Source organism: Telmatherina bonti, assembly GCF_933228915.1.
Source record: "Telmatherina bonti genome assembly, chromosome: 18".
Lineage (NCBI taxonomy): Eukaryota > Metazoa > Chordata > Actinopteri > Atheriniformes > Telmatherinidae > Telmatherina > Telmatherina bonti.
Window position 1 is genome coordinate 3003759 of NC_136616.1, and position 72089 is coordinate 3075847.

Consider the following 72089-nt stretch of genomic DNA (forward strand, 5'->3'; position numbering starts at 1 on the left):
ACACGCGTTTATGAGAACAACACGCGTATATGAGAACCGCACGAGTTGATAAGAACCGCACGCGTTTATAAGAACCGTACACGTTTATGAGAACCCCACGCTTTCATGAGAACCGCACGCATTTAGAATAACCGCACGTGTTTATAAGAACCGCACGCGTTCATGAGAACCGTACGCGTTTATAGGAACTGCATGCGTTTATGAGAACCGCACGCGTTTATAAGGACCGCACGCGGTTATGAGAACCGCACGCATTTATAAGAACCGCACACATTTATGAGAACTGAAAACGTTTGAGAACCACACGCGTTTATAAGAACCGCACGCGGTTATGTGGACCGCACGCGTTTATGAGAACCGCACGCATTTATAAGAACCACACGCGTTTATGAGAACCGCATGCGTTTATGAGAACCGCACGCATTTATAAGAACCACATGAGTTTCTAAGAACCACACGTGTTCATGAGAACCGCACACGTTTATAAGAACGGCAAACATTTATGAGAACCGCAAGCGTTTATGAGAACCGCACGTGCTTATAAGAAACGTACACGTTTATAAGAATGGCACACGTTTATGAGAACCGCACGCATTTATAAGAACCGCATGCGTTTATAGGAACCGCACGCTTTCACTAGAACCGTACGCGTTTATGAAAACCGCACGCATTTATAAGAACCGCACGAGTTTATAAGAACGGCACACGTTTATAAAAACCGCACGCGTTTAGAATAACCGCACGTGTTTATAAGAACCGCACGCGTTTATGAGAACTGCACGCATTTATAAGAACCACACGCGTTTATAAGAACCGCACGCGTTTATGAGGACCACACGCGTTTATGAGAACCGCACGCGTTTATGAGAACCGCACGCGTTTATAATAACCGCACGCGTTTATAAGAACCACGAGTTTCTAAGAACCACACGTCTTCATGAGAACTGCACACGTTTATAAGAACCGTACGCGTTTATGAGAACCACACGCGTGTATGAGAACCGCACGCATTTATAAGAACCGCACGCGTTTATAAGAACCGCACGCTTTCATGAGAACCGCACGCAATTATAAGAACCGCACGAGTTTATAAGAACGGCACACGTTTATGAAAACTGCACGCATTTATAAGAACCACACGCGTTTATGAGAACAACACGCGTTTATAAGAACCGCACGAGTTGATAAGAACCGCACGCGTTTATAAGAACCGCACGTTTATGAGAACCCCACGCTTTCATGAGAACCGCACACATTTATGAGAACTGAAAACGTTTATAAGAACCACGAGTTTCTAAGAACCACACGTCTTCATGAGAACTGCACACGTTTATAAGAACCGTACGCGTTTATGAGAACCGCACGCGTGTATGAGAACCGCACGCGTTTATAAGAACCACATGAGTTTCTAAGAACCACACGTGTTCATGAGAACCGCACGCGTTTATAAGAACGGCAAACATTTATGAGAACCGCAAGCGTTTATGAGAACCGCACGTGCTTATAAGAAACGTACACGTTTATAAGAATGGCACACGTTTATGAGAACCGCACGCATTTATAAGAACCGCATGAGTTTCTAACAACTGCATTTGTAAGAACCGCACGCGTTTATAAGAACCGCATGCGTTTATAAGAACCGGACGCTTTCACTAGAACCGTACGCATTTATGAGAACCGCACGCATTTATAAGAACCGCACGAGTTTATTAGAACGGCACACGTTCATGAGAACCGCACGCGTTTATGAGAACCACACGAGTTTAAGAGAACCGCACGAGTTTATAAGAACCACATGAGTTTCTAAGAACCACACGTGTTCATGAGAACCGCACGCGTTTATAAGAACGGCAAACATTTATGAGAACCGCAAGCGTTTATGAGAACCGCACGTGCTTATAAGAAACGTACACGTTTATAAGAATGGCACACGTTTATGAGAACCGCACGCATTTATAAGAACCGCATGAGTTTCTAACAACCGCATTTGTAAGAACCGCACGCGTTTATAAGAACCGCATGCGTTTATAAGAACCGGACGCTTTCACTAGAACCGTACGCATTTATGAGAACCGCACGCATTTATAAGAACCGCACGAGTTTATTAGAACGGCACACGTTCATGAGAACCGCACGCGTTTATGAGAACCACACGAGTTTAAGAGAACCGCACGCGTTTATAAGAATCGCACGCGTTCATGAGAACCGTACGCGTTTATAGGAACTGCATGCATTTATGAGAACCGCACACATTTATAGGAACCGCACGCGTTTTATGAGAACCGAAAACGTTTGAGAACCACACGCGTTCATAAGAACCGCACGTGTTTATGAGAAATGAAAACGTTTGAGAACAGCACAAGTTTAAGAACCGCATGCGTTTATGAGGTCCGCACTCGTTTATGAGAACCGCACGCATTTAGGAGAAGCGCACGTGTTTATGAGAACCACGAGTTTCTAAGAACCGCACGTTTTCATGAGAACCGCACGCGTTTATTAGAACCGTACGCGTTTATGAGAACCCCACGCTTTCATGAGAACCGCACGCATTTATAAGAACCGCACAAGTTTATAAGAACAGCACACGTTCATGAGATCCGCACGCGTTTAGAATAACCGCACGTGTTTATAAGAACCGCACGCGTTCATGAGAATCGCACGCGTTTATGAGGACCGCACGCGGTTATGAGAACCGCACGCATTTATAAGAACCGCACACATTTATGAGAACTGAAAACGTTTGAGAACCACACGCGTTTATAAGAACCGCACGCGTTTATGAGGACCGCACGCGTTTATGAGAACCGCACGCGTTTATAAGAACCGCACGCGTTTATGAGAACCGCATGCGTTTATGAGAACCGCACGCATTTATAAGAACCGCACGCATTTATAAGAACATAATGAGTTTCTAAAAACCGCATGTATAAGAACCGCACGCATTTATAAGAACCGCACGCGTTTATAAGAACCGCACGCTTTCATGAGAACCGCACGCATTTAGAATAACCGCACGTGTTTATAAGAACCGCACGCGTTCATGAGAACCGTACGCGTTTATAGGAACTGCATGCGTTTATGAGAACCGCACGCGTTTATGAGGACCGCACGCGGTTATGAGAACCGCACGCATTTATAAGAACCGCACACATTTATGAGAACTGAAAACGTTTGAGAACCACACGCGTTTATAAGAACCGCACGCGTTTATGAGGACCGCACGCGTTTATGAGAACCGCACGCGTTTATAAGAACCGCACGCGTTTATGAGAACCGCATGCGTTTATGAGAACCGCACGCATTTATAAGAACCGCACGCGTTTATAAGAACATAATGAGTTTCTAAAAACCGCATGTATAAGAACCGCACGCATTTATAAGAACCGCACGCGTTTATAAGAACCGCACGCTTTCATGAGAACCGCACGCAATTATAAGAACCGCACGAGTTTATAAGAACGGCACACGTTTATGAAAACTGCACGCATTTATAAGAACCACACGCGTTTATGAGAACAACACGCGTATATGAGAACCGCACGAGTTGATAAGAACCGCACGCGTTTATAAGAACCGTACACGTTTATGAGAACCCCACGCTTTCATGAGAACCGCACGCATTTAGAATAACCGCACATGTTTATAAGAACCGCACGCGTTCATGAGAACCGTACGCGTTTATAGGAACTGCATGCGTTTATGAGAACCGCACGCGTTTATGAGGACCGCACGCGGTTATGAGAACCGCACGCATTTATAAGAACCGCACACATTTATGAGAACTGAAAACGTTTGAGAACCACACGCGTTTATAAGAACCGCACGCGTTTATGAGGACCGCACGCGTTTATGAGAACCGCACGCGTTTATAAGAACCGCACGCGTTTATGAGAACCGCATGCGTTTATGAGAACCGCACGCATTTATAAGAACCGCACGCGTTTATAAGAACATAATGAGTTTCTAAAAACCGCATGTATAAGAACCGCACGCATTTATAAGAACCGCACGCGTTTATAAGAACCGCACGCTTTCATGAGAACCGCACGCAATTATAAGAACCGCACGAGTTTATAAGAACGGCACACGTTTATGAAAACTGCACGCATTTATAAGAACCACACGCGTTTATGAGAACAACACGCGTATATGAGAACCGCACGAGTTGATAAGAACCGCACGCGTTTATAAGAACCGTACACGTTTATGAGAACCCCACGCTTTCATGAGAACCGCACGCATTTAGAATAACCGCACATGTTTATAAGAACCGCACGCGTTCATGAGAACCGTACGCGTTTATAGGAACTGCATGCGTTTATGAGAACCGCACGCGTTTATAAGGACCGCACGCGGTTATGAGAACCGCACGCATTTATAAGAACCGCACACATTTATGAGAACTGAAAACGTTTGAGAACCACACGCGTTTATAAGAACCGCACGCGGTTATGAGGACCGCACGCGTTTATGAGAACCGCACGCATTTATAAGAACCACACGCGTTTATGAGAACCGCATGCGTTTATGAGAACCACATGAGTTTCTAAGAACCACACGTGTTCATGAGAACCGCACACGTTTATAAGAACGGCAAACATTTATGAGAACCGCAAGCGTTTATGAGAACCGCACGTGCTTATAAGAAACGTACACGTTTATAAGAATGGCACACGTTTATGAGAACCGCACGCATTTATAAGAACCGCATGCGTTTATAGGAACCGCACGCTTTCACTAGAACCGTACGCGTTTATGAAAACCGCACGCATTTATAAGAACCGCACGAGTTTATAAGAACGGCACACGTTTATAAAAACCGCACGCGTTTATGAGGACCGCACGCGTTTAGAATAACCGCACGTGTTTATAAGAACCGCACGCGTTTATGAGAACTGCACGCATTTATAAGAACCGCACGCGTTTATGAGAACGGAAAACGTTTCAGAACCACACGCGTTTATAAGAACCGCACGCGTTTATGAGGACCACACGCGTTTATGAGAACCGCACGCGTTTATGAGAACCGCACGCGTTTATAATAACCGCACGCGTTTATAAGAACCACGAGTTTATAAGAACCACACGTCTTCATGAGAACTGCACACGTTTATAAGAACCGTACGCGTTTATGAGAACCGCACGCGTGTATGAGAACCGCACGCATTTATAAGAACCGCACGCGTTTATAAGAACCGCACGCTTTCATGAGAACCGCACGCAATTATAAGAACCGCACGAGTTTATAAGAACGGCACACGTTTATGAAAACTGCACGCATTTATAAGAACCACACGCGTTTATGAGAACAACACGCGTATATGAGAACCGCACGAGTTGATAAGAACCGCACGCGTTTATAAGAACCGCACGTTTATGAGAACCCCACGCTTTCATGAGAACCGCACGCATTTAGAATAACCGCACGTGTTTATAAGAACCGCACGCGTTCATGAGAACCGTACGCGTTTATAGGAACTGCATGCGTTTATGAGAACCGCACGCGTTTATGAGGACCGCACGCGGTTATGAGAACCGCACGCATTTATAAGAACCGCACACATTTATGAGAACTGAAAACGTTTATAAGAACCACGAGTTTCTAAGAACCACACGTCTTCATGAGAACTGCACACGTTTATAAGAACCGTACGCGTTTATGAGAACCGCACGCGTGTATGAGAACCGCACGCGTTTATAAGAACCACATGAGTTTCTAAGAACCACACGTGTTCATGAGAACCGCACGCGTTTATAAGAACGGCAAACATTTATGAGAACCGCAAGCGTTTATGAGAACCGCACGTGCTTATAAGAAACGTACACGTTTATAAGAATGGCACACGTTTATGAGAACCGCACGCATTTATAAGAACCGCATGCGTTTATAAGAACCGGACGCTTTCACTAGAACCGTACGCATTTATGAGAACCGCACGCATTTATAAGAACCGCACGAGTTTATTAGAACGGCACACGTTCATGAGAACCGCACGCGTTTATGAGAACCACACGAGTTTAAGAGAACCGCACGAGTTTATAAGAATCGCACGCGTTCATGAGAACCGTACGCGTTTATAGGAACTGCATGCATTTATGAGAACCGCACACATTTATAGGAACCGCACGCGTTTTATGAGAACCGAAAACGTTTGAGAACCACACGCGTTCATAAGAACCGCACGTGTTTATGAGAAATGAAAACGTTTGAGAACAGCACAAGTTTAAGAACCGCATGCGTTTATGAGGTCCGCACTCGTTTATGAGAACCGCACGCATTTAGGAGAAGCGCACGTGTTTATGAGAACCACGAGTTTCTAAGAACCGCACGTTTTCATGAGAACCGCACGCGTTTATAAGAACCGTACGCGTTTATGAGAACCCCACGCTTTCATGAGAACCGCACGCATTTATAAGAACCGCACAAGTTTATAAGAACAGCACACGTTCATGAGATCCGCACGCGTTTAGAATAACCGCACGTGTTTATAAGAACCGCACGCGTTCATGAGAATCGCACGCGTTTATGAGGACCGCACGCGGTTATGAGAACCGCACGCATTTATAAGAACCGCACACATTTATGAGAACTGAAAACGTTTGAGAACCACACGCGTTTATAAGAACCGCACGCGTTTATGAGGACCGCACGCGTTTATGAGAACCGCACGCGTTTATAAGAACCGCACGCGTTTATGAGAACCGCACGCGTTTATGAGAACCGCACGCATTTATAAGAACCGCACGCGTTTATAAGAACATAATGAGTTTCTAAAAACCGCATGTATAAGAACCGCACGCATTTATAAGAACCGCACGCGTTTATAAGAACCGCACGCTTTCATGAGAACCGCACGCATTTAGAATAACCGCACGTGTTTATAAGAACCACACGTGTTCATGAGAACCGCACGCGTTTATAAGAACGGCAAACATTTATGAGAACCGCAAGCGTTTATGAGAACCGCACGTGCTTATAAGAAACGTACACGTTTATAAGAATGGCACACGTTTATGAGAACCGCACGCATTTATAAGAACCGCATGCGTTTATAAGAACCGGACGCTTTCACTAGAACCGTACGCATTTATGAGAACCGCACGCATTTATGAGAACCGCACGAGTTTATTAGAACGGCACACGTTCATGAGAACCGCACGCGTTTATGAGAACCACACGAGTTTAAGAGAACCGCACGAGTTTATAAGAATCGCACGCGTTCATGAGAACCGTACGCGTTTATAGGAACTGCATGCATTTATGAGAACCGCACACATTTATAGGAACCGCACGCGTTTTATGAGAACCGAAAACGTTTGAGAACCACACGCGTTCATAAGAACCGCACGTGTTTATGAGAAATGAAAACGTTTGAGAACAGCACAAGTTTAAGAACCGCATGCGTTTATGAGGTCCGCACTCGTTTATGAGAACCGCACGCATTTAGGAGAAGCGCACGTGTTTATGAGAACCACGAGTTTCTAAGAACCGCACGTTTTCATGAGAACCGCACGCGTTTATAAGAACCGTACGCGTTTATGAGAACCCCACGCTTTCATGAGAACCGCACGCATTTATAAGAACCGCACAAGTTTATAAGAACAGCACACGTTCATGAGATCCGCACGCGTTTAGAATAACCGCACGTGTTTATAAGAACCGCACGCGTTCATGAGAATCGCACGCGTTTATGAGGACCGCACGCGGTTATGAGAACCGCACGCATTTATAAGAACCGCACACATTTATGAGAACTGAAAACGTTTGAGAACCACACGCGTTTATAAGAACCGCACGCGTTTATGAGGACCGCACGCGTTTATGAGAACCGCACGCGTTTATAAGAACCGCACGCGTTTATGAGAACCGCATGCGTTTATGAGAACCGCACGCATTTATAAGAACCGCACGCGTTTATAAGAACATAATGAGTTTCTAAAAACCGCATGTATAAGAACCGCACGCATTTATAAGAACCGCACGCGTTTATAAGAACCGCACGCTTTCATGAGAACCGCACGCATTTAGAATAACCGCACGTGTTTATAAGAACCGCACGCGTTCATGAGAACCGTACGCGTTTATAGGAACTGCATGCGTTTATGAGAACCGCACGCGTTTATGAGGACCGCACGCGGTTATGAGAACCGCACGCATTTATAAGAACCGCACACATTTATGAGAACTGAAAACGTTTGAGAACCACACGCGTTTATAAGAACCGCACGCGTTTATGAGGACCGCACGCGTTTATGAGAACCGCACGCGTTTATAAGAACCGCACGCGTTTATGAGAACCGCATGCGTTTATGAGAACCGCACGCATTTATAAGAACCGCACGCGTTTATAAGAACATAATGAGTTTCTAAAAACCGCATGTATAAGAACCGCACGCATTTATAAGAACCGCACGCGTTTATAAGAACCGCACGCTTTCATGAGAACCGCACGCAATTATAAGAACCGCACGAGTTTATAAGAACGGCACACGTTTATGAAAACTGCACGCATTTATAAGAACCACACGCGTTTATGAGAACAACACGCGTATATGAGAACCGCACGAGTTGATAAGAACCGCACGCGTTTATAAGAACCGTACACGTTTATGAGAACCCCACGCTTTCATGAGAACCGCACGCATTTAGAATAACCGCACGTGTTTATAAGAACCGCACGCGTTCATGAGAACCGTACGCGTTTATAGGAACTGCATGCGTTTATGAGAACCGCACGCGTTTATGAGGACCGCATGCGGTTATGAGAACCGCACGCATTTATAAGAACCGCACACATTTATGAGAACTGAAAACGTTTATAAGAACCACGAGTTTCTAAGAACCACACGTCTTCATGAGAACTGCACACGTTTATAAGAACCGTACGCGTTTATGAGAACCGCACGCGTGTATGAGAACCGCACGCGTTTATAAGAACCACATGAGTTTCTAAGAACCACACGTGTTCATGAGAACCGCACGCGTTTATAAGAACGGCAAACATTTATGAGAACCGCAAGCGTTTATGAGAACCGCACGTGCTTATAAGAAACGTACACGTTTATAAGAATGGCACACGTTTATGAGAACCGCACGCATTTATAAGAACCGCATGAGTTTCTAACAACCGCATTTGTAAGAACCGCACGCGTTTATAAGAACCGCATGCGTTTATAAGAACCGGACGCTTTCACTAGAACCGTACGCATTTATGAGAACCGCACGCATTTATAAGAACCGCACGAGTTTATTAGAACGGCACACGTTCATGAGAACCGCACGCGTTTATAAGAATCGCACGCGTTCATGAGAACCGTACGCGTTTATAGGAACTGCATGCATTTATGAGAACCGCACACATTTATAGGAACCGCACGCGTTTTATGAGAACCGAAAACGTTTGAGAACCACACGCGTTCATAAGAACCGCACGTGTTTATGAGAAATGAAAACGTTTGAGAACAGCACAAGTTTAAGAACCGCATGCGTTTATGAGGTCCGCACTCGTTTATGAGAACCGCACGCATTTAGGAGAAGCGCACGTGTTTATGAGAACCACGAGTTTCTAAGAACCGCACGTTTTCATGAGAACCGCACGCGTTTATAAGAACCGTACGCGTTTATGAGAACCCCACGCTTTCATGAGAACCGCACGCATTTATAAGAACCGCACAAGTTTATAAGAACAGCACACGTTCATGAGATCCGCACGCGTTTAGAATAACCGCACGTGTTTATGAGAACCGCACGCGTTCATGAGAACCGCACGCGTTTATGAGGACCGCACGCGGTTATGAGAACCGCACGCATTTATAAGAACCGCACACATTTATGAGAACTGAAAACGTTTGAGAACCACACGCGTTTATAAGAACCGCACGCGTTTATGAGGACCGCACGCGTTTATGAGAACCGCACGCGTTTATAAGAACCGCACGCGTTTATGAGAACCGCATGCGTTTATGAGAACCGCACGCGGTTATGAGAACCGCACGCATTTATAAGAACCGCACACATTTATGAGAACTGAAAACGTTTGAGAACCACACGCGTTTATAAGAACCGCACACATTTATGAGAACTGAAAACGTTTGAGAACCACACGCGTTTTTGAGAACCGCACGCATTTATAAGAACCACACGCGTTTATGAGAACCGCATGCGTTTATGAGAACCGCACGCATTTATAAGAACCGCACGCGTTTATAAGAACATAATGAGTTTCTAAGAGCCGCATGTATAAGAACCGCACGCGTTTATAAGAACCGCACGCGTTTATGAGGACCGCACGCGTTTATGAGAACGGCACGGATTTATAAGAACCGCACGCGTTTATGAGAACCGCATGCGTTTATGAGAACCGCACGCATTCATAAGAACCGCACGCGTTTATAAGAACATAATGAGTTTCTAAGAACCGCATGTATAAGAACCGCACGCATTTATAAGAACCGCATGCGTTTATAAGAACCGCACGCTTTCATGAGAACCGCACGCAATTATAAGAACCGCACGAGTTTATAAGAACGGCACACGTTTATGAAAACTGCACGCATTTATAAGAACCACACGCGTTTATGAGAACAACACGCGTATATAAGAACCGCACGAGTTGATAAGAACCGCACGCGTTTATAAGAACCGTACGCGTTTATGAGAACCCCACGCTTTCATGAGAACCGCACGCATTTATAAGAACCGCACGAGTTTATAAGAACAGCACACGTTCATGAGAACCGCACGCGTTTATGAGAACCGCACGCATTTATAAGAACATAATGAGTTTCTAAGAACCGCATTTATAAGAACCGCATGCATTTATAAGAACTGCACGCGTTTATAAGAACCGCACGCTTTCATGAGAACCACACGCAATTATAAGAACCGCACGAGTTTATAAGAACGGCACACGTTTATGAAAACCGCACGCATTTATAAGAACCACACGCGTTTATGAGAACCCCATGCTTTGATGAGAACACACGCATTTATGAGAGACGAGTTTATAAGAACGGCACACGTTTATGAAAACTGCACGCATTTATAAGAGCCACACGCGTTTATGAGAACAACACGCGTATATAAGAACCGCACGAGTTGATAAGAACCGCACGCTTTTATAAGAACCGTACACGTTTATGAGAACCCCACGCTTTCATGAGAACCGCACGCATTTAGAATAACCGCACGTGTTTATAAGAACCGCACGCGTTCATGAGAACCATACGCGTTTATAGGAACTGCATGCGTTTATGAGAACCGCACGCGTTTATGAGGACCGCACGCGGTTATGAGAACCGCACGCATTTATAAGAACCGCACACATTTATGAGAACTGAAAACGTTTGAGAACCACACGCGTTTATAAGAACCGCACGCGTTTATGAGGACCGCACGCGTTTATGAGAACCGCACGCGTTTATAAGAACCGCACGCGTTTATGAGAACCGCAGGCGTTTATGAGAACCGCACGCATTTATAAGAACCGCACGCGTTTATAAGAACATAATGAGTTTCTAAAAACCGCATGTATAAGAACCGCACGCATTTATAAGAACCGCACGCGTTTATAAGAACCGCACGCTTTCATGAGAACCGCACGCAATTATAAGAACCGCACGAGTTTATAAGAACGGCACACGTTTATGAAAACTGCACGCATTTATAAGAACCACACGCGTTTATGAGAACAACACGCGTATATAAGAACCGCACGAGTTGATAAGAACCGCACGCGTTTATAAGAACCGTACGCGTTTATGAGAACCCCACGCTTTCATGAGAACCGCACGCATTTAGAATAACCGCACGAGTTTATAAGAACAGCACACGTTCATGAGAACCGCACGCGTTTATGAGAACCGCACGCATTTATAAGAACATAATGAGTTTCTAAGAACCGCATTTATAAGAACCGCATGCATTTATAAGAACTGCACGCGTTTATAAGAACCGCACGCTTTCATGAGAACCACACGCAATTATAAGAACCGCACGAGTTTATAAGAACGGCACACGTTTATGAAAACCGCACGCATTTATAAGAACCACACGCGTTTATGAGAACCCCATGCTTTGATGAGAACACACGCATTTATGAGAGACGAGTTTATAAGAATAGCACACGTTCATGAGAACCGCACGCGTTTAGAATAACCGCACGTGTTTATAAGAACCGCACGCGTTTATAAGAACATAATGAGTTTCTAAAAACCGCATGTATAAGAACCGCACGCATTTATAAGAACCGCACGCGTTTATAAGAACCGCACGCTTTCATGAGAACCGCACGCAATTATAAGAACCGCACGAGTTTATGAGGACCGCACGCGTTTATAAGAACCGCACGCGTTTATAAGAACCGCACGCGTTTATGAGAACCGCATGCGTTTATGAGAACCGCACGCATTTATAAGAACCGCACGCGTTTATAAGAACATAATGAGTTTCTAAAAACCGCATGTATAAGAACCGCACGCATTTATAAGAACCGCACGCGTTTATAAGAACCGCACGCTTTCATGAGAACCGCACGCAATTATAAGAACCGCACGAGTTTATAAGAACGGCACACGTTTATGAAAACTGCACGCATTTATAAGAGCCACACGCGTTTATGAGAACAACACGCGTATATAAGAACCGCACGAGTTGATAAGAACCGCACGCTTTTATAAGAACCGTACACGTTTATGAGAACCCCACGCTTTCATGAGAACCGCACGCATTTAGAATAACCGCACGTGTTTATAAGAACCGCACGCGTTCATGAGAACCATACGCGTTTATAGGAACTGCATGCGTTTATGAGAACCGCACGCGTTTATGAGGACCGCACGCGGTTATGAGAACCGCACGCATTTATAAGAACCGCACACATTTATGAGAACTGAAAACGTTTGAGAACCACACGCGTTTATAAGAACCGCACGCGTTTATGAGGACCGCACGCGTTTATGAGAACCGCACGCGTTTATAAGAACCGCACGCGTTTATGAGAACCGCATGCGTTTATGAGAACCGCACGCATTTATAAGAACCGCACGCGTTTATAAGAACATAATGAGTTTCTAAAAACCGCATGTATAAGAACCGCACGCATTTATAAGAACCGCACGCGTTTATAAGAACCGCACGCTTTCATGAGAACCGCACGCAATTATAAGAACCGCACGAGTTTATAAGAACGGCACACGTTTATGAAAACTGCACGCATTTATAAGAACCACACGCGTTTATGAGAACAACACGCGTATATGAGGACCGCACGAGTTGATAAGAACCGCACGCGTTTATAAGAACCGTACACGTTTATGAGAACCCCACGCTTTCATGAGAACCGCACGCATTTAGAATAACCGCACGTGTTTATAAGAACCGCACGCGTTCATGAGAACCGTACGCGTTTATAGGAACTGCATGCGTTTATGAGAACCGCACGCGTTTATAAGGACCGCACGCGGTTATGAGAACCGCACGCATTTATAAGAACCGCACACATTTATGAGAACTGAAAACGTTTGAGAACCACACGCGTTTATAAGAACCGCACACATTTATGAGAACTGAAAACGTTTGAGAACCACACGCGTTTATGAGAACCGCACGCATTTATAAGAACCACACGCGTTTATGAGAACCGCATGCGTTTATGAGAACCGCACGCATTTATAAGAACCGCACGCGTTTATAAGAACATAATGAGTTTCTAAGAGCCGCATGTATAAGAACCGCACGCGTTTATAAGAACCGCACGCGTTTATGAGGACCGCACGCGTTTATGAGAACCGCACGCATTTATAAGAACCGCACGCGTTTATGAGAACCGCATGCGTTTATGAGAACCGCACGCATTTATAAGAACCGCACGCGTTTATAAGAACATAATGAGTTTCTAAGAACCGCATGTATAAGAACCGCACGCATTTATAAGAACCGCATGCGTTTATAAGAACCGCACGCTTTCATGAGAACCGCACGCAATTATAAGAACCGCACGAGTTTATAAGAACGGCACACGTTTATGAAAACTGCACGCATTTATAAGAACCACACGCGTTTATGAGAACAACACGCGTATATAAGAACCGCACGAGTTGATAAGAACCGCACGCGTTTATAAGAACCGTACGCGTTTATGAGAACCCCACGCTTTCATGAGAACCGCACGCATTTATAAGAACCGCACGAGTTTATAAGAACAGCACACGTTCATGAGAACCGCACGCGTTTATGAGAACCGCACGCATTTATAAGAACATAATGAGTTTCTAAGAACCGCATTTATAAGAACCGCACGCTTTCATGAGAACCACACGCAATTATAAGAACCGCACGAGTTTATAAGAACGGCACACGTTTATGAAAACCGCACGCATTTATAAGAACCACACGCGTTTATGAGAACCCCATGCTTTGATGAGAACACACGCATTTATGAGAGACGAGTTTATAAGAATAGCACACGTTCATGAGAACCGCACGCGTTTAGAATAACCGCACGTGTTTATAAGAACCGCACGCGTTTATAAGAACATAATGAGTTTCTAAAAACCGCATGTATAAGAACCGCACGCATTTATAAGAACCGCACGCGTTTATAAGAACCGCACGCTTTCATGAGAACCGCACGCAATTATAAGAACCGCACGAGTTTATAAGAACGGCACACGTTTATGAAAACTGCACGCATTTATAAGAACCACACGCGTTTATGAGAACAACACGCGTATATAAGAACCGCACGAGTTGATAAGAACCGCACGCGTTTATAAGAAGCGTACACGTTTATGAGAACCCCACGCTTTCATGAGAACCGCACGCATTTAGAATAACCGCACGTGTTTAAAAGAACCGCACGCGTTCATGAGAACCGTACGCGTTTATAGGAACTGCATGCGTTTATGAGAACTGAAAACGTTTGAGAACCACACGCGTTTATAAGAACCGCACGCGTTTATGAGGACCGCACGCGTTTATGAGAACCGCACGCGTTTATAAGAACCGCACGCGTTTATGAGAACCGCATGCGTTTATGAGAACCGCACGCATTTATAAGAACCGCACGCATTTATAAGAACCGCACGCGTTTATAAGAACCGCACGCTTTCATGAGAACCGCACGCAATTATAAGAACCGCACGAGTTTATAAGAACGGCACACGTTTATGAAAACTGCACGCATTTATAAGAACCACACGCGTTTATGAGAACCGTACACGTTTATGAGAACCCCACGCTTTCATGAGAACCGCACGCATTTAGAATAACCGCACGTGTTTATAAGAACCGCACGCGTTCATGAGAACCGTACGCGTTTATAGGAACTGCATGCGTTTATGAGAACCGCACGCGTTTATAAGGACCGCACGCGGTTATGAGAACCGCACGCATTTATAAGAACCGCACACATTTATGAGAACTGAAAACGTTTGAGAACCACACGCGTTTATAAGAACCGCACACATTTATGAGAACTGAAAACGTTTGAGAACCACACGCGTTTATGAGAACCGCACGCATTTATAAGAACCACACGCGTTTATGAGAACCGCATGCGTTTATGAGAACCGCACGCATTTATAAGAACCGCACGCGTTTATAAGAACATAATGAGTTTCTAAGAGCCGCATGTATAAGAACCGCACGCGTTTATAAGAACCGCACGCGTTTATGAGGACCGCACGCGTTTATGAGAACCGCACGCATTTATAAGAACCGCACGCGTTTATGAGAACCGCATGCGTTTATGAGAACCGCACGCATTTATAAGAACCGCACGCGTTTATAAGAACATAATGAGTTTCTAAGAACCGCATGTATAAGAACCGCACGCATTTATAAGAACCGCATGCGTTTATAAGAACCGCACGCTTTCATGAGAACCGCACGCAATTATAAGAACCGCACGAGTTTATAAGAACGGCACACGTTTATGAAAACTGCACGCATTTATAAGAACCACACGCGTTTATGAGAACAACACGCGTATATAAGAACCGCACGAGTTGATAAGAACCGCACGCGTTTATAAGAACCGTACGCGTTTATGAGAACCCCACGCTTTCATGAGAACCGCACGCATTTATAAGAACCGCACGAGTTTATAAGAACAGCACACGTTCATGAGAACCGCACGCGTTTATGAGAACCGCACGCATTTATAAGAACATAATGAGTTTCTAAGAACCGCATTTATAAGAACCGCACGCTTTCATGAGAACCACACGCAATTATAAGAACCGCACGAGTTTATAAGAACGGCACACGTTTATGAAAACCGCACGCATTTATAAGAACCACACGCGTTTATGAGAACCCCATGCTTTGATGAGAACACACGCATTTATGAGAGACGAGTTTATAAGAATAGCACACGTTCATGAGAACCGCACGCGTTTAGAATAACCGCACGTGTTTATAAGAACCGCACGCGTTTATAAGAACATAATGAGTTTATAAAAACCGCATGTATAAGAACCGCACGCATTTATAAGAACCGCACGCGTTTATAAGAACCGCACGCTTTCATGAGAACCGCACGCAATTATAAGAACCGCACGAGTTTATAAGAACGGCACACGTTTATGAAAACTGCACGCATTTATAAGAACCACACGCGTTTATGAGAACAACACGCGTATATAAGAACCGCACGAGTTGATAAGAACCGCACGCGTTTATAAGAAGCGTACACGTTTATGAGAACCCCACGCTTTCATGAGAACCGCACGCATTTAGAATAACCGCACGTGTTTAAAAGAACCGCACGCGTTCATGAGAACCGTACGCGTTTATAGGAACTGCATGCGTTTATGAGAACTGAAAACGTTTGAGAACCACACGCGTTTATAAGAACCGCACGCGTTTATGAGGACCACACGCGTTTATGAGAACCGCACGCGTTTATAAGAACCGCACGCGTTTATGAGAACCGCATGCGTTTATGAGAACCGCACGCATTTATAAGAACCGCACGCATTTATAAGAACCGCACGCGTTTATAAGAACCGCACGCTTTCATGAGAACCGCACGCATTTATAAGAACCGCACGCGTTTATGAGAACCGCATGCGTTTATGAGAACCGCACGCATTTATAAGAACCGCACGCGTTTATAAGAACATAATGAGTTTCTAAGAACCGCATGTATAAGAACCGCACGCATTTATAAGAACCGCATGCGTTTATAAGAACCGCACGCTTTCATGAGAACCACACGCAATTATAAGAACCGCACGAGTTTATAAGAACGGCACACGTTTATGAAAACTGCACGCATTTATAAGAACCACACGCGTTTATGAGAACAACACGCGTATATAAGAACCGCACGAGTTGATAAGAACCGCACGCGTTTATAAGAACCGTACGCGTTTATGAGAACCCCACGCTTTCATGAGAACCGCACGCATTTATAAGAACCGCACGAGTTTATAAGAACAGCACACGTTCATGAGAACCGCACGCGTTTATGAGAACCGTACGCATTTATAAGAACATAATGAGTTTCTAAGAACCGCATTTATAAGAACCGCACGCTTTCATGAGAACCACACGCAATTATAAGAACCGCACGAGTTTATAAGAACGGCACACGTTTATGAAGACCGCACGCATTTATAAGAACCACACGCGTTTATGAGAACCCCATGCTTTGATGAGAACACACGCATTTATGAGAGACGAGTTTATAAGAATAGCACACGTTCATGAGAACCGCACGCGTTTAGAATAACCGCACGTGTTTATAAGAACCGCACGCGTTTATAAGAACATAATGAGTTTCTAAAAACCGCATGTATAAGAACCGCACGCATTTATAAGAACCGCACGCGTTTATAAGAACCGCACGCTTTCATGAGAACCGCACGCAATTATAAGAACCGCACGAGTTTATAAGAACGGCACACGTTTATGAAAACTGCACGCATTTATAAGAACCACATGCGTTTATGAGAACAACACGCGTATATGAGAACCGCACGAGTTGATAAGAACCGCATGCGTTTATAAGAACCGTACACGTTTATGAGAACCCCACGCTTTCATGAGAACCGCACGCATTTAAAATAACCGCACGTGTTTATAAGAACCGCACGCGTTCATGAGAACCGTACGCGTTTATAGGAACTGCATAGGTTTATGAGAACCGCACGCGTTTATAAGGACCGCACGCGGTTATGAGAACCGCACGCATTTATAAGAACCGCACACATTTATGAGAACTGAAAACGTTTGAGAACCACACGCGTTTATAAGAACCGCACGCGGTTATGAGGACTGCACGCATTTATAAGAACCGCACGCGTTTATAAGAACATAATGAGTTTCTAAGAGCCGCATGTATAAGAACCGCACGCGTTTATAAGAACCGCACGCGTTTATGAAGACCGCACCCGTTTATGAGAACCGCACGCATTTATAAGAACCGCACGCGTTTATGAGAACCGCATGCGTTTATGAGAACCGCACGCATTTATAAGAACCGCACGCGTTTATGAGAACATAATGAGTTTCTAAGAACCGCATGTATAAGAACCGCACGCATTTATAAGAACCGCACGCGTTTATAAGAACCGCACGCTTTCATGAGAACCGCACGCATTTTTAAGAACCGCACGAGTTTATAAGAACGGCACACGTTTATGAAAACTGCACGCATTTATAAGAACCACACGCGTTTATGAGAACAACACGCGTATATAAGAACCGCACGAGTTGATAAGAACCGCACGCGTTTATAAGAACCGTACGCGTTTATGAGAACCCCACGCTTTCATGAGAACCGCACGCATTTATAAGAACCGCACGAGTTTATAAGAACAGCACACGTTCATGAGAACCGCACGCGTTTATGAGAACCGCACGCATTTATAAGAACATAATGAGTTTCTAAGAACCGCATTTATAAGAACCGCATGCATTTATAAGAACTGCACGCGTTTATAAGAACCGCACGCTTTCATGAGAACCACACGCAATTATAAGAACCGCACGAGTTTATAAGAACGGCACACGTTTATGAAAACCGCACGCATTTATAAGAACCACACGCGTTTATGAGAACCCCATGCTTTGATGAGAACACACGCATTTATGAGAGACGAGTTCATAAGAATAGCACACGTTCATGAGAACCGCACGCGTTTAGAATAACCGCACGTGTTTATAAGAACCGCACGCGTTTATAAGAACATAATGAGTTTCTAAAAACCGCATGTATAAGAACCGCACGCATTTATAAGAACCGCACGCGTTTATAAGAACTGCACGCTTTCATGAGAACCGCACGCAATTATAAGAACCGCACGAGTTTATAAGAACGGCACACGTTTATGAAAACTGCACGCATTTATAAGAACCACACGCGTTTATGAGAACAACACGCGTATATAAGAACCGCACGAGTTGATAAGAACCGCACGCGTTTATAAGAACCGTACACGTTTATGAGAACCCCACGCTTTCATGAGAACCGCACGCATTTAGAATAACCGCACGTGTTTATAAGAACCGCACGCGTTCATGAGAACCGCACGCGTTTATAGGAACTGCATGCGTTTATGAGAACTGAAAACGTTTGAGAACCACACGCGTTTATAAGAACCGCACGCGTTTATGAGGACTGCACGCGTTTATGAGAACCGCACGCGTTTATGAGAACCGCACGCGTTTATGAGAACCGCATGCGTTTATGAGAACCGCACGCATTTATAAGAACCGCACGCGTTTATAAGAACATAATGAGTTTCTGAAAACCGCATATATAAGAACCGCACGCATTTATAAGAACCGCACGCGTTTATAAGAACCGCACGCGTTTATGAGGACCGCATGCGTTTATGAGAACCGCACGCGTTTATAAGAACCGCACGCGTTTATGAGAACCGCATGCGTTTATGAGAACCGCACGCATTTATAAGAACCGCACGCGTTTATAAGAACATAATGAGTTTCTAAGAACCGCATGTATAAGAACCGCACGCATTTATAAGAACCGCACGCGTTTATAAGAACCGCACGCTTTCATGAGAACCGCACGCAATTATAAGAACCGCACGAGTTTATAAGAACGGCACACGTTTATGAAAACTGCACGCATTTATAAGAACCACACGCGTTTATGAGAACAACACGCGTATATAAGAACCGCACGAGTTGATAAGAACCGCACGCGTTTATAAGAACCGTACGCGTTTATGAGAACCCCACGCTTTCATGAGAACCGCACGCATTTATAAGAACCGCACGAGTTTATAAGAACAGCACACGTTCATGAGAACCGCACGCGTTTATGAGAACCGCACGCATTTATAAGAACATAATGAGTTTCTAAGAACCGCATTTATAAGAACCGCATGCATTTATAAGAACTGCACGCGTTTATAAGAACCGCACGCTTTCATGAGAACCACACGCGTTTATGAGAACCGCACGCGTTTATAAGAACCGCACGCGTTTATGAGAACCGCATGCGTTTATGAGAACCGCACGCATTTATAAGAACCGCACGCGTTTATAAGAACATAATGAGTTTCTGAAAACCGCATATATAAGAACCGCACGCATTTATGAGAACTGAAAACGTTTGAGAACCACACGCGTTTATAAGAACCGCACGCGTTTATGAGGACCGCATGCGTTTATGAGAACCGCACGCGTTTATAAGAACCGCACGCGTTTATGAGAACCGCATGCGTTTATGAGAACCGCACGAATTTATAAGAACCGCACGCGTTTATAAGAACATAATGAGTTTCTGAAAACCGGATGTATAGGAACCGCACGCATTTATAAGAACCGCACGCGTTTATAAGAACCGCACGCTTTCATGAGAACCGCACGCTTTCATGAGAACCGCACGCAATTATAAGAACCGCACGAGTTTATAAGAACGGCACACGTTTATGAAAACTGCACGCATTTATAAGAACCACACGCGTTTATGAGAACAACACGCGTATATGAGAACCGCACGAGTTGATAAGAACCGCACGCGTTTATAAGAACCGTACACGTTTATGAGAACCCCACGCTTTCATGAGAACCGCACGCATTTAGAATAACCGCACATGTTTATAAGAACCGCACGCGTTCATGAGAACCGTACGCGTTTATAGGAACTGCATGCGTTTATGAGAACCGCACGCGTTTATGAGGACCGCACGCGGTTATGAGAACCGCACGCATTTATAAGAACCGCACACATTTATGAGAACTGAAAACGTTTGAGAACCACACGCGTTTATAAGAACCGCACGCGTTTATGAGGACCGCACGCGTTTATGAGAACCGCACGCATTTATAAGAACCACACGCGTTTATGAGAACCGCATGCGTTTATGAGAACCGCACGCATTTATAAGAACCGCACGCGTTTATAAGAACATAATGAGTTTCTAAGAACCGCATGTATAAGAACCGCACGCGTTTATGAGAACCGCACGCGTTTATGAGGACCGCACGCGTTTATGAGAACCGCACGCATTTATAAGAACCGCACGCGTTTATAAGAACATAATGAGTTTCTAAGAACCGCATGTATAAGAACCGCACGCATTTATAAGAACCGCACGCGTTTATAAGAACCGCACGCTTTCATGAGAACCGCACGCAATTATAAGAACCGCACGAGTTTATAAGAACGGCACACGTTTATGAAAACTGCACGCATTTATAAGAACCACACGCGTTTATGAGAACAACACGCGTATATAAGAACCGCACGAGTTGATAAGAACCGCACGCGTTTAAAAGAACCGTACGCGTTTATGAGAACCCCACGCTTTCATGAGAACCGCACGCATTTATAAGAACCGCACGAGTTTATAAGAACAGCACACGTTCATGAGAACCGCACGCGTTTATGAGAACCGCACGCATTTATAAGAACATAATGAGTTTCTAAAAACCGCATTTATAAGAACCGCATGCATTTATAAGAACCGCACGCGTTTATAAGAACCGCACGCTTTCATGAGAACCACACGCAATTATAAGAACCGCACGAGTTTATAAGAACGGCACACGTTTATGAAAACCGCACGCATTTATAAGAACCACACGCGTTTATGAGAACCCCATGCTTTGATGAGAACACACGCATTTATGAGAGACGAGTTTATAAGAACGGCACACGTTTATGAAAACCGCACGCGTTTATAAGAACCGCACGCGTTTATGAGGACCGCACGCGTTTATGAGAACCGCACGCGTTTATAAGAACCGCACGCGTTTATGAGAACCGCATGCGTTTATGAGAACCGCATGCATTTATAAGAACCGCACGCATTTATAAGAACCGCACGCGTTTATAAGAACCGCACGCTTTCATGAGAACCGCACGCATTTAGAATAACCGCACGTGTTTATAAGAACCGCACGCGTTCATGAGAACCGTACGCGTTTATAGGAACTGCATGCGTTTATGAGAACCGCACGCGTTTATGAGGACCGCACGCGGTTATGAGAACCGTACGCATTTATAAGAACCGCACACATTTATGAGAACTGAAAACGTTTGAGAACCACACGCGTTTATAAGAACCGCACGCGTTTATGAGGACCGCACGCGTTTATGAGAACCGCACGCATTTATAAGAACCACACGCGTTTATGAGAACCTAATGCGTTTATGAGAACCGCACGCATTTATAAGAACCGCACGCGTTTATAAGAACATAATGAGTTTCTGAAAACCGCATGTATAGGAACGGCACGCATTTATGAGAACCGCACGCGTTTATAAGAACTGCACGCTTTCATGAGAACTGCACGCAATTATAAGAACCGCACGCGTTTATGAGAACCGCATGCGTTTATGAGAACCGCACGCATTTATAAGAACCGCACGCATTTATAAGAACCGCACGCGTTTATAAGAACCGCACGCTTTCATGAGAACCGCACGCATTTAGAATAACCGCACGTGTTTATAAGAACCGCACGCGTTCATGAGAACCGTACGCGTTTATAGGAACTGCATGCGTTTATGAGAACCGCACGCGTTTATGAGGACCGCACGCGGTTATGAGAACCGTACGCATTTATAAGAACCGCACACATTTATGAGAACTGAAAACGTTTGAGAACCACACGCGTTTATAAGAACCGCACGCGTTTATGAGGACCGCACGCGTTTATGAGAACCGCACGCATTTATAAGAACCACACGCGTTTATGAGAACCTAATGCGTTTATGAGAACCGCACGCATTTATAAGAACCGCACGCGTTTATAAGAACATAATGAGTTTCTAAGAACCGCATGTATAAGAACCGCACGCGTTTATAAGAACCGCACGCGTTTATGAGGACCGCACGCGTTTATGAGAACCGCACGCATTTATAAGAACCGCACGCGTTTATGAGAACCGCATGCGTTTATGAGAACCGCACGCATTTATAAGAACATAATGAGTTTCTAAGAACCGCATTTATAAGAACCGCATGCATTTATAAGAACTGCACGCGTTTATAAGAACTGCACGCTTTCATAAGAACTGCACGCAATTATAAGAACCGCACGAGTTTATAAGAACGGCACACGTTTATGAAAACTGCACGCATTTATAAGAACCACACGCGTTTATGAGAACCCCATGCTTTGATGAGAACACACGCATTTATGAGAGACGAGTTTATAAGAACGGCACACGTTTATGAAAACCGCACGCGTTTATAAGAACCGCACGCGTTTATGAGGACCGCACGCGTTTATGAGAACCGCACGCGTTTATAAGAACCGCACGCGTTTATGAGAACCGCATGCGTTTATGAGAACCGCACGCATTTATAAGAACCGCACGCATTTATAAGAACCGCACGCGTTTATAAGAACATAATGAGTTTCTAAGAACCCCACGCTTTCATGAGAACCGCACGCATTTATAAGAACCGCACGAGTTTATAAGAACAGCACACGTTCATGAGAACCGCACGCGTTTATAAGAACATAATGAGTTTCTAAGAACCGCATTTATAAGAACCGCATGCATTTATAAGAACTGCACGCGTTTATAAGAACCGCACGCTTTCATGAGAACCACACGCGTTTATGAGAACCGCACGCGTTTATAAGAACCGCACGCGTTTATGAGAACCGCATGCGTTTATGAGAACCGCACGCATTTATAAGAACCGCACGCGTTTATAAGAACATAATGAGTTTCTGAAAACCGCATATATAAGAACAGCACGCATTTATGAGAACTGAAAACGTTTGAGAACGACACGCGTTTTTAAGAACCGCACGCGTTTATGAGGACCGCATGCGTTTATGAGAACCGCACGCGTTTATAAGAACCGCACGCGTTTATGAGAACCGCATGCGTTTATGAGAACCGCACGCATTTATAAGAACCGCACGCGTTTATAAGAACATAATGAGTTTCTGAAAACCGCATGTATAGGAACCGCACGCATTTATGAGAACCGCACGCGTTTATAAGAACTGCACGCTTTCATGAGAACTGCACGCAATTATAAGAACCGCACGAGTTTATAAGAACGGCACACGTTTATGAAAACTGCACGCATTTATAAGAACCACACGCGTTTATGAGAACCCCATGCTTTGATGAGAACACACGCATTTATGAGAGACGAGTTTATAAGAACGGCACACGTTTATGAAAACCGCACGCGTTTATAAGAACCGCACGCGTTTATGAGGACCGCACGCGTTTATGAGAACCGCACGCGTTTATAAGAACCGCACGCGTTTATGAGAACCGCATGCGTTTATGAGAACCGCACGCATTTATAAGAACCGCACGCATTTATAAGAACCGCACGCGTTTATAAGAACCGCACGCTTTCATGAGAACCGCACGCATTTAGAATAACCGCACGTGTTTATAAGAACCGCACGCGTTCATGAGAACCGTACGCGTTTATAGGAACTGCATGCGTTTATGAGAACCGCACGCGTTTAAAAGAACCGCACGCGTTTATGAGAACCGCACGCATTTATAAGAACCACACGCGTTTATGAGAACCTAATGCGTTTATGAGAACCGCACGCATTTATAAGAACCGCACGCGTTTATAAGAACATAATGAGTTTCTAAGAACCGCATGTATAAGAACCGCACGCGTTTATGAGAACCGCACGCGTTTATGAGGACCGCACGCGTTTATGAGAACCGCACGCATTTATAAGAACCGCACGCGTTTATGAGAACCGCACGCATTTATAAGAACATAATGAGTTTCTAAGAACCGCATTTATAAGAACCGCATGCATTTATAAGAACCGCACGCGTTTATAAGAACCGCACGCTTTCATGAGAACCACACGCAATTATAAGAACCGCACGAGTTTATAAGAACGGCACACGTTTATGAAAACCGCACGCATTTATAAGAACCACACGCGTTTATGAGAACCCCATGCTTTGATGAGAACACACGCATTTATGAGAGACGAGTTTATAAGAACGGCACACGTTTATGAAAACCGCACGCGTTTATAAGAACCGCACGCGTTTATGAGGACCGCACGCGTTTATGAGAACCGCACGCGTTTATAAGAACCGCACGCGTTTATGAGAACCGCATGCGTTTATGAGAACCGCACGCATTTATAAGAACCGCACGCATTTATAAGAACCGCACGCGTTTATAAGAACCGCACGCTTTCATGAGAACCGCACGCAATTATAAGAACCGCACGAGTTTATAAGAACGGCACACGTTTATGAAAACTGCACGCATTTATGAGAACCACACGCGTTTATGAGAACAACACGCGTATATGAGAACCGCACGAGTTGATAAGAACCGCACGCGTTCATAAGAACCGTACACGTTTATGAGAACCGCACGCGTTCATGAGAACCGTACGCGTTTATAGGAACTGCATGCGTTTATGAGAACCGCACGCGTTTATGAGGACCGCACGCGGTTATGAGAACCGTACGCATTTATAAGAACCGCACACATTTATGAGAACTGAAAACGTTTGAGAACCACACGCGTTTATAAGAACCACACGCGTTTATGAGAACCGCACGCATTTATAAGAACCGCACGCGTTTATGAGAACCGCATGCGTTTATGAGAACCGCACGCATTTATAAGAACATAATGAGTTTCTAAGAACCGCATTTATAAGAACCGCATGCATTTATAAGAACCGCACGCGTTTATAAGAACCGCACGCTTTCATGAGAACCACACGCAATTATAAGAACCGCACGAGTTTATAAGAACGGCACACGTTTATGAAAACCGCACGCATTTATAAGAACCACACGCGTTTATGAGAACCCCATGCTTTGATGAGAACACACGCATTTATGAGAGACGAGTTTATAAGAACGGCACACGTTTATGAAAACCGCACGCGTTTATAAGAACCGCACGCGTTTATGAGGACCGCACGCGTTTATGAGAACCGCACGCGTTTATAAGAACCGCACGCGTTTATGAGAACCGCATGCGTTTATGAGAACCGCACGCATTTATAAGAACCGCACGCATTTATAAGAACCGCACGCGTTTATAAGAACCGCACGCTTTCATGAGAACCGCACGCAATTATAAGAACCGCACGAGTTTATAAGAACGGCACACGTTTATGAAAACTGCACGCATTTATAAGAACCACACGCGTTTATGAGAACAACACGCGTATATGAGAACCGCACGAGTTGATAAGAACCGCACGCGTTCATAAGAACCGTACACGTTTATGAGAACCGCACGCGTTCATGAGAACCGTACGCGTTTATAGGAACTGCATGCGTTTATGAGAACCGCACGCGTTTATGAGGACCGCACGCGGTTATGAGAACGTACGCATTTATAAGAACCGCACACATTTATGAGAACTGAAAACGTTTGAGAACCACACGCGTTTATAAGAACCACACGCGTTTATGAGAACAACACGCGTATATAAGAACCGCACGAGTTGATAAGAACCGCACGCGTTTAAAAGAACCGTACGCGTTTATGAGAACCCCACGCTTTCATGAGAACCGCACGCATTTATAAGAACCGCACGAGTTTATAAGAACAGCACACGTTCATGAGAACCGCACACGTTTATGAGAACCGCACGCATTTATAAGAACATAATGAGTTTCTAAGAACCGCATTTCTAAGAACCGCATGCATTTATAAGAACCGCACGCGTTTATAAGAACCGCACGCTTTCATGAGAACCACACGCAATTATAAGAACCGCACGAGTTTATAAGAACGGCACACGTTTATGAAAACCGCACGCATTTATAAGAACCACACGCGTTTATGAGAACCCCATGCTTTGATGAGAACACACGCATTTATGAGAGACGAGTTTATAAGGACGGCACACGTTTATGAAAACCGCACGCGTTTATAAGAACCGCACGCGTTTATGAGGACCGCACGCGTTTATGAGAACAACACGCGTATATAAGAACCGCACGAGTTGATAAGAACCGCACGCGTTTATAAGAACCGTACGCGTCTATGAGAACCCCACGCTTTCATGAGAACCGCACGCATTTATAAGAACCGCACGAGTTTATAAGAACAGCACACGTTCATGAGAACCGCACGCGTTTATGAGAACCGCACGCATTTATAAGAACATAATGAGTTTCTAAGAACCGCATTTCTAAGAACCGCATGCATTTATAAGAACCGCACGCGTTTATAAGAACCGCACGCTTTCATGAGAACCACACGCAATTATAAGAACCGCACGAGTTTATAAGAACGGCACACGTTTATGAAAACCGCACACATTTATAAGAACCACACGCGTTTATGAGAACCCCATGCTTTGATGAGAACACACGCATTTATGAGAGACGAGTTTATAAGAATAGCACACGTTCATGAGAACCGCACGCGTTTAGGATAACCGCACGTGTTTATAAGAACCGCACGCGTTTATGAGAACCCCACGCGTTTAGAATAACCGCACGTGTTTATGAGAACCGCACGCGTTTATGAGAACTGCACGCATTTAAAAGAACCGCACGCGTTTATGAGAACCGCACGCGTTTATGAGGACCGCATGCGTTTATAAGAACCGCACGCATTTATGAGAACCGCATGCGTTTATAAGAACCGCACGCATTTATGAGAACGGCACGCGTTTATAAGAACCACGAGTTTCTAAGAACCACACGTCTTCATGAGAACTGCACACGTTTATAAGAACCGCACGAGTTTATAAGAACGGCACACGTTTATGAAAACCGCACGCATTTATAAGAACCACACGCGTTTATGAGAACCCCATGCTTTGATGAGAACACACGCATTTATGAGAGACGAGTTTATAAGAATAGCACACGTTCATGAGAACCGCACGCGTTTAGAATAACCGCACGTGTTTATCAGAACCACACGCGTTTATGAGAACCCCACGCGTTTAGAATAACCACACGCGTTTATAATAACCGCACGCGTTTATGAGGACCGCACGCGTTTATGAGAACCGCACGCATTTATAAGAACCACACGCGTATATGAGAACCGCACGCATTTATAAGAACCGCACGCGTTTATAAGAACATAATGAGTTTCTAAGAACCGCATGTATAAGAACCGCACGCGTTTATAAGAACCGCACGCGTTTATGAGGACCGCACACGTTTATGAGAACCACACGCATTTATAAGAACCGCACGCGTTTATAAGAACCGCACGCGTTTATGAGGACCGCATGCGTTTATGAGAACCGCACGCATTTATAAGAACCGCACGCGTTTATAAGAACATAATGAGTTTCTAAGAACCCCACGCTTTCATGAGAACCGCACGCATTTATAAGAACCGCACGAGTTTATAAGAACAGCACACGTTCATGAGAACCGCACGCGTTTATAAGAACATAATGAGTTTCTAAGAACCGCATTTATAAGAACCGCATGCATTTATAAGAACTGCACGCGTTTATAAGAACCGCACGCTTTCATGAGAACCACACGCGTTTATGAGAACCGCACGCGTTTATAAGAACCGCACGCGTTTATGAGAACCGCATGCGTTTATGAGAACCGCACGCATTTATAAGAACCGCACGCGTTTATAAGAACATAATGAGTTTCTGAAAACCGCATATATAAGAACCGCACGCATTTATGAGAACTGAAAACGTTTGAGAACCACACGCGTTTTTAAGAACCGCACGCGTTTATGAGGACCGCATGCGTTTATGAGAACCGCACGCGTTTATAGGAACCGCACGCGTTTATGAGAACCGCATGCGTTTATGAGAACCGCACGCATTTATAAGAACCGCACGCGTTTATAAGAACATAATGAGTTTCTGAAAACCGCATGTATAGGAACGGCACGCATTTATGAGAACCGCACGCGTTTATAAGAACTGCACGCTTTCATGAGAACTGCACGCAATTATAAGAACCGCACGAGTTTATAAGAACGGCACACGTTTATGAAAACTGCACGCATTTATAAGAACCACACGCGTTTATGAGAACCCCATGCTTTGATGAGAACACACGCATTTATGAGAGACGAGTTTATAAGAACGGCACACGTTTATGAAAACCGCACGCGTTTATAAGAACCGCACGCGTTTATGAGGACCGCACGCGTTTATGAGAACCGCACGCGTTTATAAGAACCGCACGCGTTTATGAGAACCGCATGCGTTTATGAGAACCGCACGCATTTATAAGAACCGCACGCATTTATAAGAACCGCACGCGTTTATAAGAACATAATGAGTTTCTAAGAACCCCACGCTTTCATGAGAACCGCACGCATTTATAAGAACCGCACGAGTTTATAAGAACAGCACACGTTCATGAGAACTGCACGCGTTTATAAGAACATAATGAGTTTCTAAGAACCGCATTTATAAGAACCGCATGCATTTATAAGAACTGCACGCGTTTATAAGAACCGCACGCTTTCATGAGAACCACACGCGTTTATGAGAACCGCACGCGTTTATAAGAACCGCACGCGTTTATGAGAACCGCATGCGTTTATGAGAACCGCACGCATTTATAAGAACCGCACGCGTTTATAAGAACATAATGAGTTTCTGAAAACCGCATATATAAGAACCGCACGCATTTATGAGAACTGAAAACGTTTGAGAACCACACGCGTTTTTAAGAACCGCACGCGTTTATGAGGACCGCATGCGTTTATGAGAACCGCACGCGTTTATAGGAACCGCACGCGTTTATGAGAACCGCATGCGTTTATGAGAACCGCACGCATTTATAAGAACCGCACGCGTTTATAAGAACATAATGAGTTTCTGAAAACCGCATGTATAGGAACCGCACGCATTTATGAGAACCGCACGCGTTTATAAGAACTGCACGCTTTCATGAGAACTGCACGCAATTATAAGAACCGCACGAGTTTATAAGAACGGCACACGTTTATGAAAACTGCACGCATTTATAAGAACCACACGCGTTTATGAGAACCCCATGCTTTGATGAGAACACACGCATTTATGAGAGACGAGTTTATAAGAACGGCACACGTTTATGAAAACCGCACGCGTTTATAAGAACCGCACGCGTTTATGAGGACCGCACGCGTTTATGAGAACCGCACGCGTTTATAAGAACCGCACGCGTTTATGAGAACCGCATGCGTTTATGAGAACCGCACGCATTTATAAGAACCGCACGCATTTATAAGAACCGCACGCGTTTATAAGAACCGCACGCTTTCATGAGAACCGCACGCATTTAGAATAACCGCACGTGTTTATAAGAACCGCACGCGTTCATGAGAACCGTACGCGTTTATAGGAACTGCATGCGTTTATGAGAACCGCACGCGTTTAAAAGAACCGCACGCGTTTATGAGAACCGCACGCATTTATAAGAACCACACGCGTTTATGAGAACCTAATGCGTTTATGAGAACCGCACGCATTTATAAGAACCGCACGAGTTTATAAGAACAGCACACGTTCATGAGAACCGCACGCGTTTATGAGAACCGCACGCATTTATAAGAACATAATGAGTTTCTAAGAACCGCATTTCTAAGAACCGCATGCATTTATAAGAACCGCACGCGTTTATAAGAACCGCACGCTTTCATGAGAACCACACGCAATTATAAGAACCGCACGAGTTTATAAGAACGGCACACGTTTATGAAAACCGCACACATTTATAAGAACCACACGCGTTTATGAGAACCCCATGCTTTGATGAGAACACACGCATTTATGAGAGACGAGTTTATAAGAATAGCACACGTTCATGAGAACCGCACGCGTTTAGGATAACCGCACGTGTTTATAAGAACCGCACGCGTTTATGAGAACCCCACGCGTTTAGAATAACCGCACGTGTTTATGAGAACCGCACGCGTTTATGAGAACTGCACGCATTTAAAAGAACCGCACGCGTTTATGAGAACCGCACGCGTTTATGAGGACCGCATGCGTTTATAAGAACCGCACGCATTTATGAGAACCGCATGCGTTTATAAGAACCGCACGCATTTATGAGAACGGCACGCGTTTATAAGAACCACGAGTTTCTAAGAACCACACGTCTTCATGAGAACTGCACACGTTTATAAGAACCGCACGAGTTTATAAGAACGGCACACGTTTATGAAAACCGCACGCATTTATAAGAACCACACGCGTTTATGAGAACCCCATGCTTTGATGAGAACACACGCATTTATGAGAGACGAGTTTATAAGAATAGCACACGTTCATGAGAACCGCACGCGTTTAGAATAACCGCACGTGTTTATCAGAACCACACGCGTTTATGAGAACCCCACGCGTTTAGAATAACCACACGCGTTTATAATAACCGCACGCGTTTATGAGGACCGCACGCGTTTATGAGAACCGCACGCATTTATAAGAACCACACGCGTATATGAGAACCGCACGCATTTATAAGAACCGCACGCGTTTATAAGAACATAATGAGTTTCTAAGAACCGCATGTATAAGAACCGCACGCGTTTATAAGAACCGCACGCGTTTATGAGGACCGCACACGTTTATGAGAACCACACGCATTTATAAGAACCGCACGCGTTTATAAGAACCGCACGCGTTTATAAGAACCGCACGCGTTTATGAGGACCGCATGCGTTTATGAGAACCGCACGCATTTATAAGAACCGCACGCGTTTATAAGAACATAATGAGTTTCTAAGAACCCCACGCTTTCATGAGAACCGCACGCATTTATAAGAACCGCACGAGTTTATAAGAACAGCACACGTTCATGAGAACCGCACGCGTTTATAAGAACATAATGAGTTTCTAAGAACCGCATTTATAAGAACCGCATGCATTTATAAGAACTGCACGCGTTTATAAGAACCGCACGCTTTCATGAGAACCACACGCGTTTATGAGAACCGCACGCGTTTATAAGAACCGCACGCGTTTATGAGAACCGCATGCGTTTATGAGAACCGCACGCATTTATAAGAACCGCACGCGTTTATAAGAACATAATGAGTTTCTGAAAACCGCATATATAAGAACCGCACGCATTTATGAGAACTGAAAACGTTTGAGAACCACACGCGTTTTTAAGAACCGCACGCGTTTATGAGGACCGCATGCGTTTATGAGAACCGCACGCGTTTATAGGAACCGCACGCGTTTATGAGAACCGCATGCGTTTATGAGAACCGCACGCATTTATAAGAACCGCACGCGTTTATAAGAACATAATGAGTTTCTGAAAACCGCATGTATAGGAACGGCACGCATTTATGAGAACCGCACGCGTTTATAAGAACTGCACGCTTTCATGAGAACTGCACGCAATTATAAGAACCGCACGAGTTTATAAGAACGGCACACGTTTATGAAAACTGCACGCATTTATAAGAACCACACGCGTTTATGAGAACCCCATGCTTTGATGAGAACACACGCATTTATGAGAGACGAGTTTATAAGAACGGCACACGTTTATGAAAACCGCACGCGTTTATAAGAACCGCACGCGTTTATGAGGACCGCACGCGTTTATGAGAACCGCACGCGTTTATAAGAACCGCACGCGTTTATGAGAACCGCATGCGTTTATGAGAACCGCACGCATTTATAAGAACCGCACGCATTTATAAGAACCGCACGCGTTTATAAGAACATAATGAGTTTCTAAGAACCCCACGCTTTCATGAGAACCGCACGCATTTATAAGAACCGCACGAGTTTATAAGAACAGCACACGTTCATGAGAACCGCACGCGTTTATAAGAACATAATGAGTTTCTAAGAACCGCATTTATAAGAACCGCATGCATTTATAAGAACTGCACGCGTTTATAAGAACCGCACGCTTTCATGAGAACCACACGCGTTTATGAGAACCGCACGCGTTTATAAGAACCGCACGCGTTTATGAGAACCGCATGCGTTTATGAGAACCGCACGCATTTATAAGAACCGCACGCGTTTATAAGAACATAATGAGTTTCTGAAAACCGCATATATAAGAACCGCACGCATTTATGAGAACTGAAAACGTTTGAGAACCACACGCGTTTTTAAGAACCGCACGCGTTTATGAGGACCGCATGCGTTTATGAGAACCGCACGCGTTTATAAGAACCGCACGCGTTTATGAGAACCGCATGCGTTTATGAGAACCGCACGCGTTTATAAGAACCGCACGCATTTATAAGAACCGCACGCGTTTATAAGAACCGCACGCTTTCATGAGAACCGCACGCATTTAGAATAACCGCACGTGTTTATAAGAACCGCACGCGTTCATGAGAACCGTACGCGTTTATAGGAACTGCATGCGTTTATGAGAACCGCACGCGTTTAAAAGAACCGCACGCGTTTATAAGAACCGCACGCGTTTATAAGAACATAATGAGTTTCTAAGAACCCCACGCTTTCATGAGAACCGCACGCATTTATAAGAACCGCACGAGTTTATAAGAACAGCACACGTTCATGAGAACCGCACGCGTTTATAAGAACATAATGAGTTTCTAAGAACCGCATTTATAAGAACCGCATGCATTTATAAGAACTGCACGCGTTTATAAGAACCGCACGCTTTCATGAGAACCACACGCGTTTATGAGAACCGCACGCGTTTATAAGAACCGCACGCGTTTATGAGAACCGCATGCGTTTATGAGAACCGCACGCATTTATAAGAACCGCACGCGTTTATAAGAACATAATGAGTTTCTGAAAACCGCATATATAAGAACCGCACGCATTTATGAGAACTGAAAACGTTTGAGAACCACACGCGTTTTTAAGAACCGCACGCGTTTATGAGGACCGCATGCGTTTATGAGAACCGCACGCGTTTATAAGAACCGCACGCGTTTATGAGAACCGCATGCGTTTATGAGAACCGCACGCATTTATAAGAACCGCACGCGTTTATAAGAACATAATGAGTTTCTGAAAACCGCATGTATAGGAACCGCACGCATTTATGAGAACCGCACGCGTTTATAAGAACTGCACGCTTTCATGAGAACTGCACGCAATTATAAGAACCGCACGAGTTTATAAGAACGGCACACGTTTATGAAAACTGCACGCATTTATAAGAACCACACGCGTTTATGAGAACCCCATGCTTTGATGAGAACACACGCATTTATGAGAGACGAGTTTATAAGAACGGCACACGTTTATGAAAACCGCACGCGTTTATAAGAACCGCACGCGTTTATGAGGACCGCACGCGTTTATGAGAACCGCACGCGTTTATAAGAACCGCACGCATTTATGAGAACGGCACGCGTTTATAAGAACCACGAGTTTCTAAGAACCACACGTCTTCATGAGAACTGCACACGTTTATAAGAACCGCACGAGTTTATAAGAACGGCACACGTTTATGAAAACCGCATGCGTTTATGAGAACCGCACGCATTTATAAGAACCGCACGCATTTATAAGAACCGCACGCGTTTATAAGAACCGCACGCTTTCATGAGAACCGCACGCATTTAGAATAACCGCACGTGTTTATAAGAACCGCACGCGTTCATGAGAACCGTACGCGTTTATAGGAACTGCATGCGTTTATGAGAACCGCACGCGTTTAAAAGAACCGCACGCGTTTATGAGAACCGCACGCATTTATAAGAACCACACGCGTTTATGAGAACCTAATGCGTTTATGAGAACCGCACGCATTTATAAGAACCGCACGCGTTTATAAGAACATAATGAGTTTCTAAGAACCGCATGTATAAGAACCGCACGCGTTTATAAGAACCGCACGCGTTTATGAGGACCGCACGCGTTTATGAGAACCGCACGCATTTATAAGAACCGCACGCGTTTATGAGAACCGCATGCGTTTATGAGAACCGCACGCATTTATAAGAACATAATGAGTTTCTAAGAACCGCATTTATAAGAACCGCATGCATTTATAAGAACCGCACGCGTTTATAAGAACCGCACGCTTTCATGAGAACCACACGCAATTATAAGAACCGCACGAGTTTATAAGAACGGCACACGTTTATGAAAACCGCACGCATTTATAAGAACCACACGCGTTTATGAGAACCCCATGCTTTGATGAGAACACACGCATTTATGAGAGACGAGTTTATAAGAACGGCACACGTTTATGAAAACCGCACGCGTTTATAAGAACCGCACGCGTTTATGAGGACCGCACGCGTTTATGAGAACCGCACGCGTTTATAAGAACCGCACGCGTTTATGAGAACCGCATGCGTTTATGAGAACCGCACGCATTTATAAGAACCGCACGCATTTATAAGAACCGCACGCGTTTATAAGAACCGCACGCTTTCATGAGAACCGCACGCAATTATAAGAACCGCACGAGTTTATAAGAACGGCACACGTTTATGAAAACTGCACGCATTTATGAGAACCACACGCGTTTATGAGAACAACACGCGTATATGAGAACCGCACGAGTTGATAAGAACCGCACGCGTTCATAAGAACCGTACACGTTTATGAGAACCGCACGCGTTCATGAGAACCGTACGCGTTTATAGGAACTGCATGCGTTTATGAGAACCGCACGCGTTTATGAGGACCGCACGCGGTTATGAGAACCGTACGCATTTATAAGAACCGCACACATTTATGAGAACTGAAAACGTTTGAGAACCACACGAGTTTCTAAGAACCACACGTCTTCATGAGAACTGCACACGTTTATAAGAACCGTACGCGTTTATGAGAACCGCAGGCGTGTATGAGAACCGCACGCGTTTATAAGAACCACATGAGTTTCTAAGAACCACACGTGTTCATGAGAACTGCACGCGTTTATAAGAACGGCAAACATTTATGAGAACCGCAAGCGTTTATGAGAACCGCACGTGCTTATAAGAAACGTACACGTTTATAAGAATGGCACACGTTTATGAGAACCGCACGCATTTATAAGAACCGCATGAGTTTCTAACAACCGCATTTGTAAGAACCGTACGCATTTCTAAGAACCGCATGCATTTATAAGAACCGCACGCGTTTATAAGAACCGCACGCTTTCATGAGAACCACACGCAATTATAAGAACCGCACGAGTTTATAAGAACGGCACACGTTTATGAAAACCGCACACATTTATAAGAACCACACGCGTTTATGAGAACCCCATGCTTTGATGAGAACACACGCATTTATGAGAGACGAGTTTATAAGAATAGCACACGTTCATGAGAACCGCACGCGTTTAGGATAACCGCACGTGTTTATAAGAACCGCACGCGTTTATGAGAACCCCACGCGTTTAGAATAACCGCACGTGTTTATGAGAACCGCACGCGTTTATGAGAACTGCACGCATTTAAAAGAACCGCACGCGTTTATGAGAACCGCACGCGTTTATGAGGACCGCATGCGTTTATAAGAACCGCACGCATTTATGAGAACCGCATGCGTTTATAAGAACCGCACGCATTTATGAGAACGGCACGCGTTTATAAGAACCACGAGTTTCTAAGAACCACACGTCTTCATGAGAACTGCACACGTTTATAAGAACCGCACGAGTTTATAAGAACGGCACACGTTTATGAAAACCGCACGCATTTATAAGAACCACACGCGTTTATGAGAACCCCATGCTTTGATGAGAACACACGCATTTATGAGAGACGAGTTTATAAGAATAGCACACGTTCATGAGAACCGCACGCGTTTAGAATAACCGCACGTGTTTATCAGAACCACACGCGTTTATGAGAACCCCACGCGTTTAGAATAACCACACGCGTTTATAATAACCGCACGCGTTTATGAGGACCGCACGCGTTTATGAGAACCGCACGCATTTATAAGAACCACACGCGTTTATGAGAACCGCACGCATTTATAAGAACCGCACGCGTTTATAAGAACATAATGAGTTTCTAAGAACCGCATGTATAAGAACCGCACGCGTTTATAAGAACCGCACGCGTTTATGAGGACCGCACACGTTTATGAGAACCACACGCATTTATAAGAACCGCACGCGTTTATAAGAACCGCACGCGTTTATGAGGACCGCATGCGTTTATGAGAACCGCACGCATTTATAAGAACCGCACGCGTTTATAAGAACATAATGAGTTTCTAAGAACCCCACGCTTTCATGAGAACCGCACGCATTTATAAGAACCGCACGAGTTTATAAGAACAGCACACGTTCATGAGAACCGCACGCGTTTATAAGAACATAATGAGTTTCTAAGAACCGCATTTATAAGAACCGCATGCATTTATAAGAACTGCACGCGTTTATAAGAACCGCACGCTTTCATGAGAACCACACGCGTTTATGAGAACCGCACGCGTTTATAAGAACCGCACGCGTTTATGAGAACCGCATGCGTTTATGAGAACCGCACGCATTTATAAGAACCGCACGCGTTTATAAGAACATAATGAGTTTCTGAAAACCGCATATATAAGAACCGCACGCATTTATGAGAACTGAAAACGTTTGAGAACCACACGCGTTTTTAAGAACCGCACGCGTTTATGAGGACCGCATGCGTTTATGAGAACCGCACGCGTTTATAAGAACCGCACGCGTTTATGAGAACCGCATGCGTTTATGAGAACCGCACGCATTTATGAGAACCGCACGCGTTTATAAGAACATAATGAGTTTCTGAAAACCGCATGTATAGGAACCGCACGCATTTATGAGAACCGCACGCGTTTATAAGAACTGCACGCTTTCATGAGAACTGCACGCAATTATAAGAACCGCACGAGTTTATAAGAACGGCACACGTTTATGAAAACTGCACGCATTTATAAGAACCACACGCGTTTATGAGAACCCCATGCTTTGATGAGAACACACGCATTTATGAGAGACGAGTTTATAAGAACGGCACACGTTTATGAAAACCGCACGCGTTTATAAGAACCGCACGCGTTTATGAGGACCGCACGCGTTTATGAGAACCGCACGCGTTTATAAGAACCGCACGCATTTATGAGAACGGCACGCGTTTATAAGAACCACGAGTTTCTAAGAACCACACGTCTTCATGAGAACTGCACACGTTTATAAGAACCGCACGAGTTTATAAGAACGGCACACGTTTATGAAAACCGCACGCATTTATAAGAACCACACGCGTTTATGAGAACCCCATGCTTTGATGAGAACACACGCATTTATGAGAGACGAGTTTATAAGAATAGCACACGTTCATGAGAACCGCACGCGTTTAGAATAACCGCACGTGTTTATCAGAACCACACGCGTTTATGAGAACCCCACGCGTTTAGAATAACCACACGCGTTTATAATAACCGCACGCGTTTATGAGGACCGCACGCGTTTATGAGAACCGCACGCATTTATAAGAACCACACGCGTTTATGAGAACCGCACGCATTTATAAGAACCGCACGCGTTTATAAGAACATAATGAGTTTCTAAGAACCGCATGTATAAGAACCGCACGCGTTTATAAGAACCGCACGCGTTTATGAGGACCGCACACGTTTATGAGAACCACACGCATTTATAAGAACCGCACGCGTTTATAAGAACCGCACGCGTTTATGAGAACCGCATGCGTTTATGAGAACCGCACGCATTTATAAGAACCGCACGCATTTATAAGAACCGCACGCGTTTATAAGAACCGCACGCTTTCATGAGAACCGCACGCAATTATAAGAACCGCACGAGTTTATAAGAACGGCACACGTTTATGAAAACTGCACGCATTTATGAGAACCACACGCGTTTATGAGAACAACACGCGTATATGAGAACCGCACGAGTTGATAAGAACCGCACGCGTTCATAAGAACCGTACACGTTTATGAGAACCGCACGCGTTCATGAGAACCGTACGCGTTTATAGGAACTGCATGCGTTTATGAGAACCGCACGCGTTTATGAGGACCGCACGCGGTTATGAGAACCGTACGCATTTATAAGAACCGCACACATTTATGAGAACTGAAAACGTTTGAGAACCACACGCGTTTATAAGAACCACACGCGTTTATGAGAACCGCACGCATTTATAAGAACCGCACGCGTTTATGAGAACCGCATGCGTTTATGAGAACCGCACGCATTTATAAGAACATAATGAGTTTCTAAGAACCGCATTTATAAGAACCGCATGCATTTATAAGAACCGCACGCGTTTATAAGAACCGCACGCTTTCATGAGAACCACACGCAATTATAAGAACCGCACGAGTTTATAAGAACGGCACACGTTTATGAAAACCGCACGCATTTATAAGAACCACACGCGTTTATGAGAACCCCATGCTTTGATGAGAACACACGCATTTATGAGAGACGAGTTTATAAGAACGGCACACGTTTATGAAAACCGCACGCGTTTATAAGAACCGCACGCGTTTATGAGGACCGCACGCGTTTATGAGAACCGCACGCGTTTATAAGAACCGCACGCGTTTATGAGAACCGCATGCGTTTATGAGAACCGCACGCATTTATAAGAACCGCACGCATTTATAAGAACCGCACGCGTTTATAAGAACCGCACGCTTTCATGAGAACCGCACGCAATTATAAGAACCGCACGAGTTTATAAGAACGGCACACGTTTATGAAAACTGCACGCATTTATAAGAACCACACGCGTTTATGAGAACAACACGCGTATATGAGAACCGCACGAGTTGATAAGAACCGCACGCGTTCATAAGAACCGTACACGTTTATGAGAACCGCACGCGTTCATGAGAACCGTACGCGTTTATAGGAACTGCATGCGTTTATGAGAACCGCACGCGTTTATGAGGACCGCACGCGGTTATGAGAACGTACGCATTTATAAGAACCGCACACATTTATGAGAACTGAAAACGTTTGAGAACCACACGCGTTTATAAGAACCACACGCGTTTATGAGAACAACACGCGTATATAAGAACCGCACGAGTTGATAAGAACCGCACGCGTTTAAAAGAACCGTACGCGTTTATGAGAACCCCACGCTTTCATGAGAACCGCACGCATTTATAAGAACCGCACGAGTTTATAAGAACAGCACACGTTCATGAGAACCGCACACGTTTATGAGAACCGCACGCATTTATAAGAACATAATGAGTTTCTAAGAACCGCATTTCTAAGAACCGCATGCATTTATAAGAACCGCACGCGTTTATAAGAACCGCACGCTTTCATGAGAACCACACGCAATTATAAGAACCGCACGAGTTTATAAGAACGGCACACGTTTATGAAAACCGCACGCATTTATAAGAACCACACGCGTTTATGAGAACCCCATGCTTTGATGAGAACACACGCATTTATGAGAGACGAGTTTATAAGGACGGCACACGTTTATGAAAACCGCACGCGTTTATAAGAACCGCACGCGTTTATGAGGACCGCACGCGTTTATGAGAACAACACGCGTATATAAGAACCGCACGAGTTGATAAGAACCGCACGCGTTTATAAGAACCGTACGCGTCTATGAGAACCCCACGCTTTCATGAGAACCGCACGCATTTATAAGAACCGCACGAGTTTATAAGAACAGCACACGTTCATGAGAACCGCACGCGTTTATGACAACCGCACGCATTTATAAGAACATAATGAGTTTCTAAGAACCGCATTTCTAAGAACCGCATGCATTTATAAGAACCGCACGCGTTTATAAGAACCGCACGCTTTCATGAGAACCACACGCAATTATAAGAACCGCACGAGTTTATAAGAACGGCACACGTTTATGAAAACCGCACACATTTATAAGAACCACACGCGTTTATGAGAACCCCATGCTTTGATGAGAACACACGCATTTATGAGAGACGAGTTTATAAGAATAGCACACGTTCATGAGAACCGCACGCGTTTAGGATAACCGCACGTGTTTATAAGAACCGCACGCGTTTATGAGAACCCCACGCGTTTAGAATAACCGCACGTGTTTATGAGAACCGCACGCGTTTATGAGAACTGCACGCATTTAAAAGAACCGCACGCGTTTATGAGAACCGCACGCGTTTATGAGGACCGCATGCGTTTATAAGAACCGCACGCATTTATGAGAACCGCATGCGTTTATAAGAACCGCACGCATTTATGAGAACGGCACGCGTTTATAAGAACCACGAGTTTCTAAGAACCACACGTCTTCATGAGAACTGCACACGTTTATAAGAACCGCACGAGTTTATAAGAACGGCACACGTTTATGAAAACCGCACGCATTTATAAGAACCACACGCGTTTATGAGAACCCCATGCTTTGATGAGAACACACGCATTTATGAGAGACGAGTTTATAAGAATAGCACACGTTCATGAGAACCGCACGCGTTTAGAATAACCGCACGTGTTTATCAGAACCACACGCGTTTATGAGAACCCCACGCGTTTAGAATAACCACACGCGTTTATAATAACCGCACGCGTTTATGAGGACCGCACGCGTTTATGAGAACCGCACGCATTTATAAGAACCACACGCGTATATGAGAACCGCACGCATTTATAAGAACCGCACGCGTTTATAAGAACATAATGAGTTTCTAAGAACCGCATGTATAAGAACCGCACGCGTTTATAAGAACCGCACGCGTTTATGAGGACCGCACACGTTTATGAGAACCACACGCATTTATAAGAACCGCACGCGTTTATAAGAACCGCACGCGTTTATGAGGACCGCATGCGTTTATGAGAACCGCACGCATTTATAAGAACCGCACGCGTTTATAAGAACATAATGAGTTTCTAAGAACCCCACGCTTTCATGAGAACCGCACGCATTTATAAGAACCGCACGAGTTTATAAGAACAGCACACGTTCATGAGAACCGCACGCGTTTATAAGAACATAATGAGTTTCTAAGAACCGCATTTATAAGAACCGCATGCATTTATAAGAACTGCACGCGTTTATAAGAACCGCACGCTTTCATGAGAACCACACGCGTTTATGAGAACCGCACGCGTTTATAAGAACCGCACGCGTTTATGAGAACCGCATGCGTTTATGAGAACCGCACGCATTTATAAGAACCGCACGCGTTTATAAGAACATAATGAGTTTCTGAAAACCGCATATATAAGAACCGCACGCATTTATGAGAACTGAAAACGTTTGAGAACCACACGCGTTTTTAAGAACCGCACGCGTTTATGAGGACCGCATGCGTTTATGAGAACCGCACGCGTTTATAGGAACCGCACGCGTTTATGAGAACCGCATGCGTTTATGAGAACCGCACGCATTTATAAGAACCGCACGCGTTTATAAGAACATAATGAGTTTCTGAAAACCGCATGTATAGGAACGGCACGCATTTATGAGAACCGCACGCGTTTATAAGAACTGCACGCTTTCATGAGAACTGCACGCAATTATAAGAACCGCACGAGTTTATAAGAACGGCACACGTTTATGAAAACTGCACGCATTTATAAGAACCACACGCGTTTATGAGAACCCCATGCTTTGATGAGAACACACGCATTTATGAGAGACGAGTTTATAAGAACGGCACACGTTTATGAAAACCGCACGCGTTTATAAGAACCGCACGCGTTTATGAGGACCGCACGCGTTTATGAGAACCGCACGCGTTTATAAGAACCGCACGCGTTTATGAGAACCGCATGCGTTTATGAGAACCGCACGCATTTATAAGAACCGCACGCATTTATAAGAACCGCACGCGTTTATAAGAACATAATGAGTTTCTAAGAACCCCACGCTTTCATGAGAACCGCACGCATTTATAAGAACCGCACGAGTTTATAAGAACAGCACACGTTCATGAGAACTGCACGCGTTTATAAGAACATAATGAGTTTCTAAGAACCGCATTTATAAGAACCGCATGCATTTATAAGAACTGCACGCGTTTATAAGAACCGCACGCTTTCATGAGAACCACACGCGTTTATGAGAACCGCACGCGTTTATAAGAACCGCACGCGTTTATGAGAACCGCATGCGTTTATGAGAACCGCACGCATTTATAAGAACCGCACGCGTTTATAAGAACATAATGAGTTTCTGAAAACCGCATATATAAGAACCGCACGCATTTATGAGAACTGAAAACGTTTGAGAACCACACGCGTTTTTAAGAACCGCACGCGTTTATGAGGACCGCATGCGTTTATGAGAACCGCACGCGTTTATAGGAACCGCACGCGTTTATGAGAACCGCATGCGTTTATGAGAACCGCACGCATTTATAAGAACCGCACGCGTTTATAAGAACATAATGAGTTTCTGAAAACCGCATGTATAGGAACCGCACGCATTTATGAGAACCGCACGCGTTTATAAGAACTGCACGCTTTCATGAGAACTGCACGCAATTATAAGAACCGCACGAGTTTATAAGAACGGCACACGTTTATGAAAACTGCACGCATTTATAAGAACCACACGCGTTTATGAGAACCCCATGCTTTGATGAGAACACACGCATTTATGAGAGACGAGTTTATAAGAACGGCACACGTTTATGAAAACCGCACGCGTTTATAAGAACCGCACGCGTTTATGAGGACCGCACGCGTTTATGAGAACCGCACGCGTTTATAAGAACCGCACGCGTTTATGAGAACCGCATGCGTTTATGAGAACCGCACGCATTTATAAGAACCGCACGCATTTATAAGAACCGCACGCGTTTATAAGAACCGCACGCTTTCATGAGAACCGCACGCATTTAGAATAACCGCACGTGTTTATAAGAACCGCACGCGTTCATGAGAACCGTACGCGTTTATAGGAACTGCATGCGTTTATGAGAACCGCACGCGTTTAAAAGAACCGCACGCGTTTATGAGAACCGCACGCATTTATAAGAACCACACGCGTTTATGAGAACCTAATGCGTTTATGAGAACCGCACGCATTTATAAGAACCGCACGAGTTTATAAGAACAGCACACGTTCATGAGAACCGCACGCGTTTATGAGAACCGCACGCATTTATAAGAACATAATGAGTTTCTAAGAACCGCATTTCTAAGAACCGCATGCATTTATAAGAACCGCACGCGTTTATAAGAACCGCACGCTTTCATGAGAACCACACGCAATTATAAGAACCGCACGAGTTTATAAGAACGGCACACGTTTATGAAAACCGCACACATTTATAAGAACCACACGCGTTTATGAGAACCCCATGCTTTGATGAGAACACACGCATTTATGAGAGACGAGTTTATAAGAATAGCACACGTTCATGAGAACCGCACGCGTTTAGGATAACCGCACGTGTTTATAAGAACCGCACGCGTTTATGAGAACCCCACGCGTTTAGAATAACCGCACGTGTTTATGAGAACCGCACGCGTTTATGAGAACTGCACGCATTTAAAAGAACCGCACGCGTTTATGAGAACCGCACGCGTTTATGAGGACCGCATGCGTTTATAAGAACCGCACGCATTTATGAGAACGGCACGCGTTTATAAGAACCACGAGTTTCTAAGAACCACACGTCTTCATGAGAACTGCACACGTTTATAAGAACCGCACGAGTTTATAAGAACGGCACACGTTTATGAAAACCGCACGCATTTATAAGAACCACACGCGTTTATGAGAACCCCATGCTTTGATGAGAACACACGCATTTATGAGAGACGAGTTTATAAGAATAGCACACGTTCATGAGAACCGCACGCGTTTAGAATAACCGCACGTGTTTATCAGAACCACACGCGTTTATGAGAACCCCACGCGTTTAGAATAACCACACGCGTTTATAATAACCGCACGCGTTTATGAGGACCGCACGCGTTTATGAGAACCGCACGCATTTATAAGAACCACACGCGTATATGAGAACCGCACGCATTTATAAGAACCGCACGCGTTTATAAGAACATAATGAGTTTCTAAGAACCGCATGTATAAGAACCGCACGCGTTTATAAGAACCGCACGCGTTTATGAGGACCGCACACGTTTATGAGAACCACACGCATTTATAAGAACCGCACGCGTTTATAAGAACCGCACGCGTTTATAAGAACCGCACGCGTTTATGAGGACCGCATGCGTTTATGAGAACCGCACGCATTTATAAGAACCGCACGCGTTTATAAGAACATAATGAGTTTCTAAGAACCCCACGCTTTCATGAGAACCGCACGCATTTATAAGAACCGCACGAGTTTATAAGAACAGCACACGTTCATGAGAACCGCACGCGTTTATAAGAACATAATGAGTTTCTAAGAACCGCATTTATAAGAACCGCATGCATTTATAAGAACTGCACGCGTTTATAAGAACCGCACGCTTTCATGAGAACCACACGCGTTTATGAGAACCGCACGCGTTTATAAGAACCGCACGCGTTTATGAGAACCGCATGCGTTTATGAGAACCGCACGCATTTATAAGAACCGCACGCGTTTATAAGAACATAATGAGTTTCTGAAAACCGCATATATAAGAACCGCACGCATTTATGAGAACTGAAAACGTTTGAGAACCACACGCGTTTTTAAGAACCGCACGCGTTTATGAGGACCGCATGCGTTTATGAGAACCGCACGCGTTTATAGGAACCGCACGCGTTTATGAGAACCGCATGCGTTTATGAGAACCGCACGCATTTATAAGAACCGCACGCGTTTATAAGAACATAATGAGTTTCTGAAAACCGCATGTATAGGAACGGCACGCATTTATGAGAACCGCACGCGTTTATAAGAACTGCACGCTTTCATGAGAACTGCACGCAATTATAAGAACCGCACGAGTTTATAAGAACGGCACACGTTTATGAAAACTGCACGCATTTATAAGAACCACACGCGTTTATGAGAACCCCATGCTTTGATGAGAACACACGCATTTATGAGAGACGAGTTTATAAGAACGGCACACGTTTATGAAAACCGCACGCGTTTATAAGAACCGCACGCGTTTATGAGGACCGCACGCGTTTATGAGAACCGCACGCGTTTATAAGAACCGCACGCGTTTATGAGAACCGCATGCGTTTATGAGAACCGCACGCATTTATAAGAACCGCACGCATTTATAAGAACCGCACGCGTTTATAAGAACATAATGAGTTTCTAAGAACCCCACGCTTTCATGAGAACCGCACGCATTTATAAGAACCGCACGAGTTTATAAGAACAGCACACGTTCATGAGAACCGCACGCGTTTATAAGAACATAATGAGTTTCTAAGAACCGCATTTATAAGAACCGCATGCATTTATAAGAACTGCACGCGTTTATAAGAACCGCACGCTTTCATGAGAACCACACGCGTTTATGAGAACCGCACGCGTTTATAAGAACCGCACGCGTTTATGAGAACCGCATGCGTTTATGAGAACCGCACGCATTTATAAGAACCGCACGCGTTTATAAGAACATAATGAGTTTCTGAAAACCGCATATATAAGAACCGCACGCATTTATGAGAACTGAAAACGTTTGAGAACCACACGCGTTTTTAAGAACCGCACGCGTTTATGAGGACCGCATGCGTTTATGAGAACCGCACGCGTTTATAAGAACCGCACGCGTTTATGAGAACCGCATGCGTTTATGAGAACCGCACGCATTTATAAGAACCGCACGCGTTTATAAGAACATAATGAGTTTCTGAAAACCGCATGTATAGGAACCGCACGCATTTATGAGAACCGCACGCGTTTATAAGAACTGCACGCTTTCATGAGAACTGCACGCAATTATAAGAACCGCACGAGTTTATAAGAACGGCACACGTTTATGAAAACTGCACGCATTTATAAGAACCACACGCGTTTATGAGAACCCCATGCTTTGATGAGAACACACGCATTTATGAGAGACGAGTTTATAAGAACGGCACACGTTTATGAAAACCGCACGCGTTTATAAGAACCGCACGCGTTTATGAGGACCGCACGCGTTTATGAGAACCGCACGCGTTTATAAGAACCGCACGCGTTTATGAGAACCGCATGCGTTTATGAGAACCGCACGCATTTATAAGAACCGCACGCATTTATAAGAACCGCACGCGTTTATAAGAACCGCACGCTTTCATGAGAACCGCACGCATTTAGAATAACCGCACGTGTTTATAAGAACCGCACGCGTTCATGAGAACCGTACGCGTTTATAGGAACTGCATGCGTTTATGAGAACCGCACGCGTTTAAAAGAACCGCACGCGTTTATAAGAACCGCACGCGTTTATAAGAACATAATGAGTTTCTAAGAACCCCACGCTTTCATGAGAACCGCACGCATTTATAAGAACCGCACGAGTTTATAAGAACAGCACACGTTCATGAGAACCGCACGCGTTTATAAGAACATAATGAGTTTCTAAGAACCGCATTTATAAGAACCGCATGCATTTATAAGAACTGCACGCGTTTATAAGAACCGCACGCTTTCATGAGAACCACACGCGTTTATGAGAACCGCACGCGTTTATAAGAACCGCACGCGTTTATGAGAACCGCATGCGTTTATGAGAACCGCACGCATTTATAAGAACCGCACGCGTTTATAAGAACATAATGAGTTTCTGAAAACCGCATATATAAGAACCGCACGCATTTATGAGAACTGAAAACGTTTGAGAACCACACGCGTTTTTAAGAACCGCACGCGTTTATGAGGACCGCATGCGTTTATGAGAACCGCACGCGTTTATAAGAACCGCACGCGTTTATGAGAACCGCATGCGTTTATGAGAACCGCACGCATTTATAAGAACCGCACGCGTTTATAAGAACATAATGAGTTTCTGAAAACCGCATGTATAGGAACCGCACGCATTTATGAGAACCGCACGCGTTTATAAGAACTGCACGCTTTCATGAGAACTGCACGCAATTATAAGAACCGCACGAGTTTATAAGAACGGCACACGTTTATGAAAACTGCACGCATTTATAAGAACCACACGCGTTTATGAGAACCCCATGCTTTGATGAGAACACACGCATTTATGAGAGACGAGTTTATAAGAACGGCACACGTTTATGAAAACCGCACGCGTTTATAAGAACCGCACGCGTTTATGAGGACCGCACGCGTTTATGAGAACCGCACGCGTTTATAAGAACCGCACGCATTTATGAGAACGGCACGCGTTTATAAGAACCACGAGTTTCTAAGAACCACACGTCTTCATGAGAACTGCACACGTTTATAAGAACCGCACGAGTTTATAAGAACGGCACACGTTTATGAAAACCGCATGCGTTTATGAGAACCGCACGCATTTATAAGAACCGCACGCATTTATAAGAACCGCACGCGTTTATAAGAACCGCACGCTTTCATGAGAACCGCACGCATTTAGAATAACCGCACGTGTTTATAAGAACCGCACGCGTTCATGAGAACCGTACGCGTTTATAGGAACTGCATGCGTTTATGAGAACCGCACGCGTTTAAAAGAACCGCACGCGTTTATGAGAACCGCACGCATTTATAAGAACCACACGCGTTTATGAGAACCTAATGCGTTTATGAGAACCGCACGCATTTATAAGAACCGCACGCGTTTATAAGAACATAATGAGTTTCTAAGAACCGCATGTATAAGAACCGCACGCGTTTATAAGAACCGCACGCGTTTATGAGGACCGCACGCGTTTATGAGAACCGCACGCATTTATAAGAACCGCACGCGTTTATGAGAACCGCATGCGTTTATGAGAACCGCACGCATTTATAAGAACATAATGAGTTTCTAAGAACCGCATTTATAAGAACCGCATGCATTTATAAGAACCGCACGCGTTTATAAGAACCGCACGCTTTCATGAGAACCACACGCAATTATAAGAACCGCACGAGTTTATAAGAACGGCACACGTTTATGAAAACCGCACGCATTTATAAGAACCACACGCGTTTATGAGAACCCCATGCTTTGATGAGAACACACGCATTTATGAGAGACGAGTTTATAAGAACGGCACACGTTTATGAAAACCGCACGCGTTTATAAGAACCGCACGCGTTTATGAGGACCGCACGCGTTTATGAGAACCGCACGCGTTTATAAGAACCGCACGCGTTTATGAGAACCGCATGCGTTTATGAGAACCGCACGCATTTATAAGAACCGCACGCATTTATAAGAACCGCACGCGTTTATAAGAACCGCACGCTTTCATGAGAACCGCACGCAATTATAAGAACCGCACGAGTTTATAAGAACGGCACACGTTTATGAAAACTGCACGCATTTATGAGAACCACACGCGTTTATGAGAACAACACGCGTATATGAGAACCGCACGAGTTGATAAGAACCGCACGCGTTCATAAGAACCGTACACGTTTATGAGAACCGCACGCGTTCATGAGAACCGTACGCGTTTATAGGAACTGCATGCGTTTATGAGAACCGCACGCGTTTATGAGGACCGCACGCGGTTATGAGAACCGTACGCATTTATAAGAACCGCACACATTTATGAGAACTGAAAACGTTTGAGAACCACACGAGTTTCTAAGAACCACACGTCTTCATGAGAACTGCACACGTTTATAAGAACCGTACGCGTTTATGAGAACCGCAGGCGTGTATGAGAACCGCACGCGTTTATAAGAACCACATGAGTTTCTAAGAACCACACGTGTTCATGAGAACTGCACGCGTTTATAAGAACGGCAAACATTTATGAGAACCGCAAGCGTTTATGAGAACCGCACGTGCTTATAAGAAACGTACACGTTTATAAGAATGGCACACGTTTATGAGAACCGCACGCATTTATAAGAACCGCATGAGTTTCTAACAACCGCATTTGTAAGAACCGTACGCATTTCTAAGAACCGCATGCATTTATAAGAACCGCACGCGTTTATAAGAACCGCACGCTTTCATGAGAACCACACGCAATTATAAGAACCGCACGCGTTTATGAGAACCGCATGCGTTTATGAGAACCGCACGCATTTATAAGAACCGCACGCGTTTATAAGAACATAATGAGTTTCTGAAAACCGCATGTATAGGAACCGCACGCATTTATGAGAACCGCACGCGTTTATAAGAACTGCACGCTTTCATGAGAACTGCACGCAATTATAAGAACCGCACGAGTTTATAAGAACGGCACACGTTTATGAAAACTGCACGCATTTATAAGAACCACACGCGTTTATGAGAACCCCATGCTTTGATGAGAACACACGCATTTATGAGAGACGAGTTTATAAGAACGGCACACGTTTATGAAAACCGCACGCGTTTATAAGAACCGCACGCGTTTATGAGGACCGCACGCGTTTATGAGAACCGCACGCGTTTATAAGAACCGCACGCATTTATGAGAACGGCACGCGTTTATAAGAACCACGAGTTTCTAAGAACCACACGTCTTCATGAGAACTGCACACGTTTATAAGAACCGCACGAGTTTATAAGAACGGCACACGTTTATGAAAACCGCATGCGTTTATGAGAACCGCACGCATTTATAAGAACCGCACGCATTTATAAGAACCGCACGCGTTTATAAGAACCGCACGCTTTCATGAGAACCGCACGCATTTAGAATAACCGCACGTGTTTATAAGAACCGCACGCGTTCATGAGAACCGTACGCGTTTATAGGAACTGCATGCGTTTATGAGAACCGCACGCGTTTAAAAGAACCGCACGCGTTTATGAGAACCGCACGCATTTATAAGAACCACACGCGTTTATGAGAACCTAATGCGTTTATGAGAACCGCACGCATTTATAAGAACCGCACGCGTTTATAAGAACATAATGAGTTTCTAAGAACCGCATGTATAAGAACCGCACGCGTTTATAAGAACCGCACGCGTTTATGAGGACCGCACGCGTTTATGAGAACCGCACGCATTTATAAGAACCGCACGCGTTTATGAGAACCGCATGCGTTTATGAGAACCGCACGCATTTATAAGAACATAATGAGTTTCTAAGAACCGCATTTATAAGAACCGCATGCATTTATAAGAACCGCACGCGTTTATAAGAACCGCACGCTTTCATGAGAACCACACGCAATTATAAGAACCGCACGAGTTTATAAGAACGGCACACGTTTATGAAAACCGCACGCATTTATAAGAACCACACGCGTTTATGAGAACCCCATGCTTTGATGAGAACACACGCATTTATGAGAGACGAGTTTATAAGAACGGCACACGTTTATGAAAACCGCACGCGTTTATAAGAACCGCACGCGTTTATGAGGACCGCACGCGTTTATGAGAACCGCACGCGTTTATAAGAACCGCACGCGTTTATGAGAACCGCATGCGTTTATGAGAACCGCACGCATTTATAAGAACCGCACGCATTTATAAGAACCGCACGCGTTTATAAGAACCGCACGCTTTCATGAGAACCGCACGCAATTATAAGAACCGCACGAGTTTATAAGAACGGCACACGTTTATGAAAACTGCACGCATTTATGAGAACCACACGCGTTTATGAGAACAACACGCGTATATGAGAACCGCACGAGTTGATAAGAACCGCACGCGTTCATAAGAACCGTACACGTTTATGAGAACCGCACGCGTTCATGAGAACCGTACGCGTTTATAGGAACTGCATGCGTTTATGAGAACCGCACGCGTTTATGAGGACCGCACGCGGTTATGAGAACCGTACGCATTTATAAGAACCGCACACATTTATGAGAACTGAAAACGTTTGAGAACCACACGAGTTTCTAAGAACCACACGTCTTCATGAGAACTGCACACGTTTATAAGAACCGTACGCGTTTATGAGAACCGCAGGCGTGTATGAGAACCGCACGCGTTTATAAGAACCACATGAGTTTCTAAGAACCACACGTGTTCATGAGAACTGCACGCGTTTATAAGAACGGCAAACATTTATGAGAACCGCAAGCGTTTATGAGAACCGCACGTGCTTATAAGAAACGTACACGTTTATAAGAATGGCACACGTTTATGAGAACCGCACGCATTTATAAGAACCGCATGAGTTTCTAACAACCGCATTTGTAAGAACCGTACGCATTTCTAAGAACCGCATGCATTTATAAGAACCGCACGCGTTTATAAGAACCGCACGCTTTCATGAGAACCACACGCAATTATAAGAACCGCACGAGTTTATAAGAACGGCACACGTTTATGAAAACCGCACACATTTATAAGAACCACACGCGTTTATGAGAACCCCATGCTTTGATGAGAACACACGCATTTATGAGAGACGAGTTTATAAGAATAGCACACGTTCATGAGAACCGCACGCGTTTAGGATAACCGCACGTGTTTATAAGAACCGCACGCGTTTATGAGAACCCCACGCGTTTAGAATAACCGCACGTGTTTATGAGAACCGCACGCGTTTATGAGAACTGCACGCATTTAAAAGAACCGCACGCGTTTATGAGAACCGCACGCGTTTATGAGGACCGCATGCGTTTATAAGAACCGCACGCATTTATGAGAACCGCATGCGTTTATAAGAACCGCACGCATTTATGAGAACGGCACGCGTTTATAAGAACCACGAGTTTCTAAGAACCACACGTCTTCATGAGAACTGCACACGTTTATAAGAACCGCACGAGTTTATAAGAACGGCACACGTTTATGAAAACCGCACGCATTTATAAGAACCACACGCGTTTATGAGAACCCCATGCTTTGATGAGAACACACGCATTTATGAGAGACGAGTTTATAAGAATAGCACACGTTCATGAGAACCGCACGCGTTTAGAATAACCGCACGTGTTTATCAGAACCACACGCGTTTATGAGAACCCCACGCGTTTAGAATAACCACACGCGTTTATAATAACCGCACGCGTTTATGAGGACCGCACGCGTTTATGAGAACCGCACGCATTTATAAGAACCACACGCGTTTATGAGAACCGCACGCATTTATAAGAACCGCACGCGTTTATAAGAACATAATGAGTTTCTAAGAACCGCATGTATAAGAACCGCACGCGTTTATAAGAACCGCACGCGTTTATGAGGACCGCACACGTTTATGAGAACCACACGCATTTATAAGAACCGCACGCGTTTATAAGAACCGCACGCGTTTATGAGGACCGCATGCGTTTATGAGAACCGCACGCATTTATAAGAACCGCACGCGTTTATAAGAACATAATGAGTTTCTAAGAACCCCACGCTTTCATGAGAACCGCACGCATTTATAAGAACCGCACGAGTTTATAAGAACAGCACACGTTCATGAGAACCGCACGCGTTTATAAGAACATAATGAGTTTCTAAGAACCGCATTTATAAGAACCGCATGCATTTATAAGAACTGCACGCGTTTATAAGAACCGCACGCTTTCATGAGAACCACACGCGTTTATGAGAACCGCACGCGTTTATAAGAACCGCACGCGTTTATGAGAACCGCATGCGTTTATGAGAACCGCACGCATTTATAAGAACCGCACGCGTTTATAAGAACATAATGAGTTTCTGAAAACCGCATATATAAGAACCGCACGCATTTATGAGAACTGAAAACGTTTGAGAACCACACGCGTTTTTAAGAACCGCACGCGTTTATGAGGACCGCATGCGTTTATGAGAACCGCACGCGTTTATAAGAACCGCACGCGTTTATGAGAACCGCATGCGTTTATGAGAACCGCACGCATTTATAAGAACCGCACGCGTTTATAAGAACATAATGAGTTTCTGAAAACCGCATGTATAGGAACCGCACGCATTTATGAGAACCGCACGCGTTTATAAGAACTGCACGCTTTCATGAGAACTGCACGCAATTATAAGAACCGCACGAGTTTATAAGAACGGCACACGTTTATGAAAACTGCACGCATTTATAAGAACCACACGCGTTTATGAGAACCCCATGCTTTGATGAGAACACACGCATTTATGAGAGACGAGTTTATAAGAACGGCACACGTTTATGAAAACCGCACGCGTTTATAAGAACCGCACGCGTTTATGAGGACCGCACGCGTTTATGAGAACCGCACGCGTTTATAAGAACCGCACGCATTTATGAGAACGGCACGCGTTTATAAGAACCACGAGTTTCTAAGAACCACACGTCTTCATGAGAACTGCACACGTTTATAAGAACCGCACGAGTTTATAAGAACGGCACACGTTTATGAAAACCGCACGCATTTATAAGAACCACACGCGTTTATGAGAACCCCATGCTTTGATGAGAACACACGCATTTATGAGAGACGAGTTTATAAGAATAGCACACGTTCATGAGAACCGCACGCGTTTAGAATAACCGCACGTGTTTATCAGAACCACACGCGTTTATGAGAACCCCACGCGTTTAGAATAACCACACGCGTTTATAATAACCGCACGCGTTTATGAGGACCGCACGCGTTTATGAGAACCGCACGCATTTATAAGAACCACACGCGTTTATGAGAACCGCACGCATTTATAAGAACCGCACGCGTTTATAAGAACATAATGAGTTTCTAAGAACCGCATGTATAAGAACCGCACGCGTTTATAAGAACCGCACGCGTTTATGAGGACCGCACACGTTTATGAGAACCACACGCATTTATAAGAACCGCACGCGTTTATAAGAACCGCACGCGTTTATGAGGACCGCATGCGTTTATGAGAACCGCACGCATTTATAAGAACCGCACGCGTTTATAAGAACATAATGAGTTTCTAAGAACCCCACGCTTTCATGAGAACCGCACGCATTTATAAGAACCGCACGAGTTTATAAGAACAGCACACGTTCATGAGAACCGCACGCGTTTATAAGAACATAATGAGTTTCTAAGAACCGCATTTATAAGAACCGCATGCATTTATAAGAACTGCACGCGTTTATAAGAACCGCACGCTTTCATGAGAACCACACGCGTTTATGAGAACCGCACGCGTTTATAAGAACCGCACGCGTTTATGAGAACCGCATGCGTTTATGAGAACCGCACGCATTTATAAGAACCGCACGCGTTTATAAGAACATAATGAGTTTCTGAAAACCGCATATATAAGAACCGCACGCATTTATGAGAACTGAAAACGTTTGAGAACCACACGCGTTTTTAAGAACCGCACGCGTTTATGAGGACCGCATGCGTTTATGAGAACCGCACGCGTTTATAAGAACCGCACGCGTTTATGAGAACCGCATGCGTTTATGAGAACCGCACGCATTTATAAGAACCGCACGCGTTTATAAGAACATAATGAGTTTCTGAAAACCGCATGTATAGGAACCGCACGCATTTATGAGAACCGCACGCGTTTATAAGAACTGCACGCTTTCATGAGAACTGCACGCAATTATAAGAACCGCACGAGTTTATAAGAACGGCACACGTTTATGAAAACTGCACGCATTTATAAGAACCACACGCGTTTATGAGAACAACACGCGTATATGAGAACCGCTCGAGTTGATAAGAACCGCACGCGTTTATAAGAACCGTACACGTTTATGAGAACCCCACGCTTTCATGAGAACCGCACGCATTTAGAATAACCGCACGTGTTTATAAGAACCGCACGCGTTCATGAGAACCGTACGCGTTTATAGGAACTGCATGCGTTTATGAGAACCGCACGCATTTATAAGAACCGCACACATTTATGAGAACTGAAAACGTTTGAGAACCACACGCGTTTATAAGAACCGCACGCGTTTATGAGGACCGCACGCGTTTATGAGAACCGCACGCATTTATAAGAACCACACGCGTTTATGAGAACCGCATGCGTTTATGAGAACCGCACGCATTTATAAGAACCGCACGCGTTTATAAGAACATAATGAGTTTCTAAGAACCGCATGTATAAGAACCGCACGCGTTTATAAGAACCGCACGCGTTTATGAGGACCGCACGCGTTTATGAGAACAGCACGCATTTATAAGAACCGCACGCGTTTATGAGAACCGCATGCGTTTATGAGAACCGCACGCATTTATAAGAACCGCACGCGTTTATAAGAACATAATGAGTTTCTAAGAACCCCATGTATAAGAACCGCACGCATTTATAAGAACCGCACGCGTTTATAAGAACCGCACGCTTTCATGAGAACCGCACGCAATTATAAGAACCGCACGAGTTTATAAGAACGGCACACGTTTATGAAAACTGCACGCATTTATAAGAACCACACGCGTTTATGAGAACAACACGCGTATATAAGAACCGCACGAGTTGATAAGAACCGCACGCGTTTATAAGAACCGTACGCGTTTATGAGAACCCCACGCTTTCATGAGAACCGCACGCATTTATAAGAACCGCACGAGTTTATAAGAACAGCACACGTTCATGAGAACCGCACGCGTTTATGAGAACCACACGCATTTATAAGAACATAATGAGTTTCTAAGAACCGCATTTCTAAGAACCGCATGCATTTATAAGAACCGCACGCGTTTATAAGAACCGCACGCTTTCATGAGAACCACACGCAATTATAAGAACCGCACGAGTTTATAAGAACGGCACACGTTTATGAAAACCGCACGCATTTATAAGAACCACACGCGTTTATGAGAACCCCATGCTTTGATGAGAACACACGCATTTATGAGAGACGAGTTTATAAGAATAGCACACGTTCATGAGAACCGCACGCGTTTAGGATAACCGCACGTGTTTATAAGAACCGCACGCGTTTATGAGAACCCCACGCGTTTAGAATAACCGCACGTGTTTATGAGAACCGCACGCGTTTATGAGAACTGCACGCATTTAAAAGAACCGCACGCGTTTATGAGAACCGAAAACGTTTGAGAACCACACGCGTTTATAAGAACCGCACGCGTTTATGAGGACCGCACGCGTTTATGAGAACCGCACGCGTTTATGAGGACCGCACGCGTTTATAAGAACCGCACGCATTTATGAGAACCGCACGCGTTTATAAGAACCACGAGTTTCTAAGAACCACACGTCTTCATGAGAACTGCACACGTTTATAAGAACCGCACGAGTTTATAAGAACGGCACACGTTTATGAAAACCGCACGCATTTATAAGAACCACACGCGTTTATGAGAACCCCATGCTTTGATGAGAACACACGCATTTATGAGAGACGAGTTTATAAGAATAGCACACGTTCATGAGAACCGCACGTGTTTATTAGAACCGCACGCGTTTATGAGAACCCCACGCGTTTAGAATAACCACACGCGTTTATAATGACCGCACGCGTTTATGAGGACCGCACGCGTTTATGAGAACCGCACGCATTTATAAGAACCACACGCGTTTATGAGGACCGCACGCGTTTATAAGAACCGCACGCATTTATGAGAACCGCACGCGTTTATAAGAACCACGAGTTTCTAAGAACCACACGTCTTCATGAGAACTGCACACGTTTATAAGAACCGCACGAGTTTATAAGAACGGCACACGTTTATGAAAACCGCACGCATTTATAAGAACCACACGCGTTTATGAGAACCCCATGCTTTGATGAGAACACACGCATTTATGAGAGACGAGTTTATAAGAATAGCACACGTTCATGAGAACCGCACGTGTTTATTAGAACCGCACGCGTTTATGAGAACCCCACGCGTTTAGAATAACCACACGCGTTTATAATGACCGCACGCGTTTATGAGGACCGCACGCGTTTATGAGAACCGCACGCATTTATAAGAACCACACGCGTTTATGAGAACCGCATGCGTTTATGAGAACCGCACGCATTTATAAGAACCGCACGCGTTTATAAGAACATAATGAGTTTCTAAGAACCGCATGTATAAGAACCGCACGCGTTTATAAGAACCCCACGCGTTTATGAGGACCGCACACGTTTATGAGAACCACACGCATTTATAAGAACCGCACGCGTTTATAAGAACCGCACGCGTTTATGAGGACCGCATGCGTTTATGAGAACCGCACGCATTCATAAGAACCGCACGCGTTTATAAGAACATAATGAGTTTCTAAGAACCGCATGTATAAGAACCGCACGCATTTATAAGAACCGCACGAGTTTATAAGAACGGCACACGTTTATGAAAACTGCACGCATTTATAAGAACCACACGCGTTTATGAGAACAACACGCGTATATAAGAACCGCACGAGTTGATAAGAACCGCACGCGTTTATAAGAACCGTACGCGTTTATGAGAACCCCACGCTTTCATGAGAACCGCACGCATTTATAAGAACCGCACGAGTTTATAAGAACAGCACACGTTCATGAGAACTGCACGCGTTTATGAGAACCGCACGCATTTATAAGAACATAATGAGTTTCTAAGAACCGCATTTCTAAGAACCGCATGCATTTATAAGAACCGCACGCGTTTATAAGAACCGCACGCTTTCATGAGAACCACACACAATTATAAGAACCGCACGAGTTTATAAGAACGGCACACGTTTATGAAAACCGCACACATTTATAAGAACCACACGCGTTTATGAGAACCCCATGCTTTGATGAGAACACACGCATTTATGAGAGACGAGTTTATAAGAATAGCACACGTTCATGAGAACCGCACGCGTTTAGAATAACCGCACGTGTTTATAAGAACCGCACGCGTTTATGAGAACCCCACGCGTTTAGAATAACCGCACGTGTTTATAAGAACCGCACGCGTTTATGAGAACTGCACGCATTTATAAGAACCGCACGCGTTTATGAGAACCGAAAACGTTTGAGAACCACACGCGTTTATAAGAACCGCACGCGTTTATGAGGACCGCACGCGTTTATGAGGACCGCACGCGTTTATAAGAACCGCACGCATTTATGAGAACCGCACGTGTTTATAAGAACCACGAGTTTCTAAGAACCACACGTCTTCATGAGAACTGCACACGTTTATAAGAACCGTACGCGTTTATGAGAACCGCAGGCGTGTATGAGAACCGCACGCGTTTATAAGAACCACATGAGTTTCTAAGAACCACACGTGTTCATGAGAACTGCACGCGTTTATAAGAACGGCAAACATTTATGAGAACCGCACGCGTTTATGAGAACTGCACGCATTTATAAGAACCGCACGCGTTTATGAGAACCGAAAACGTTTGAGAACCACACGCGTTTATAAGGACCGCACGCGTTTATGAGGACCGCACGCGTTTATGAGAACCGCACGCGTTTATGAGGACCGCACCCGTTTATAAGAACCGCACGCATTTATGAGAACAGCACGCGTTTATAAGAACCACGAGTTTCTAAGAACCACACGTCTTCATGAGAACTGCACACGTTTATAAGAACCGTACGCGTTTATGAGAACCGCAGGCGTGTATGAGAACCGCACGCGTTTATAAGAACCACATGAGTTTCTAAGAACCACACGTGTTCATGAGAACTGCACGCGTTTATAAGAACGGCAAACATTTATGAGAACCGCAAGCGTTTATGAGAACCGCACGTGCTTATAAGAAACGTACACGTTTATAAGAATGGCACACGTTTATGAGAACCGCACGCATTTATAAGAACCGCATGAGTTTCTAACAACCGCATTTGTAAGAACCGTACGCATTTCTAAGAACCGCATGCATTTATAAGAACCGCACGCGTTTATAAGAACCGCACGCTTTCATGAGAACCACACGCAATTATAAGAACCGCACGAGTTTATAAGAACGGCACACGTTTATGAAAACCGCACACATTTATAAGAACCACACGCGTTTATGAGAACCCCATGCTTTGATGAGAACACACGCATTTATGAGAGACGAGTTTATAAGAATAGCACACGTTCATGAGAACCGCACGCGTTTAGGATAACCGCACGTGTTTATAAGAACCGCACGCGTTTATGAGAACCCCACGCGTTTAGAATAACCGCACGTGTTTATGAGAACCGCACGCGTTTATGAGAACTGCACGCATTTAAAAGAACCGCACGCGTTTATGAGAACCGCACGCGTTTATGAGGACCGCATGCGTTTATAAGAACCGCACGCATTTATGAGAACCGCATGCGTTTATAAGAACCGCACGCATTTATGAGAACGGCACGCGTTTATAAGAACCACGAGTTTCTAAGAACCACACGTCTTCATGAGAACTGCACACGTTTATAAGAACCGCACGAGTTTATAAGAACGGCACACGTTTATGAAAACCGCACGCATTTATAAGAACCACACGCGTTTATGAGAACCCCATGCTTTGATGAGAACACACGCATTTATGAGAGACGAGTTTATAAGAATAGCACACGTTCATGAGAACCGCACGCGTTTAGAATAACCGCACGTGTTTATCAGAACCACACGCGTTTATGAGAACCCCACGCGTTTAGAATAACCACACGCGTTTATAATAACCGCACGCGTTTATGAGGACCGCACGCGTTTATGAGAACCGCACGCATTTATAAGAACCACACGCGTTTATGAGAACCGCACGCATTTATAAGAACCGCACGCGTTTATAAGAACATAATGAGTTTCTAAGAACCGCATGTATAAGAACCGCACGCGTTTATAAGAACCGCACGCGTTTATGAGGACCGCACACGTTTATGAGAACCACACGCATTTATAAGAACCGCACGCGTTTATAAGAACCGCACGCGTTTATGAGGACCGCATGCGTTTATGAGAACCGCACGCATTCATAAGAACCGCACGCGTTTATAAGAACATAATGAGTTTCTAAGAACCCCACGCTTTCATGAGAACCGCACGCATTTATAAGAACCGCACGAGTTTATAAGAACAGCACACGTTCATGAGAACCGCACGCGTTTATAAGAACATAATGAGTTTCTAAGAACCGCATTTATAAGAACCGCATGCATTTATAAGAACTGCACGCGTTTATAAGAACCGCACGCTTTCATGAGAACCACACGCGTTTATGAGAACCGCACGCGTTTATAAGAACCGCACGCGTTTATGAGAACCGCATGCGTTTATGAGAACCGCACGCATTTATAAGAACCGCACGCGTTTATAAGAACATAATGAGTTTCTGAAAACCGCATATATAAGAACCGCACGCATTTATGAGAACTGAAAACGTTTGAGAACCACACGCGTTTTTAAGAACCGCACGCGTTTATGAGGACCGCATGCGTTTATGAGAACCGCACGCGTTTATAAGAACCGCACGCGTTTATGAGAACCGCATGCGTTTATGAGAACCGCACGCATTTATAAGAACCGCACGCGTTTATAAGAACATAATGAGTTTCTGAAAACCGCATGTATAGGAACCGCACGCATTTATGAGAACCGCACGCGTTTATAAGAACTGCACGCTTTCATGAGAACTGCACGCAATTATAAGAACCGCACGAGTTTATAAGAACGGCACACGTTTATGAAAACTGCACGCATTTATAAGAACCACACGCGTTTATGAGAACAACACGCGTATATGAGAACCGCTCGAGTTGATAAGAACCGCACGCGTTTATAAGAACCGTACACGTTTATGAGAACCCCACGCTTTCATGAGAACCGCACGCTTTTAGAATAACCGCACTTGTTTATAAGAACCGCACGCGTTCATGAGAACCGTACGCGTTTATGAGAACTGCATGCGTTTATGAGAACCGCACGCGTTTATGAGGACCGCACGCGGTTATGAGAACCGCACGCATTTATAAGAACCGCACACATTTATGAGAACTGAAAACGTTTGAGAACCACACGCGTTTATAAGAACCGCACGCGTTTATGAGGACCGCACGCGTTTATGAGAACCGCACGCATTTATAAGAACCACACGCGTTTATGAGAACCGCATGCGTTTATGAGAACCGCACGCATTTATAAGAACCGCACGCGTTTATAAGAACATAATGAGTTTCTAAGAACCGCATGTATAAGAACCGCACGCGTTTATAAGAACCGCACGCGTTTATGAGGACCGCACGCGTTTATGAGAACCGCACGCATTTATAAGAACCGCACGCGTTTATGAGAACCGCATGCGTTTATGAGAACCGCACGCATTTATAAGAACCGCACGCGTTTATAAGAACATAATGAGTTTCTAAGAACCCCATGTATAAGAACCGCACGCATTTATAAGAACCGCACGCGTTTATAAGAACCGCACGCTTTCATGAGAACCGCACGCAATTATAAGAACCGCACGAGTTTATAAGAACGGCACACGTTTATGAAAACTGCACGCATTTATAAGAACCACACGCGTTTATGAGAACAACACGCGTATATAAGAACCGCACGAGTTGATAAGAACCGCACGCGTTTAAAAGAACCGTACGCGTTTATGAGAACCCCACGCTTTCATGAGAACCGCACGCATTTATAAGAACCGCACGAGTTTATAAGAACAGCACACGTTCATGAGAACCGCACGCGTTTATGAGAACCGCACGCATTTATAAGAACATAATGATTTTCTAAGAACCGCATTTATAAGAACCGCATGCATTTATAAGAACCGCACGCGTTTATAAGAACCGCACGCTTTCATGAGAACCACACGCAATTATAAGAACCGCACGAGTTTATAAGAACGGCACACGTTTATGAAAACCGCACGCATTTATAAGAACCACACGCGTTTATGAGAACCCCATGCTTTGATGAGAACACACGCATTTATGAGAGACGAGTTTATAAGAATAGCACACGTTCATGAGAACCGCACGCGTTTAGAATAACCGCAGGTGTTTATTAGAACCGCACGCGTTTATGAGAACCCCACGCGTTTAGAATAACCAAACGCGTTTATAATAACAGCACGCGTTTATGAGGACCGCACGCGTTTATGAGAAGCGCACGCATTTATAATAACCACACGCGTTTATGAGAACCGCATGCGTTTATGAGAACCGCACGCATTTATAAGAACCGCACGCGTTTATAAGAACATAATGAGTTTCTAAGAACCGCATGTATAAGAACCGCACGCGTTTATAAGAACCGCACGCGTTTATGAGGACCGCACACGTTTATGAGAACCACACGCATTTATAAGAACCGCACGCGTTTATAAGAACCGCACGCGTTTATGAGGACCGCATGCGTTTATGAGAACCGCACGCATTTATAAGAACCGCACGCGTTTATAAGAACATAATGAGTTTCTAAGAACCGCATGTATAAGAACCGCACGCATTTATAAGAACCGCACGAGTTTATAAGAACCGCACACGTTTATGAAAACTGCACGCATTTATAAGAACCACACGCGTTTATGAGAACAACACGCGTATATAAGAACCGCACGAGTTGATAAGAACCGCACGCGTTTATAAGAACCGTACGCGTTTATGAGAACCCCACGCTTTCATGAGAACCGCACGCATTTATAAGAACCGCACGAGTTTATAAGAACAGCACACGTTCATGAGAACCGCACGCGTTTATGAGAACCACACGCATTTATAAGAACATAATGAGTTTCTAAGAACCGCATTTCTAAGAACCGCATGCATTTATAAGAACCGCACGCGTTTATAAGAACCGCACGCTTTCATGAGAACCACACGCAATTATAAGAACCGCACGAGTTTATAAGAACGGCACACGTTTATGAAAACCGCACGCATTTATAAGAACCACACGCGTTTATGAGAACCCCATGCTTTGATGAGAACACACGCATTTATGAGAGACGAGTTTATAAGAATAGCACACGTTCATGAGAACCGCACGCGTTTAGGATAACCGCACGTGTTTATAAGAACCGCACGCGTTTATGAGAACCCTACGCGTTTAGAATAACCGCACGTGTTTATGAGAACCGCACGCGTTTATGAGAACTGCACGCATTTAAAAGAACCGCACGCGTTTATGAGAACCGAAAACGTTTGAGAACCACACGCGTTTATAAGAACCGCACGCGTTTATGAGGACCGCACGCGTTTATGAGAACCGCACGCGTTTATGAGGACCGCACGCGTTTATAAGAACCGCACGCATTTATGAGAACCGCACGCGTTTATAAGAACCACGAGTTTCTAAGAACCACACGTCTTCATGAGAACTGCACACGTTTATAAGAACCGCACGAGTTTATAAGAACGGCACACGTTTATGAAAACCGCACGCATTTATAAGAACCACACGCGTTTATGAGAACCCCATGCTTTGATGAGAACACACGCATTTATGAGAGACGAGTTTATAAGAATAGCACACGTTCATGAGAACCGCACGTGTTTATTAGAACCGCACGCGTTTATGAGAACCCCACGCGTTTAGAATAACCACACGCGTTTATAATAACCGCACGCGTTTATGAGGACCGCACGCGTTTATGAGAACCGCACGCATTCATAAGAACCGCACGCGTTTATAAGAACATAATGAGTTTCTAAGAACCGCATGTATAAGAACCGCACGCGTTTATAAGAACCGCACGCGTTTATGAGGACCGCACACGTTTATGAGAACCACACGCATTTATAAGAACCGCACGCGTTTATAAGAACCGCACGCGTTTATGAGAACCGCACGCATTTATAAGAACCACACGCGTTTATGAGAACCCCATGCTTTGATGAGAACACACGCATTTATGAGAGACGAGTTTATAAGAATAGCACACGTTCATGAGAACCGCACGTGTTTATTAGAACCGCACGCGTTTATGAGAACCCCACGCGTTTAGAATAACCACACGCGTTTATAATAACCGCACGCGTTTATGAGGACCGCACGCGTTTATGAGAACCGCACGCATTCATAAGAACCGCACGCGTTTATAAGAACATAATGAGTTTCTAAGAACCGCATGTATAAGAACCGCACGCGTTTATAAGAACCGCACGCGTTTATGAGGACCGCACACGTTTATGAGAACCACACGCATTTATAAGAACCGCACGCGTTTATAAGAACCGCACGCGTTTATGAGAACCGCACGCATTTATAAGAACCACACGCGTTTATGAGAACCGCATGCGTTTATGAGAACCGCACGCATTTATAAGAACCGCACGCGTTTATAAGAACATAATGAGTTTCTAAGAACCGCATGTATAAGAACCGCACGCGTTTATAAGAACCGCACGCGTTTATGAGGACCGCACACGTTTATGAGAACCACACGCATTTATAAGAACCGCACGCGTTTATAAGAACCGCACGCGTTTATGAGGACCGCATGCGTTTATGAGAACCGCACGCGTTTATGAGAACCGCACGCATTTATAAGAACCGCACGAGTTTATAAGAACGGCACACGTTTATGAAAACTGCACGCATTTATAAGAACCACACGCGTTTATGAGAACAACACGCGTATATAAGAACCGCACGAGTTGATAAGAACCGCACGCGTTTATAAGAACCGTACGCGTTTATGAGAACCCCACGCTTTCATGAGAACCGCACGCATTTATAAGAACCGCACGAGTTTATAAGAACAGCACACGTTCATGAGAACTGCACGCGTTTATGAGAACCGCACGCATTTATAAGAACATAATGAGTTTCTAAGAACCGCATTTCTAAGAACCGCATGCATTTATAAGAACCGCACGCGTTTATAAGAACCGCACGCTTTCATGAGAACCACACGCAATTATAAGAACCGCACGAGTTTATAAGAACGGCACACGTTTATGAAAACCGCACACATTTATAAGAACCACACGCGTTTATGAGAACCCCATGCTTTGATGAGAACACACGCATTTATGAGAGACGAGTTTATAAGAATAGCACACGTTCATGAGAACCGCACGCGTTTAGAATAACCGCACGTGTTTATAAGAACCGCACGCGTTTATGAGAACCCCACGCGTTTAGAATAACCGCACGTGTTTATAAGAACCGCACGCGTTTATGAGAACTGCACGCATTTAAAAGAACCGCACGCGTTTATGAGAACCGAAAACGTTTGAGAACCACACGCGTTTATAAGAACCGCACGCGTTTATGAGGACCGCACGCGTTTATGAGAACCGCACGCGTTTATGAGGACCGCACGCATTTATGAGAACCGCACGTGTTTATAAGAACCACGAGTTTCTAAGAACCACACGTCTTCATGAGAACTGCACACGTTTATAAGAACCGTACGCGTTTATGAGAACCGCAGGCGTGTATGAGAACCGCACGCGTTTATAAGAACCACATGAGTTTCTAAGAACCACACGTGTTCATGAGAACTGCACGCGTTTATAAGAACGGCAAACATTTATGAGAACCGCACGCGTTTATGAGAACTGCACGCATTTATAAGAACCGCACGCGTTTATGAGAACCGAAAACGTTTGAGAACCACACGCGTTTATAAGGACCGCACGCGTTTATGAGGACCGCACGCGTTTATGAGAACCGCACGCGTTTATGAGGACCGCACGCGTTTATAAGAACCGCACGCATTTATGAGAACAGCACGCGTTTATAAGAACCACGAGTTTCTAAGAACCACACGTCTTCATGAGAACTGCACACGTTTATAAGAACCGTACGCGTTTATGAGAACCGCAGGCGTGTATGAGAACCGCACGCGTTTATAAGAACCACATGAGTTTCTAAGAACCACACGTGTTCATGAGAACTGCACGCGTTTATAAGAACGGCAAACATTTATGAGAACCGCAAGCGTTTATGAGAACCGCACGTGCTTATAAGAAACGTACACGTTTATAAGAATGGCACACGTTTATGAGAACCGCACGCATTTATAAGAACCGCATGAGTTTCTAACAACCGCATTTGTAAGAACCGTACGCGTTTATAAGAACCGCATGCGTTTATAAGAACCGCACGCTTTCACTAGAACCGTACGCGTTTATGAAAACCGCAAGCATTTATAAGAACCGCACGAGTTTATAAGAACGGCACACGTTTATAAAAACCGCACGCGTTTATGAGGACCGCACGCGTTTATGAGGACCGCACGCGTTTATGAGAACCGCACGCGTTTAGAAAAACCGCACGTGTTTATAAAAACCGCACGCGTTTATGAGAACTGCACGCATTTATAAGAACCGCACGCGTTTATGAGAACCGAAAACGTTTGAGAACCACACGCATTTATAAGAACCGCACGGGTTTATGAGAACCGCATGCGTTTATGAGAACCGCACGCATTTATAAGAACCGCACGCGTTTATAAGAACATAATGAGTTTCTAAGAACCGCATGTATAAGAACCGCACGCATTTATAAGAACCGCACGAGTTTATAAGAACGGCACACGTTTATGAAAACTGCACGCATTTATAAGAACCACACGCGTTTATGAGAACAACACGCGTATATAAGAACCGCACGAGTTGATAAGAACCGCACGCGTTTATAAGAACCACACGCGTTTATGAGAACCCCATGCTTTGATGAGAACACACGCATTTATGAGAGACGAGTTTATAAGAATAGCACACGTTCATGAGAACCGCACGCGTTTAGAATAACCGCACGCGTTTATAAGAACCGCACGCGTTTATGAGAACCCCACGCGTTTAGAATAACCGCACGTGTTTATAAGAACCGCACGCGTTTATGAGAACTGCACGCATTTATAAGAACCGCACGCGTTTATGAGAACCGAAAACGTTTGAGAACCACACGCATTTATGAGAACTGCACGCGTTTATAAGAACCGTACGCGTTTATGAGAACCGCAGGCGTGTATGAGAACCGCACGCGTTTATAAGAACCACATGAGTTTCTAAGAACCACACGTGTTCATGAGAACTGCACGCGTTTATAAGAACGGCAAACATTTATGAGAACCGCACGCGTTTATGAGAACTGCACGCATTTATAAGAACCGCACGCGTTTATGAGAACCGAAAACGTTTGAGAACCACACGCGTTTATAAGAACCGCACGCGTTTATGAGGACCGCACGCGTTTATGAGAACCGAAAACGTTTGAGAACCACACGCGTTTATAAGAACCGCACGCGTTTATGAGGACCGCACGCGTTTATGAGAACCGCACGCGTTTATGAGGACCGCACGCGTTTATAAGAACCGCACGCATTTATGAGAACCGCACGCGTTTATAAGAACCACGAGTTTCTAAGAACCACACGTCTTCATGAGAACTGCACACGTTTATAAGAACCGTACGCGTTTATGAGAACCGCAGGCGTGTATGAGAACCGCACGCGTTTATAAGAACCACATGAGTTTCTAAGAACCACACGTGTTCATGAGAACTGCACGCGTTTATAAGAACGGCAAACATTTATGAGAACCGCAAGCGTTTATGAGAACCGCACGTGCTTATAAGAAACGTACACGTTTATAAGAATGGCACACGTTTATGAGAACCGCACGCATTTATAAGAACCGCATGAGTTTCTAACAACCGCATTTGTAAGAACCGTACGCGTTTATAAGAACCGCATGCGTTTATAAGAACCGCACGCTTTCACTAGAACCGTACGCGTTTATGAAAACCGCAAGCATTTATAAGAACCGCACGAGTTTATAAGAACGGCACACGTTTATAAAAACCGCACGCGTTTATGAGGACCGCACGCGTTTATGAGGACCGCACGCGTTTATGAGAAACGCACGCGTTTAGATTTACCGCACGTGTTTATAAAAACCGCACGCGTTTATGAGAACTGCACGCATTTATAAGAACCGCACGCGTTTATGAGAACCGAAAACGTTTGAGAACCACACGCGTTTATAAGAACCGCACGTGTTTATGAGGACCGCACGCGTTTATGAGAACCCCACGCTTTCATGAGAACCGCACGCATTTAGAATAACCGCACGTGTTTATAAGAACCGCACGCGTTCATGAGAACCGTACGCGTTTATAGGAACTGCATGCGTTTATGAGAACCGCACGCGTTTATGAGGACCGCACGCGGTTATGAGAACCGCACGCATTTATAAGAACCGCACACATTTATGAGAACTGAAAACGTTTGAGAACCACACGCGTTTATAAGAACCGCACGCGTTTATGAGGACCGCACGCGTTTATGAGAACCGCACGCATTTATAAGAACCACACGCGTTTATGAGAACCGCACACATTTATGAGAACTGAAAACGTTTGAGAACCACACGCGTTTATAAGAACCGCACGCGTTTATGAGGACCGCACGCGTTTATGAGAACCGCACGCATTTATAAGAACCACACGCGTTTATAAGAACCGCACGCGTTTATAAGAACATAATGAGTTTCTAAGAACCGCATGTATAGGAACCGAAGGCATTTATAAGAACCGCATGAGTTTCTAACAACCGCATTTGTAAGAACCGTACGCGTTTATAAGAACCGCATGCGTTTATAAGAACCGCACGCTTTCACTAGAACCGCACGCGTTTATAAGAACCGTACGCGTTTATGAAAACCGCAAGCATTTATAAGAACCGCACGAGTTTATAAGAACGGCACACGTTTATAAAAACCGCACGCGTTTATGAGGACCGCACGCGTTTATGAGGACCGCACGCATTTATGAGAACCGCACGCGTTTAGAATAACCGCACGTGTTTATAAGAACCGCACGCGTTTATGAGAACTGCACGCATTTATAAGAACCGCACGCGTTTATGAGAACCGAAAACGTTTGAGAACCACACGCGTTTATAAGAACCGCACGCGTTTATGAGGACCGCACGCGTTTATGAGAACCCCACGCTTTCATGAGAACCGCACGCATTTAGAATAACCGCACGTGTTTATAAGAACCGCACGCGTTCATGAGAACCGTACGCGTTTATAGGAACTGCATGCGTTTATGAGAACCGCACGCGTTTATGAGGACCGCACGCGGTTATGAGAACCGCACGCATTTATAAGAACCGCACACATTTATGAGAACTGAAAACTTTTGAGAACCACACGCGTTTATAAGAACCGCACGCGTTTATGAGGACCGCACGCGTTTATGAGAACCGCATGCGTTTATGAGAACCGCACGCATTTATAAGAACCGCACGCGTTTATAAGAACATAATGAGTTTCTAAGAACCGCATGTATAAGAACCGCACGCGTTTATAAGAACCGCACGCGTTTATGAGGACCGCACGCGTTTATGAGAACCGCACGCATTTATAAGAACCGCACGCGTTTATGAGAACCGCATGCGTTTATGAGAACCGCACGCATTTATAAGAACCGCACGCATTTATAAGAACATAATGAGTTTCTAAGAACCGCATGTATAAGAACCGCACGCATTTATAAGAACCGCACGCGTTTATAAGAACCGCACGCTTTCATGAGAACCGCACGCAATTATAAGAACCGCACGAGTTTATAAGAACGGCACACGTTTATGAAAACTGCACGCATTTATAAGAACCACACGCGTTTATGAGAACAACATGCGTATATAAGAACCGCACGAGTTGATAAGAACCGCACGCGTTTATAAGAACCGTACGCGTTTATGAGAACCCCACGCTTTCATGAGAACCGCACGCATTTATAAGAACCGCACGAGTTTCTAACAACCGCATTTGTAAGAACCGTACGCGTTTATAAGAACCGCATGCGTTTCTAACAACCGCATTTGTAAGAACCGTACGCGTTTATAAGAACCGCATGCGTTTATAAGAACCGCACGCTTTCACTAGAACCGTACGCGTTTATGAAAACCGCAAGCATTTATAAGAACCACACGAGTTTATAAGAACGGCACACGTTTATAAAAACCGCACGCGTTTATGAGAACCGCAGGCGTGTATGAGAACCGCACGCGTTTATAAGAACCACATGAGTTTCTAAGAACCACACGTGTTCATGAGAACTGCACGCGTTTATAAGAACGGCAAACATTTATGAGAACCGCACGCGTTTATGAGAACTGCACGCATTTATAAGAACCGCACGCGTTTATGAGAACCGAAAACGTTTGAGAACCACACGCGTTTATAAGGACCGCACGCGTTTATGAGGACCGCACGCGTTTATGAGAACCGCACGCGTTTATGAGGACCGCACGCGTTTATAAGAACCGCACGCATTTATGAGAACAGCACGCGTTTATAAGAACCACGAGTTTCTAAGAACCACACGTCTTCATGAGAACTGCACACGTTTATAAGAACCGTACGCGTTTATGAGAACCGCAGGCGTGTATGAGAACCGCACGCGTTTATAAGAACCACATGAGTTTCTAAGAACCACACGTGTTCATGAGAACTGCACGCGTTTATAAGAACCGCATGCGTTTCTAACAACCGCATTTGTAAGAACCGTACGCGTTTATAAGAACCGCATGCGTTTATAAGAACCGCACGCTTTCACTAGAACCGTACGCGTTTATGAAAACCGCAAGCATTTATAAGAACCACACGAGTTTATAAGAACGGCACACGTTTATAAAAACCGCACGCGTTTATGAGAACCGCAGGCGTGTATGAGAACCGCACGCGTTTATAAGAACCACATGAGTTTCTAAGAACCACACGTGTTCATGAGAACTGCACGCGTTTATAAGAACGGCAAACATTTATGAGAACCGCACGCGTTTATGAGAACTGCACGCATTTATAAGAACCGCACGCGTTTATGAGAACCGAAAACGTTTGAGAACCACACGCGTTTATAAGGACCGCACGCGTTTATGAGGACCGCACGCGTTTATGAGAACCGCACGCGTTTATGAGGACCGCACGCGTTTATAAGAACCGCACGCATTTATGAGAACAGCACGCGTTTATAAGAACCACGAGTTTCTAAGAACCACACGTCTTCATGAGAACTGCACACGTTTATAAGAACCGTACGCGTTTATGAGAACCGCAGGCGT